Source organism: Equus quagga, chromosome 1 (assembly GCF_021613505.1).
Source record: "Equus quagga isolate Etosha38 chromosome 1, UCLA_HA_Equagga_1.0, whole genome shotgun sequence".
Classification (NCBI taxonomy): Eukaryota; Metazoa; Chordata; class Mammalia; order Perissodactyla; family Equidae; genus Equus; species Equus quagga.
This window is the reverse complement of record NC_060267.1, coordinates 50,946,557-51,013,262: the sequence shown is the minus strand read 5'-3', so window position 1 is coordinate 51,013,262 and position 66,706 is coordinate 50,946,557. Positions and strand designations below refer to the sequence as shown.

The following is a 66,706-nucleotide window of genomic DNA, read 5'->3' as shown; positions in this document are numbered from 1 at the left end:
GAAACTGAAGTTTGTGACCCGTGAACTTGAGCTTCTTCTGTCCTCTCCCTCCTCGCCAAGCATGCTGGAGACACTCACCCAGGTGACCTTTTGAATCCTGCCCACAAGCCTGGAAGCTGCTTGTCCTGCATGGTCAGGCTGGCACAGGGTGGGGGTTGGGCCCAGACTCAAGCATCTTTAGGCAGATGCTGGGGGCCACGGCTGTGGGCAAAAGCTGCCCTGCCTGCACCTCCAAGAGGGACACTCACCCAAAGCTTGGCAGGGGGTCATGAAGCCCTGGTGGAGACCCATGGTCCTGTTCTCAAAATGATGTGGGCTTGGTGAGCCGAGGAGTTGAAAGAAAGATTTCTTGGACTCTCAAGGAATGGCAGTAGTGCTCTTTTATTTAGAGAATAGTGTGGAATAGCATGAGGACGGGACCCATGGGCAGTCAGAGCTGCTGCTGCTGCTGCATGGGGACAGGACCCATAGGCAGTAAGAGCCGCTGCAAACGTGAGTTGAGGCTAGGGCTAAATTTAAGGCATAGGTATGTGAGTTATCTGTTTACAACACAAAGGAAAGAATATGTAAAAAAAGTCATTAAAATGGTATCAGTGCAGGTGGGGTCTGGTTATTGGGTGGTCCTATAACATTAGATAAGCATCAGACCGGATTAAGTCAGGACATCCCACGCTTCCCTGAGGATGTTGGTGGGGTGGGGGAGGGGGGGAGAGTCAGCTACATGAGGTCACCAGACAAGCACAATAAACAAGACTTAAGTCCTTGCCGTCCCCATTAAGAGTTTCTAGAGATGAGGTCATCCCCCCTTCCTCCTGGTGCGGAGAGAGAGACACCCCCACAGATGGAGACTTCCTTCACAAATGCAAATGTCTCTCATCAAAGGACAAGCAAATTCCACTCCTCAGAGCCTCCTTCCTGTCTGCAGTTTTTAAAAGTAACCAGCCTAAAATAATCCTCATCAAAGGGAGGCAGGCGGAAGGTCAGCCACAAACTGCTCCCTGAGGACATAAACTCCCTGTGACCAGGGGGGCTGCCCAGTGGGAAGCACTGCTGCCCACAGACCTGGCTCGGAGCAGCCCCACTGGCTGTGATCTGAAAGGGGAGGGGAGGACTGGGGAGACAGGAAGGTGTGGGGTGAATCTGGACCATTGGTGTTAACAAGGTCATGTCATGGGTGTGGACTCCAGCCCCATCTAGAAGTTCTGCACACCTCTGGGGCTCAGGGTCATAACCCATGGTGGCTTTGTCAAATAGTTCTACTTACCCTTTCTCTCTCCAATCTATCAGCCGCAAAGGCTGCTATGTGCTGGGAAGGACTCTATCTACTCCAGGGCTCTTGGTCCACTCTTCTTTCAAGAGAATCTCTGGGAAACCTTAGGGACACTCCCAAGCCATCCACTAGGCCAGCCAGTAGGCTCCATTCAGGCAGTGGAGCCTTGGCTCACCATCGCTGGTGGCTAGGATGGTGCCTAGTGCACGTGCACGGTTGAATCTTGAATATGTGGGTAGAAGCTCTCTGCCGTCTTCCTCCCTTCTTCCCCCACGCTTACCTCTAATCCCTCTTCTTCCAGCCCCGCTATCGCTTTGCTGAGTACTTTACCAATCTCTGTGACCTGACTTTTCCCCCTTCCCCTCCTCCTGCAGGAGACTTCTCTACCCCACACAGGGCAACAAAACACATACGGTTGTAACACAGCTATCTGATAACAGAGTGAAAAAATTCTAAAGGTACAAATGTAATAAAAATGGTATACTTCTGGAATATTTTTTAATCCCATAATAGCAATAAGCAGCTCCTTCCAGGTTCTCTCTGGGTCGTCTCAAATGGCCAGGCTCCTTCTCAAGCACCATTCCTTCCCAGAGCATCCTCCTTCCATCCATAGTCCAAGGGAGAGCTTGGGAGGCAATTCCCCCACCCCCATTTCATGAGGTAGTCTCTGCTCTGGGCCCACGCATGCTGCTCAGGACCCTGGTGGCATGTTCTCCTCTTTCCCGTTACTCTTCCTTAATGTGTCCCTCGTCTCCACTGCTTTCCTCCCTTTTTCCAGGCCTCTGTGTTCTTGCTTTCATCCTCCTCTTTGATCCAAGCTTTCCCTCTGACAACTTCCTCTCCTCTAAGCATCATATTGCTCCATCATCCTGGAGAGCCTCTGACTTGAGAAGGTAGCTTCCTACTAGGCTTGGGAATTTTTGTCTCTCAAGTAACAGCAGCACAGTGGAGATGAGGACCCCAAATATCGTGGTCAGAGCGTCTGTGTCACCATGGTCACCCGCAGGGAAGGGGTGCTATAGGCCACAGAAAAATCCTAAATCCTCTCAAGTTAATTGGACTCAGGGTTTTACTGCTCCCTCCCTCTCTCCTTTTCCAGCCCTTCCCACAAAGCTGATTCCTATCTTTCCTGGTAGACCACAGGATGGGGCTTCCTCCTGTTAATTCAAATAATTGCAGACTCTTAAACTCTTTGAAAAAAAAATCAAACAGAGTAATGGGACTTTACCTTTATGCTGGAAAGGAGGAAAAGAGAGTCCCGGAAGTATGCTTCTGATCTAACAAACAACAATCTCACAAGTATTTATGCTTTTTTAATATTGAAGAGGTTAATTTAAATTTTGTTTTCGGGGTAATAAATTATCAATGGCCAGCCAGAGTTGCAGACTTCCAAGCTTTATAGATTATATTGCACTGGTCAGATAGCAATTAACTTTGAAGTCTGAATGTCTTAAAGGATTCCTTTGTACAAATTACATTTCCAAAGATGATACAAATATAACATAGAGCGAGATTATATATTTTCACAGCAGTGAGACTGAATGTTCCCGATTCCCACTATATCAGAATCAACTTGATGAAGCAGAATCGTGTCTGATTTTCTGCAACTCTAGGATAAGAGGGAGGATGTTCTCCTCATCTTGCTGGGATTTATTTCACGAGCATTTGTGGGGCTTGCTTTTTAAAACCAAGCACCAGAATTTCATCATAGAGTATTTCAGGGGAAAAAAAGGCAAGGCTGAGAAGCTTAAAATGTACAAAAGAAAAGAGAAAGTTAACAAATGGAATATGGGACACGTTATGTTCTTATCTACAATTCTCCTTCACTCCAGGGGAGGTGAGAGGGCTGGGCCCGAGCTTGGCAATGGGGCTGCAGCTGGGGAAGGCTCCAGGAGCAGGAGGAGCAGAAAGTTACTGAAAATATAGTAATTGTCAGGATGACCTTTAAAAAATCTCTAGAATTGACAACACTTGCTGTCTGCCTCAGAGATAGCTGAAATATTAGAAACAGTTTCTACCCCAGTTAAGGCTTGATACCTGTGAGACCAGGAAGGCCTCTTACCTGTCGACACCCAGACTTAACTTGAAGAGAAGCTGAAGGAAAGTTCTGTGGGGGCCATGCCAGCTGCCCATTTTTTAAATGTTCTCTATTTCCAAGACTTTATTTCCATTTCTTTATGACCCTGGTTCTCTGTCAATCGCTCCCTAGCTCGTGGTTGTCTTTATCTCTGCCCTTCCCTTCCAGGCCAGGTGCTCTGGGGAGAGGAGCGATGGCCATGTGGAGGCACCAGGACCCAACCTCCTCGAAATGAGGTTGTGGAGAGAGGAAGCCTGGCGAAGGCGAGGAGAATTCACATCCATGGACTCCTCCTCAGTTCTTGGTCTGCACTGTTCCACCTTGCCCCTAGTTGGAAATCTGGAGATACAGCCAACGTTTGCTATCCTGCCTTCTCATTGGATGTCAGAGCACATCAAGTGGCTAGCTGTGGACTGCTTGGTCTAGGGAGGGAAGCCTGACGGCCCTTTGAAGTCCAGCTTGGGCCACTTCTTGTCAATTGCAGCAGAGGGAGGAGGCAAATGGAGCTGCAGAAGAGGAAGCTTCTACTGACACCTGCAGGTAAAAAGCCAGGACCTGCTGGAACTGCCGGTGAAGAAGACGGGTCACAGCATGAGCCCCCAGGGATCTGCCCTGGGACGAAGGGGTGCGGAACCAGCATAGTCTATTGCTTAGGGGCCCCATATTGTGTTTGTCTCTCTGATCGTGCTTCACCCTAGCTGCTTCTTCATTACCGCCCATTGAACCACCGATCAGCCCTGACAATACTGGTGACTTTTGTGTTTATTTTCACCCACCCTGATTGACTTTATTTGAAGAAATTCCTAGAGACAGGAGTGTTCCCACCTCTCCGTCATTGTCATCATCTCCCTCAGTGACTCTGATAGGGAGCAAGATTGTTAGTGCCCTACCCATGAGGGTATTAGCTCTCCTTCCCTTTGTAGCTTTGGTGGACTAACTCTACCCAATCTTCCAGAGCACTTTTTAGCGTCCTGTCGGGGGAGCGTATGTCTTAATTTGTTTGGAGCAGTCCCAGTTTACACTGATTATCCTGATGTAATTATTAATCTTGCCCCTTTTCCCTTTCAAAGGTGCCTTGGTTTGGACAATAAGTTGTATGGTCATCCTTTATGACAATGGTCATCCAAAGTTAAAGGTGCATTGCGGCTACTTCAGCATGGTGACTGTGCTGCAAGAGTCTTCCCTCCCCGTTAGTCCCACTCACTGTCACCAGTCACTGTGACTGCTACCTCAGTCTGAGCTCTAGTTACCTGAACCCTTTCTAACAGCTCTGTGCCCAGTGCCTCGATCATCATGCTCCCCTGAGTGACACAATGATAACCCCCTGGAATCATATGTGGGACACATGCTCACCAACACATCTCTGCTTCCTCCCTCTTCACTGAAATCAGAGCCTCCTTTCTCCTTCAGTACTTAAAAAAAGGCGTCTCAATGTACTCAGTTCTGAAAGGTGGGAGGGGGATGTTCTGAGGTCTGTCCACCAGCCATTAAGAACTCACCATGAGAAGGAGCCTGGGGAACATCCCCAACGCGGACCTCCTGCCTCTACCCTGTCAGGGTGGCTGGAAGGGAGGGTAGGGAGGAGTCCTCAAAGTGGAAAAAAGGATTGTGGAAGAGATTTGCAATGTGCTTGGAGTGAGGAAAACCAGTGTAGTGGAACAGTATGGTGCCTCATTCTCCTGTCGGCAGCAGTATAGCCTGCCCCATCAAAAAAATCTGTCATCAGAATGTGGGGGCTTGAAGCTGAGATATTTCCTCCCCAAATCATCAAATGAAATAATTCATTTGGCCGCTGGATTGTTGTAGAGGCAATTCCTCATGTGGATGGGAGACTGGACTATCTGTCTCAGCTCCATTTTCACTCTCCCAGGCCTACGAAGAACTTACCCTTTGGGCTTACGTTCTAGGACACACACACACACACACACACACACACACACACACACACACTTCTCATAGAAGAATCTATTGCTTCCTCCATTTTGCATGTGGTGATATGGCTCCTCATAAATGCAGCAAGTTACAGACCCAAACAGGGTACGTTCTGGGTCTTTGGCTTTTCCAGGCTGAAAAGGTCCAGGAGAGCCATAGCTCATGGCTACGAAGGGATGGCAGGAGAGTGATGGTCAGGACAGACACAATTTGCCAGATACAGTCTTAGGATCAAGTCTATGCTGTCTGCCGTATGCCAACCCCAACCAGACCTGGGGGTAATCTCCCATGTCCATCTTTTGAGAAGCAGGCTCCTCTGACTGTGATTACTCCCCTCTCCTGAGAGCACTGATACCTGCACTCTTATATAACTCTTGGGGGTCATATGGAGCAGGTAGGAAGCCAGAGATATATCCACAACAGTGAACAATAGTACAAGTCTATGACCCATCTGGAGGGAAGACGCCAGTTAAGGCTTGGATCAGGGCTGGAGATCCACCCCTAGTCTTTCTTCAAAGCCTCTTTCCCTATTCTCTTTGGCAGTCTGTGATGGGCAGGATTATACTCTGCTCCCAGCCTTGTGCTCCATTCCTAAGAGGGGCACATAGTGGAGTACCTTGGCTAGCTCATCTTTCTTGGAGATTCTGGAGGAAAGGAGGAGAAAGGACTTAAAAGAAACTCCAGGGCTGGTATGGTGGCTAAGTGTTCTGATTTGCATGAGGCTGAGGGCTTTCCCAGGATGTTGGGCTTTCAGTTTTAAAACTGGGAAGGTTCTGGGTGAACCAGGAGAGTTGGTCACCCTAAATGGATAGCAGTTAAAGTGCCAGCCAGAGGCTGGGTGGGAAAGAGGGCAGGGAGCCAAGTGAAGAGGCAGTGCAGCTGGTGTCTGGAGCAGTCCAGGGCCTGGATGTGGTCCCTGTTTTGGGGAACTTAACACTTTGAATACGAGGGTTGGTCCTGGTTTCACCCAGATGGTGTAGCTGCAGTGAGTGTTGGGGTCAGGGGAGAAAGCCTCCAGAGGCTTGGGACTGGAGAAGGAGCCTGACAGCTCTGCGTGCAGCTGGTCACTACAGGCCCACGGGGGGCTGGGGCTGGGCAGCTGTGCCTCGTGTCCTGCTTTCAGGATCACCTACCCTGCACTGGGGTCTCCTCTCCAGCTGGCTGCAGGATAGGAGTGGCTGTTGCTCTGTAGTTTGTGACCGGGACAGGAGAAGCAGAAGTAGCTGCCCAGTGGAATAGATGGAGGCAGCACGGCTCTTCAGGGCTGGCAGAGGATGGGGTGGCATATTTGTCTGGGGAGATAGGAGAATGAGGACTTGATGACTTAGGCTCTGGAGCCTTGGAGAGGGGTACAGGTCTGAGGGAGAGCTAGCATTATTTTCTTAATTTTATCATCATGAGATGCTTTTGCTCACCTTGATCTCTCTGGGGGCACAGGTAGGTGCTGGGATAGGCTATGGAGGCTTTGGCACTGAGCCTCTGAACCGCCTCCCTGACCTCCGAGCTCTGCACTTTCAGTCTGAGGGCCTGTCCTGGTCCCATCTCATTGTGTGATGCCTGGCTCGTAATCCGGTTGTAAGCTACTTGAGTGTCTTAGATATTTCTACCCTTGTTCCCTTGAGCAATGAATGCATGGGGCAGACTCCAGGCAGCCTAGCGAAGATGAAAAGAACTCCACTTAAACTTGAACTATTGTTCATCTTAAGACAGTTCGCAGTTTAAGTTAAGCCAAGTTAACTGCCTTCTTGAAAAAAAAAATCAATACTCTTTGGAGGAACATCACAGAATCCATAGTCTTTATAATGTATCTTCATCATGTCCAGGATGCAATCCAAAATTACGCCAAATATGAAGAAACAGGAAAACACAAACCATGCTCAAGAGAGATGACAACAGAGACCATCCCCCAAGATGACCCAGCTGTTGGAAGCAGAACACAAGGATTTTAGCACACAAAGATGCAAAGAAAAATATGCTCATATTAAAGAAAAAAGACAGGAAATGTGAGCAGAGAAATAGAAACTTTAAAAAAGAACTAAATGTAATTTTTAAAGTTGAAAGATGCAATGTATAAAATTTTAAAAAAATCACTAGAGGGGCTTAATAGAAGAATGGAGATGGCAGAAGAAAGAGTTGATGATCTTGAAGATAGACAAATGGAAATTATCCAATCTGAAGCACAGAGGAAAAAATTTTAAAAAATGGGCAGAAACTCCTGGACCTGCGGGTCAACAACAAAAACTCTAATATATGTGTTCTTGAGTCCCAGAAGGAGAGGAGAGGGAGAAAGAGACAGAAAAAATATTTGAAGAAATAATGGCTGGAAACTTCCCAACTTTGGTAAAAAATATACATTTTCAGATTTGAGAAGCTCAGTAAACAAACTCAAGGCAGAAGTGAAAATAAAAAACCAAAAAAACACATCTAGGCACATCATAGTCAAACTGCTAAAAACCAAAGATAAAGAGATAATCTTGAAAGCCTCCAGAGAAAAAGGACACACTGCGTACAGAGAACATTTTCAATGTCGCTGTTTTCTCATCGAAAACAATACACACCAGAAGACAGTGGGACAACATCATTAAAATGCTGAAAGAAAAAAAAATTCTCAACTCAGAATTGCTTTCCCAGTGAAAATATTCTTCAAGAATGAGGATGAAATAGAACAATTTTCAGATGAAAGAAAACTTAGAGACTTTGTCGTCAGCAGACCTGCGCCTTGAGAAATGCCGAAGGACTGCTTCAGGCTGAAGGGAAAGGAGTGCGGTTGGAAGAATAGCGCTGCAGGAGGCAATAAAGAGAAATGGTAAATTTGTAGCTACATGTAAAACTGTTTTTCCTTTTTAACGTCTTTATAATATACAAAATTTTTAAAAGCAAAAATTATAACCTTGCGTTATGGGGTTTATAGCATATAGATGTAACATACATGAAAACTATGGCATAAAGGATGAAGAGTTGGCTCATACAGTTCCCAGTTTTCTTCACACAATATGAACTCTAAGGAGACCGAAGGTTTAAGGATGTAGAACGCCAGTTCTCTCCAGAGCTGAGGTTCTCTACCTGGCGTCTGGGGAGCCCTGGGGTCCCTGAGATCCTTTCGGGGAGCTTGTGAGGTCAAACTTATTTTCCTAACAGTACCAAGATGTTATTTGCTTCTTTCTCTCTCATAAGTGTACCGTGGAGTTACCAGGGGCTACATGAGGTGTGACGACATCATCCCCTGACAACTAAAGGACCGTGTGCTTGTGTATCCTTGTGTGTTACAACTTCTCAGTTTTAGTTTCTAAGATAATGAATATAAATAGATATAAACTACACAAACAAGAGGTCTTTGGGGTTCTCAATTTTTAAGGGTATAAAGTTTGAGAACAGCTGCCCTAGAGCAACCACTAAAAATAAAACAATTGAAAAAAAAGCAAAGAGGTATAGCTAAAAGGCTGATATATGAATTAAATTAAAATGGAATTATGATCCGGTTTAATTTAGGAGAACTTGTTTCTAATAGGGCGACCTGTTAGAAATCATCCTGGTTTGTCTGGGACCCAGTGAGGGTTTTCCTGGGACATGGGGCTTTCAATCCTAAAACTGGTCCAGTCCCAGGCAAACTGGGACAGTTGCTTATTTCTAGCGCTTCAGTTATCTATTTTGTCCCCCTTTCCCTTGGCAAAACGTGAGTCCCTAAAGAGCAAAAGCCGCATCTGCTCTGTGTGCAGGCCCCCAAACGTAGGTAGGAAGACTGAATAGAGGAGGGAAAGGAAGCAGGCTACAGACTTGTAGTACACTATGTTCACCAAAATAGAAAACACGAGAACAATCTAAAATAACTGTGACTCTACTAGAGTATAGGGTGGTGGATGATTTAAAAAATGTTTCCCTGTTTAGTGAAATTTCGGTAATGTTATTAAATCACTCTAGTAATTATAAAATAAAATGTATTTAAAATGATAATTGTGACCAGATGGTTCTCCGTAAGCCAGACAGGATTAGAAGGATGGGGTAATGGATCCTGAAGATGTTTCTGGACTCTGGCTCTGGGGCCTCTCTAATCCGTGTGATTAATGAAAAAGAACTTTCTCTCCTTGGATGTAAGCTTAGGCCAGGCATGGATCCTTTCAACTCGGGGAGCTTATGTCTAAAGACAAACTGATATCCTGCTGTCTCAACTCTCCCCGTCATCTCCAGTTCTCACTTACACCTTCTGAGCCAGCCTCTGGATCCATCAAATTTTGTTTCTCATTAACTGAGGAGGGGCAGAGGGAAGAAGCAAGGAGAGGGGGAGTCTTCAAAGCTGTGAAGGAGGATGGAGAGAAAGCAGACGGAGTACATGGGTGTGAGTGCTGGAAGTGCATAAACACATTCTCAGAGTTTGGATTTTTATTTTTGGTTTTATTTTTAAAACTCCTGTTGATGCTGCCACCTGCTGAGCTGCATGGGGAAGGGCCCAACAGGCAGAAGGGGGGCTGGGTTTTCCAGACCAAGGATGCTTTTCTTCAGACTTCATTAGACCCCAGCATTTAGAGAGGAGTTTACTCTCTCTTGGAATCCAAACAGCTGTGGGAGACCCTGGGCTGCAGGGGTGGGGGCAGTTTCCTGTCTTTAGACACCTTGCCCTGGGCCGGGATATGTTTGGGCTTCTATGCCCAGCACCAGGTAAGGAGAGAGACAGGAGAGAGGTGGAGAGCACAGGGGGCCGAAGAGGCCTGAGTCAGCTGGGCTGGGATCCTGGGCTTCTGTCCTTAATGGGCAGTAGAGATGTGGACAGACAAGGGACAAGATGGTTCTATTTAGATGCAGACCTGCAGTCTTTATTCTACCTGGGTTTGTTAGTCAAATAAGCTCATGATATCTCTTACAAAATTTATGTTATAAAAATAACAATGTGATAGCTGATGTCTAACGTCTCATGTAGTTTTTGTAGGCACTTTAAACATAATTATTGGGAACAAGTGAACTAAATAGATCTAAGTAAGATAAAAGGTTTTCAGGTGAACTTTTTATGTATTATGGTATAGGTACTTAAAAATAACTTCAAAACATTTTGGTTGCTTGAAACCTTAGAGTTTTGCCAAATTGAGTAAAATGATAGAAATTTATCGAGAATCTATATCACTTCCAAATAAGATAAAACATTAGCTATTAATTACCAAACATAGTTTTGTCAACTTTTGGCTTCTTATTAGAGAAAAAGTTAAAAAATATTTGGGCTTATTAGTGAATGTGTTTTGTGCCACGCTGAGAACTTTTCTATGAGAAAGCACATGTTTCTAGAAAGTATTTATAAATCTGCCAGTCCACAGAATGCTAATGTAAAAGACAGTTTATAATTGCTTACTTAATTTTCACTAAAAATTAAGGTTTCTAAGGGTTAAGAATTCCAGATGTGTCATTAAAGCTACTAAAAATGAATGAGGGAAACATCTCCGCATACTAGGAAAGCAAGATGTATGTTTTTGGTAAGAGAAGCTGTGAGGAGTGGAGACGCATTCTTTGTGAAGGAGAATAAAAGTAATTTTTGTCCTAAGGAGAGGCTAGGAAGGAGGGAAGGCATGGAACAAATTCTGAATGTAAAAAAAGAAAGTTATAGAAAGTTTGTAGAAGAGGAACCCTGAGAAAAGAGCCTTGTGCACGGTCAAGTTGGTTAAGATTGGAATGAATTTAATTAAGTAAATGAATCTTAGTATCAAAAGTAAGCTGGTGCAAAATTAGAATTTGGTTTTCTTTCTGTCTTAAAAGGACAATTTTTCTTGGACTTTTAGTCTGCTCTTGATAAAGAGATTATGAAATGTTTTTCTTTCCTTTTGAGTAACTACCTAAAAGGCAGAAATTCTATCTTTTGTCAAAATAGTTTCCTATGTTCAAAAAGTTGAGGTTTCTCTGTGAAGAGAGCTAAAGTTAAAAAAAACTGTTTGACTCTCTGTGTTTCCCTTTAACATTCTCTGTTGTCACTTTGGTTAAATGGATAACTAAGCCTTGTTTCATAGTGACCTATGATCCTATTTGACCAAGTGTTTTAAAATCTTTTGAAATTTTTGACAAACTTCCCAAAATTCAAATTCAAAATAAAATGTTTTTTTTTTTTAGCCTGAAAGTAACTGAGAATGTCCAGAGGGCCCCTGGGACTTTTCAAATAATTTGTTTTCTTATAAAAAGGGAAATATTAAACAAGTTTATTTGGTACGTTAAATTGCATGGGAGGCACTGTCAAAAAAGTGATCCTATGGATATCTTTGTCTGCATAAATGTTGTTAATATCAGTGTTCTAAAAACTATACGAAATTCCTAACAATCTGATATGTCCTGGTATAACGTTATAGTCATAATTGTAGTTATTACCTTAAAATGTTATATTTCACAGAAATAACCAAATTTCCTTGCCAATTGCATTGTAATCAGATCTTTAGCCATGACACTTTAAGTCTTTTGTCATTTACAGACAGTTATTGTTTTACTCTGATGCTTTTGTAAATATGCTCCATCTTCAGAGAGATTCATGGATAGGACTCTGACACTTACTTTAGAATACAAATTTCTGATAAACTTTCAGATCATAATACTGAACTGGGTAAGAAATTACATAACTTTAATGGAGGGACTGATGGCTTCGTAAAAATGCTAACAAAAGATCATGAACAAATATTAGTTATACGGGACTACACGAACTGAAGAGAATGCTCTAATGTTTTGTTTTTTCAGATTTAAAGAAATCTTTTTTCTTAAGCTATCAACAATTTGGTAAGATTTTCCTTTGTGAACAAAGATGAAACATTTACTTTTTCTCCCGACCTATTCCCTCCAGAACTCAGAAACTTTTGGTGAGTATTCTTATTTTCATTTAATCAGGCTAAGTTTTTAATATAAACAAATTGATTTTACTGTGATTATCTTTGGGAAAAAAATTGAGCGTAGTAGTAGAGAGAAAAGTTATGCTTGCCTTTGTAGATATTAGATTCTAGTCTTATGCTGGTATGACCAGTAAGTCTCTGGTATCTTATACTTATGACTATCATCAACACGTTAAGGACGCCTTCTTGGATTCCAACTTATAGGATCCTGTTGGTCACAGTCTAGACCCTGGCAACTAGGTATTCTTGACACATCATCCGAAGAAGACAGTCCTCGGGCCCCATTGGAAAGTGCTCCCAACCACTGACACTGCTGAAGACCTGGGAGGCATTGAAACTTGGAGATACATCTCACAGCTAAAGAAGGCCCCACCTGACATCTGGTTCTGTACAAACACTGGAGACCTCCAAATCAAACTGACCAGGAAGAGAAGCAGCTGACATCTGAGGCAGGCAGCTTTCCCTAGGTGGCCAGACCAGGATTGTATACCTTTCACTCGCTGTTGCTTCTTACGTTATTTTCTCCCTCTCTTTCTTAGAAAACAATACTCTTATCCACATCTCCCAGTCTATTACAAAAGGGGGAGATCTTTCCGACTGTTGGGTTTGTCCTCAGAAGCCTCATTCTGTATGTGAATCTAGAGATCCTTTAGCACACTTAATTACCAATCTCTCTGCCATTCTTCTCTTAATTTCTTGTGGTAAGTGTTTAGAACTCCTTGCCTAAACAATCAAATCCTTGGTTGAGTCGATTTCATTATGAAGACTCCATGATTGTGCTCCCTTGGGGTATATTTTCACTTGTGCTTGGAACAAAGACCTTTGGGGAACACACTGTTTAAATCCCTATCAAACTAGAGGTCACTGTGCAATTGGATCATTGGTTATGCCTATTTCGTTACATGGTCAATCAGAAACTCAGCACTGGGCATCATCTTTGAATCTACTTCACAGACTGAAATGTGAAGCTAGTTGCATGCATAATCAAGGGTGTTTAGTGCCTGATAGTATCAACCCCAGCAAAGCTACTAATTTGGAAAAATACTTTTTCCTTGGGTAGGCACTGTCATGAATGAATATTTGATCAGAAATTTATCTAAAACCCTGGGGAATATTGCTAAATCTGCCGTTAAAACAATCACTGCCTGAGATCAATCTTTGGATTCCTCGTACGAGCAATATTAGATAATAGAATTGCTCTTAATTATCCCCAGCTGAACAGGGTGGGTTTGTTCTGTGATAAACACCTCTTGTTGTACCTTGATAAATACCTCTGGTGAAGTAGAAGCTGAATTAGACAAAATCTGAGCACAAGGTGAATGGTTAAATGCTGTGCCCACTGACACTGCATGGTTCTTTGATCTCTTTAGCTGGTTATCCCCAAGAATGGCCTCCTAGTTCATGTGTTCTATTATTCTATTCTATCTAATATAGTCTCTGATTTGGACTTAGCATTTTGTTTATTATTATAGGAATTTTCACTGTTGTAAACTTTGTCTGTCTACATAGCTTGATGTTATAAAAACACCACTTGGATGATGGTCACTTAGCACTTTAAAATGATGGCTACAGCTTATGAGCCTTCACCTGAGAAATTTTGAGGGACTACAGACAATGTTTGCCCTTAAAGGAACTTCATGGTAAGGATTTTCTCTGCTCTGGCACTCTTGTTGCTCAAATGTGGCCTAAGGTTCTTAAGAAAACCACTTTCCTTCCTACGTAGAACATGACATCCTGGGAATGGACCTTTCTGCTGACGAGAGACCAACGATGCTTTGATAGCTTTCCAATAGTCGACCAGCAATGCTTTCAAATTGTTGATCAGTGATGCTTTCAAAGAAAGAGCTTGATCAAAAGAGGGAAATGTTGGGGCCAGCCCAGTGGCGCAGAAGTTAAGTTCACATGCTCCACTTCGGCAGCCCAGGGTTTGCCAGTTTGGATCCCCGGTGTGGACCTATGCACCGCTTGTCAAGCCATGCTGTGGCGGGCATCCCACATATAAAGTAGAGGAAGATGGTCATAGATGTTAGCTCAGGGCCAGTCTTCCTCAGCAAAAAGAGGAAGATTGGTGGCAGATGATATCTCAGGGCTAATCTTCCTCAAAAAAAAAAAAGGGAGAAACGTCAAAATTGACTTTAGTGCAGCCATGTTAAAATGGAGTCAGAGCTGCCTTCCCAGAGAAACCGCCTTGCCCTCTCGAATCTGGGTCTGGGCAAAACCTCTGGACCGGGCCAAAAACAGCAATTGTTTTACAAGCAATTGTTTGAGAAGTCAGCAGGACAATGGACACCCTGATCACAAAGACTGAGGATTGTGGACTTTCTGAAGATAGAATCAATAGCCAATCATTGTTTAGCCAAGACCAGCTCTCTGCCTCCAACTCCAATTAACATTTTTTGTAATACAACCTCCCTTCTTTGCCTTTAAAAGCCCTTGACTTTTACTCCCTAGCGGGACACTATTTGGATTTCTACCTGAGTCTGTGTTCCCCAAATTGCAATTCTTGAGACCTCGAATAAGCTTTTTGCTTCTCTTGCAATTTATGCCTCTTATTCATCAGGAAGGTGGGCTGCTGAGCCAGATTCACCAGGTTCAAACCCAGGCGCTGCCAAGAGGAGCTTTGTGACCATGACCGGATTCTGTGATTTCTCTGTGCCTGTAAACATCCTCTTCTGTAGAAGAAGGATGAGGACAGTGGTACACACTCCCATAGGGTTCTTCTGAGGATCAAATGAGTTAATAACTAAAATTCCTTGGATGAGTGCTGGGCATTTGATAAACACTCAATAAACATCACTACTTGCTTAGAGAGGCAGAATAGCAAAATAGTTAGGTCGGTGGTTCTCCACCAAGAGCAATTTTTCTCTCCAGGGGATATTTGACAACCTCTGGAGATTGTTTTCAACAGCTGGCAGGATGCTATCGGCATCTAGTGGATAGAGGCCAGGGATGCTGCTAAGCATGCTACAATGCACAAGACAGCACCTCCCACAATGAAAAAGGATCTGGCAAAATGTTCGTAGTGCTGAGATTCAAAAACCCCGGGTTAGGTGGTCGGGCTTCTCTAGAGCTAATCTGTTTCAGTTCGAATCCTGGTTCTGCCTTGTATTTGATCTGTGACCTTTGGCAAGTTACTTAAATGCTCTGTTCTTAGTTTCTGGGATGGTTAATTTTACATGTTAACTTGACTAGACCAAGGGATGCCCAAATAGCTTGTTAACCATTATTTTTTGGTGTGTCTCTGAAAGTGTTTCCAGAAAAGATTAACATTTGAATTGGTGGACTGAGTAAAGAAGATGGCCCTCCCCGGTGTGGGTCGGCATCACTCAATCCATTGAGGGCCTGAATAGAACAAAGAGCAGAGGAAGAGAGGATTACCTGGAACATCTTCTGCCCTTGCTCTGGGGTTTACACCTTCGGCTCCCCTGGACCTCAGCCTTTAGAACTTGGCCTAGAATTACACTGCCAGCTTTCCTGGGTCTCTAGCTGGCAGATGGCAGGTCGTGGGGCTTCTCAGCCTCCATAATTGCTTGAGCCAATACCTTATGCTAAATCTCTCTCTGTCTCTACACACACACACACACACACACACGTAAATATAAATTGGTTCTGTTTCTTTGGAGAATCCTGACAACACAGTTTCCTTATCTGTAAAATGGGGATAATAATATGTCATAGGATTCTTGAGAGGAGTAAAAGAGTTGAGGAGTAAATGTCTGGCATGTAGTAATCATGGTATGGATGCCAGCCATTATTATTACTTCTCTCCTCATGTGTCCCCTCCTTTGGGAAGCCCTCCTTCCCTCAGGGTTAGATTACTTTCCCTGTGCTTATCAGCATGCTAGCACTTACCTTGCTGTATGATAACTACTCGTTCCCTTAGCTGTCTTTCTCATAAGACTGTGGGTTCCTTGAGGGAGACTGTTCTTTAGGTCCAATATCCCCAGGACTGAGCATGGTGCCTGGCACATGGAGGTATCTACCTGTATCTGTGGGATGAGCTCATGGGATGGGGAAAAGAGGAAGAGTATGCACCACATATTGGAGTTTTCAAGGAAGGTGCCCCGGGAGGAAGACACATGTAGTCAAGTGTGTCCAGGTGCTGTGTTGGCAGTGGAGGGAGATGGTCTGAGATGGGGTGGTTAAGCCTCCTTCCTGTTTTCCTGAGCTAGAGGGTGAAGGAGCGAAGGTCACTCCCAGCGCAGCTCTGCCCCATCTAGTGAGAGTTCTGGCCATCGTCATGTGACCCTGCTCCTCACTGTTGGGTACCTTGCTCTTTGTTGGCGAGATCAGGTTTGTGAGTGGCAGGTGTCCTTAAGAGGGTTCGGCTGGTCCTCACCTGGGGTCCCTGGCTACTACCCACTCTGGTCTTCATTTGGAAATAGGGCTTCGGGCGCTGGTAGAAGATCTTGGCCTGGTGAGCATTCTGCTTCTCTTGGGTGACAGCAGAAGTTACTGTGTGGCAGGCCGGGGGGCTGCCCATAGTCTATGACTATTGGGGAAAGCATAGTGGGACAGAGAGCCATGATAACACCTTCCCTGGTGTCCTCCTCTTTCCAATCATCAGATTTGGCTGCATCTGATGGCCTCTGCACAAAGCCTTCTTCCATTTGTGTTTCTCTATCTCACTCTCCCTCTTTTCAGCAAAGAAATCTCTGGCTCCAGGATCGCTGTGCTGGCCCTGGAGGGTTGGGGAGGACCGCAGAGATTCCTACTCTGTGACGTATAAACGACCGTCCAGATGTGGCTCTTCCCTGCCTTGTATGTCTGGACACCATCTTCCCCTCATTGCTGCTGGTCTTCAGGACCCTGCTGCCCTGTTGTCCAAAGAATGTGTCAATCAGCTACCACCAGCAAAGATCTGATGCTATCTAAGATATCCTCCCTGCCTCTGGATATGCACTCTCTCTAATGTCTGGGCAGCAAATTCTGCCGTGTTTGTCTTATTGAAGCCATGAGATAAGGTCACACACCTGCAAAAGGAGTTGGACATCACCTGAAGATGCTGGACATTCTTTTTAACAATTACCTAGGGAAGAGGTGGGTTTTCAGACAGTGCTCTAGCAGGTAGACCTTAGAGAGGAAGGAAAGGGAGCGCCTGCCGCTCTCTGAACTTCACTCTGTTTAGACTTTTAGAAGGGCAGTTGCTGAGATGTGGGCCCCTGGTGCAGGGTGCTCAGATGGTATCTGGGCTTAGAGCTAGGATGGAAGGGCCTACGACACTGAGTGTAGAACCATACCTTTTTGTGGCTGGACAGGTTTTTACTGTCTTAAGTCACCTGCCCCCATCTCTTTGAGGGCTTGGCAAATATTTAGGCTATGGTGCTAGGATGAGGGTCATTTGTGATGAAATTCATAGTTGAAAATATGTGTTAGTTATCTGTTGTGTAATAAATTACTTGCATACTTAGCAGTTTAAAATGGCAAACATGAGTCATTTGACATAGTTTTTTGGGGTCAGGAATCCAGAAGCAGCTTAGATGGGTGGTTTTGGCTCAGGGTCTCTCACAAGGCTTCAGTCAAGGTGTTGGCCAAAGCTGCAGTTATCTGAAGGTTTGCCTGGGGTCGGGGGGTCTGCTTCCAATTTTGCTCACTCGCGTGGCTGTGGGCAGGAGGCCTCAGTTCCTTGCCACATGGCCCTCTTCACAGGACACTTGACTGTCCTCATGACATGGCAGCTGGCTTTCCCTAGAATGATCCAAGATAGAAAGAGCGAGACAGAGGCCAAAATGTCTTTTTTAGAAAATTTTTACTTTACTGTGATAAGAACACTTAACATGAGATCTACCCTCTTAACAAAATTTTAAGTGTACGATACAGAATTGTTAGCTATAGGCACAACATTGTACAGAAAATCCAACATGTCTTTTATAACCCAGCCCGGAAGTGACCTAGGATCACTTCTGCCATATTCTATCGGCCACGTAGACCAGTCCTGACACGATGTGGGAGGAGACGGCACAAGGAAGGGAATGCCAGGAAGCAGGGATCACTGGGGGCCATCTTGGAGGCTGGCTTTCACAGAAGTAGACATATTTTAGAACAATAAATGCAGAAGATCAGTAAGCAGGATGTCATTTTTGCTAGGTATGGTTGTATTTCAGATGTATTAACCTGAAGCCAGAGTGCCTTTGGGGGCTCTTGCCCTCTCCTCCTCCACCTTAAGATCTGAAGGCCCCCTTCATTCACCCCCATTAAGTATTGGGACTGGATAGATCAAAGTACGACCCACAGGAGACCAAACACAGAGGATGTGGGGCTTTGGGAGGATGACAGATGGTTAAAAAGGACCAAGAAACTGTTGAAAAGAAGGGTTGGGCAGGAAGGAGAAACCCCAGATGGAATGTCCTTTCCAACCTAGGGGAGGATAACCATAGTGTGAGTCCCAAGAATCTAGGACTATGGCCCCACACACCACAGCAGATTGTCCAAAGGGCAAGTTCAGAGGCTGGAGATTCCAGTTCCAAATCTCCCACACCCCGGGCCTTTATGTGGACTTTCAAGCCTGAAATAAAGTCCTTTAGTAAAGAACTCTTTGAACATACCGTGCACGTACAGCAGCTCTGCTGCAACCTGCGCCAGCCCTTCCTTTGACAATAAGGAGTTTATGGGGTGAGGCTGCGTTTGCACCTCAGATAAGGGACTTGGGTATTACTCTCTGTTCCAGTTCTCTTTGTTTCCTCCAAGACTTTAATAAACCCCTATTCAAACGATGCACCCTTGTCTCATCTGTGCTACTCAGAAAGAAAGGGGTGAGGGGGAAGCAGAACGGAGTGGTGAGTGGCAGCGGCGGTTAGGGGTGCCCCCTCCAGGAGAGGGTGCTTTTCCATCCAGCTGCCCTTTTGCGTTGGGCCTCTCCTTCCACTGGGGACCTCGCAGGATAGGTTTTTGTTACATTAAAGATGATAATGGTTTCCTCACAGCTGGATCAAGGACAGGGAGCAAGGCTTTTCTGAAAACACTGGGAAGGAGAGAGCAATCCTAGGGGAGGGGCCTATGTGGAAGGCAAGAGAGTAGATCAGTGAAAGACCCTCAAGCTGAACAGACTGGTCCTGTCAGGAAACAAAGGCACAGAGAAGTGAAGTAATTTGCCCAAGATCACACAGTGAGGTAGCGGCAGTGACTTCTCATCAGTGCTTCAGCTCTGCCTTGACCCCTGCCTAGGTCAATGATGACAGGGGATATGCTGAAGGGATCAGGGGCAGGGGGGTGGAGGCCTCTCAGACAAGAGGAAAGTATGAGAAAAAACCCTCCAGGCAGGGGTGAGGGTGCTGGCTGGTTTGGGTACCCATTGGGAAGAAGATAAGGAGACAGGAGGGTCAAGGGACAGTGGCTGCGCCTGCAACTGGTGACTGGAGGAGTCCAGGGCCTGGACAGAGCCCCTGCCCTGGGGGTCCAGCCCCTTGAATGGTGCAGCTTCAGTGCGTACTCTGGGGAAGGAGCCCAAGAGGGACTTGGGGGTGGGGGTGGAGCCCATGGCTCTGTGTACAGCTGCCGCTGCAGTGGCGCTGGGGCTGGGCAGCTGCCACCATCAGCTCTCTCTCCCCTGCCCTGAAGCCTTCTCTCTGCTGGTGGGAAGGCAAGGGTGCCTGTCACTCCACAGCTCGTAGCCCAGCTGGTAGGAGCAGAAGCAGCAGCCGCCCAGATGCTGGCACAGGCTCCGAGGGCAGCGCTGGCTGGGATGGTGCACTCCTTCTCATGGGGGTGAGGGGACTATAGGATGCAGTGAGGGAGGCCCAGGGGAGGCAACAATGCCCCCCACCCCATCATCCCCAGATGGGTTACCTGCCTGGACCCCCAAAGTGAGGGCTATACTGTCCCTAAATCTCTGGTATCAGTGTCTCACACTTTGGTATAAATAGAAGCCACCTTGTGACCTCAGGGCTGTGGGCAGTGATGCCTTCTCCTTAACTGTAGATGCAAGGCTTTGCTTCTGGTTGAGAGAATGTCAATCATCAAGCGAAGAGGTAGGGGATACTAAAGGTAAAAATAGCTAACATTGCCCAGTGCTTACTCTTTTCCAGGTACTATGCTGAGTGATCTTACACAGAATCTTCACAAAATTCCTAGGAGGAAGGAAGTACTCTTGCATTGCCTTGTACGACCGGCAAATGTGGCTTATTTACTGAAGGTTGGTGGCTTGTATATGCCCACCCAGCTAGTAAGAGGTGGCAGTTTGACAGTAGAGCCCATTCACCTGACCACTGTGGAATAGTTTCTCTCAATTTGGGTGCCACTTTAGGTTCATCTGGTGTCTCTGAGGCAAGTGATTTATCCATTAACTCAATGGCCTGGTTATGCTGGCAAACCTCTGGTTGGGCACTGCCCACAGGGAACAGAACAGAGGCTCCTAGGGCTGCCCCTCTCCTTAGTGGCCGGAACAAAAGTGAGGGCAGAGGGGAGTGAGACTTGGGACTAGGTGGATGCGGGGAGGCAGGAGGCTCACCCCCAGATAGATGGTGGGCCAGGAAGTCCTTGAGAAGACAGAGGTCCCCTTTTCTTGCTGGAAGGGTGAACGTGGGAGGTCAGCTCCATCTCACGCCGCTGGAACCTAAATGGCCTCTGGTGAGGGTGGGTATTCACTGTGGAGCACAGGTGCCCACAGGGCCACAGAGCTGGCCCAGAGCCATCCTCCTGGCTGAGATCTAGGGGAGGAGGAGGAGGGCCTCGTGGGTGCTGGTTCTGGCCCCTGGTCAAGCAGGGCCACTGCTTGCACTGCAAGCCTCAGAGGGTTTGCTTACCGTCTTTGCTTCTTTCTGCCCTCCATGCAAACCTACGTCAGCTACATCAGTCAGTTTCTCCTGAGCAGAGGGATCTGGACTGACCTACAGGATCAAGGCTAAAGAATCATTTGGCATTCAGGCTAGAAGGTTGTTTGTGATGAGATGGTGCCATCTGGGCCTGGCGGAGTGGGAGTGGGGCAGGGGCCTAGCATGGGGCTGGCTTACAAGGGGGCAGTTGTTCCATCTCACATGGAAATAAACATTTTGGATTCCTGATCATCTCCCTGGGGCCTAAGACACTGGGCAACAAAGTAAAAGTTGGTCCTGGGACTCAGAACTTTGTGTGCTCCAAGGATGAGACCACCCACACTTGGCTGTTGTCCTCTCCCCTGCCTTTTCTTCACTTACAGGTTGGTGGCCCTGGTGACCATCTATTCCATCTGAGGATGGATGGAGCAGCCTGATTTGAACGAGTTGTAGAGGTCTTGTCAGGGTGAATATGCGAGCTGGGAACTGGTATGTGTGTGTGTGTGTGTGCTTGCGTGTGCATATGTTGTGGGGAATGGAATATACAAGAAGCTGTCAGAGGGAGGATTAAATTTAGCGGATCTCTGGCTCCCACTGCAGTGAGCAGCGCCCCCTGCTGCCCACAGGGGAAACAGCAGCCCCAGCTTCCCACAGTCTCAGTAGGTCCTGGCAGCCACCCCTTGGAGATGCCTCTGAAGCTGCTGGGTCCTCCTCTGGTTGCTTGTGCTCTTTTCGGGGGTCTCCAGGCCTCTTGTTGGATTCTGGCTCCTGGAGGGGTAAGTGGAGGATGTGGACCTGCAGTGTGGATGGTGTAGAGGCTCATATCACAGGAGTTTTGGGGGATTGAAGCTGCTTTAGCTTGTGCCTGACAGTCAACAAGGAGGCCTCCAACCTCCTGGGTCAGGCCCTCTGGGCAGACTCCAGCGAGGGGCACTGGGCCAACATGAAGAGCCCAGAGGACAGTTCTGTGGAGAGAGGCTTGGACGTGCGCTGTGCACTCAGGGTGGCCAGGACACTGCGTTGATCTGATGACTTAGGCAATGGGTGAGTATATATGGAGCACGATCCTTCAGCTTCACTGTACCCTGGAAAGAACAAGGCTGCTCCAGCAGCCCTTGGAGCTTCTGCTGGGTGGCTCTGCTCAGAGGAGGCCTCTCCACTCCCCACTCTGCTGGGGACATCTGCAGAGAGGCTGGGCAGGAAATAAGCTATTCAGTTCCACTATGAATTCTTCTCTTTTTCTTTTCCAGTGTGTGTGGTAGGATCTGTGTTGCAAGCCTAGCTCTTCTTGGCCAGAGCCCCAGGGACTGTTTGAATGTGTAGGGGGCCTAGCCATTGTAGGAAGAGGGGTGTCATCTAACAAGCACAGGCCAGGGACTTTCCAACACTCCCCCACACACATCCAGCCAGGCTCTGTCCCCACCACACACTGAGCCCTCTCTCTCTGACTCTTGCCCCACAGGACTTTTATTCTGAAAGAACAAAGGCCCCAGAGGTAGGAGGCTGGCAGGAGGCTGGCACTGGCCTTGACCCTGAACTGGCTCCACCCTCTGGGCTGTTTTCCTGGATGGTGATTCTTGGACCCTCAGGGAGGGCCCTTGTGGTGCTCAGTTCTCCCCCTTATCCTCTGTCCCCAGCCTTGCTGGCCGTTAAGCAGAGGGTCCCTATAGCCAGGCCCTGCTGGTCTTCTCCTTACTGTTGCTTTCACACTCCCATGTCCCTCGCCTTTCTAGCCCTTGGTCTCGTATCCTCCATCTGCTTCCTTTTCAGTCTTTTCTGGCCTTCCTCGTGCCTGTCCTTCCTAAAGCAGACATGGAGGCCTGGTGACTCTTTAGAAGGCTCCCAGCTTCTCTCAGTCCTGGGCAAAGGTCTTGCCCTCTTCCCCAGTACGTAGGATGGGATTATAAGATAGCCAGGATGTATTCGGATGTGTAGATGGGGCCATGCCTTGGGCCTGGTTCTGTTGAGCACATGGGGCTTTCTTGAGAATAAGGACAAGGAAATGGACAAAAAGTCTCCAGCGGTAGCTCCGGTTTAAATTCTTGAATCCTCGTTACAGTTTTCCAAAAGGCCCACAAGGATAAAGTTTCCACTAGTTCCCAAATGCTCAGAGCTTAGTTCTTTCTTAGATGCAAAATAAGAGGCCAGATGAACTAAAGAGAGTTGAGATCAGATACTGTCAAGGGCCCTTCCCCCTTTGCCTGTTTCTTTCATCCAGGAGTTCAGACCTAGAATTGGATATGAGGTCACTATTGGGCAGTGGAGTGTGAGAAAGAAGGACTTTGGCCTGGGGGCTGCAAGTCATAGATTAACATGGGGAGGGGTGAGGAGGGACCCAGAGGGAGAGTAAGTGGCCTGAGAAAGGGACTGCTGACCTGGGACAGTCTGGGCTTGAAGAGGCACAAGCAAGGAGTCTGGGGACCAGTGCGGTCTGGAGGGGCCCTCAGCTCCTCTCCGCCTACTTGAGCTTCCTGAAGACCTGCTCACAAACTGCGTCCCTTGCAGTCAGTTCCTGGGGATAGAGGAGGAATAATGAGAGAGAAGGAGGTTCTTGCCAGCAGGAGCTCCTTTCTCAAGGTCCTTGACCTCCATTTAATCCTTCAGGATACACCAGCTAGAGCACTTGATATATGGGGAGTTGTATCATTGTTCCAAACCTTCAACTTTTCACCCCAGAGGAAGGAAGGTAGCTGGGTCAGGGACTGTGAAATGGCCAAGTCTCCATCTCTCCAGTCATGATTTATGGACCGTCATCTGACTTGTAGCCAGGGCCCACCTTGGCCACTCTAGTTCTGCCTCTCTCCACTCTTCCCAGTGCTTTTGTTTTCCTCCTTGGTTTCCTTCCTTGGAGGGGGAGCTGGGGGTGGAGTAGTAGACTTATTCGATTTGGGCAAGGGGATGAATCCTGGCTGGAGGTCTCTTTCCCAGACACACCCGTTTGCGTCTCCTCCCCCAGCCCTCCCTCAGCTTACCAGATATAGGTTCTCTCCCTCCAGCCAGTGTCTCCAGCCCCGGTTGGGGACCTCCCCTTTCTGCACACATACCAGCTGCTCCTCCTCCCAGGTTACTATGGTCTATAGGGAAAGCAGGAATAAAGGAAGATTGGGGGGCAGGATACCCAAAATGCATCCAACTCACTCTGGCTGGGCTGCCTCCTTTCACACCACAGCAGATGCTGTCTTCCTCCAGCCCCTTCATTTTTTTTTTTTCAATTTTTTTTTTATTGAGTTATTGATGGGTTACAGTCTTGTGAAATTTCAATTGTACATTAATGTTTGTCAGTCATGTTGTAGGTGCACCACTTCACCCTTTGTGCCCACCCCCCACCCCACCTTTCCCCTGGTATCCACTAAACTGTTCTTGGTCCATAGTTTTAAATTCCTCATATGAGTGGAGTCATACACAGATTATCTTTCTCTTGCTTCCAGCCCCTTCATTTTGAGTGAGAGGACTCCCCTCCCCGACTCCTAAAGGCCACTGAGAGCCCCCCCGCCCCCCAGTTTGTCTACAGTGACCACTGGGGCAGAGCAGGGATGGAGCAGGATAACTGGGGGTGAAATTTGGGGAGTGGGTGATGAAGAACAGAGATTTTGTCTTCCTGATACTTCTGGTTGACCTGGAGGGGCCTTTGGGAAAGAAGAGCGGTTGGCTGGAGTCCCACCAGGGAATCTTTTTTGTCTTCTTTCTCATTTCAAGGACAGCTGAAGTGTCCCTGAAAATGAAGGATCAACCTCCCGAATCAGAGCTGAGCGGCCCTGGGCATTCCAGGCAACATTTGCTGAGCTCTCCCATAGGACAGGCCCTGCTAAACAAGGAGCTCAGACCTTGCTCAGATAGAGGAGCAGTAGATAGGTATCTATGATACCAGGCAAGAGTGTTGGGGATGGGAGTAGGGAGGGAAGAGCTGAGTCTTCAAGGAAGTGAAGAGTTAGTTAGATTGGAGATAATGGGAAGTTTCTAGCAAGGAAAGAAATGGCATAGAGGTAAGAAAGAAGGGCACATAGTTGTGAGGGGCTCTAACCTAGAGTGAAGTGGGAATGACCCTAGTAAGCCATGCACCTTATCTGGAATGTAACATTGTCACTGAAAGGGTTTGAGTCAGGGAGTGACATGGTCACTTTTACATTTTAGATAGACCCTTGTGTCTACAGTATGCAGAATGGATTAGAGGAGGGTTAAGACCGGGGGCCAATTTCAGGCATCAGGTGAGAAATGAGGGCCTGATTAATGTTGTGATAGTGAGAAAGGCTAGGAAGCAACAGCGAGGTTCAGTAGAAATATAATGGGTCATAAATGCCCACCACATACATAATTGAAAGATTTCTAGTAGCTGCGTTAGAAAAGTAAAAAGAAACAGGTGAAATTAATTTTAATAATATATTTTATTTAACCTAAAACACCCAAAATATTATAATTTCAGCATGTAATTAATGTAAAAATTTCTGAGATGTCTTACATTATTTTTTCGCTTTGCCTTAAAAATCCAGTGTGTATTTACACTCATAGCACATCTCAATTTGGACTAGTTACATTTCGAGTGTTCAATAGCTATATATGGCTGGTAGCTACTATATTGGACAGTACAGACAAGTTATAAAAACTTCTTGACGAAATGGATGTGGTGCATCAATTTAGTGCGTGCGTGCGTGTCTGTGTGTGTTGGAGGCACAAAGGTAAGGGAGCACGATATATTGACTCTCAGGTCCCTGACCTGGCTGGTTATTGCCATTAAAAGAGACAGTAAATATAAAAGCAGGAGTAGGTTTGGGGAGGAAGAGAATGAATTTGGGGCATGCAGATGGAAACATTTTGCAGGCATTTGAAAACTTCCCCCTGCTGCTCAGGAGGTAGCCCTGGCTGGAGGCTACATGTCTAGGGTGGTCTATAGATGGAAGCCGAAAGCAGGGCTGTGGATGATTTAGCTCATGGATAGTGTACAGACAAGAGAGAGCAGGTCAAGAACAAAATACTGGGGGAAAAACCCCAGTTTAAGGGATTAATCGGGGAACTAGGGTCTGCAAAGGAGGCCAAAAGGAAGATGTAAGAAACAGAAAGAAATGTAGGAAAGTGGAATTATAGAGGCTAAGGGAAAAGAGACTCTGCATTGACCAACAGGGTCACAGGGTAGAGGGTGAGCAAATGTTTGCTCATTGGCCTGAGGGTGACCTGCTCTTTTTGTCCTTTTGGCTGGTGATAAGAGGGGGCAGGGAAGAAGTAGGAGATAGTGTGGGGGGAGCACCAGGAGCCTGTTATCCTGGGGATTATGCAGCCTGCTGTGGTGACCATTTCCCTAGCTCTGGCTGGAAGAGGTCACTTAGTTGTGCCTCCATTTGTTGAGAGCCACCTGCTCATCCACACCCCCTCCCCGCAAGTCTGAGGAAAGGTACCTGGCATTTTCGTCCGTCCATGATGCTTAGGTCCTCCTCAAACTCGACTCCCACCTCGAACTCCAGAACGTAGTTGCGGAAGGTGCTGAGGGTCTTCACTATCATGTGGTTGCCCTGATGGTCAATCTCCTTGTCTGGCTTGAGCAGCAGCGCTATCTTCCGCAGAGGCATGCTGATATCTGTGGGGGCTATCTCTTAGCAAGGGTCCTCTTAGCCACCTGCTCCTCCGGGCTGTGGGCTTTCCCTCAGCTGGGTCTCGGAAGGTGGATTTACTCCCTCCTAGCAATGCCCCGGGCTACAGATGGATCCCAAGACGGGTGCCAGCACCTGAGCCTGTCCATAGTGTCCAACCCAGGCATTCCCCCTCCCAATGGGACAGAGAGACAGGGAGGGAGAGGGAAGAAGGGGAGTGAAAGGGGTCTGGGAGGGGTGAGGCCATTACTTAGGGCTTGCAGATAGTCCTCCATGTTCTTCTGTGAGACAAAGCGGTAGTAGCCGGTGAGGTTGGGAGGCATTGTCTGGGCTGGCCAAGACGGAGATCGGGATTTCAGGAGAATACAGGAGACAGTGAGGAGGCAGAGACGTTGTCTGGCAGGTGAGGCCGAAAGACTCCAGGCTGGCCTCCACACACACACAGACAAGCTGTGTAAAGGTCTGTGTTCCAGGGTTTTTATAGGGCTGGGGCTCTGTTGCAATAAGAGTTCCTTCCAGACTTCCTCCCTCCCCCTATGAGTTTGGGGCTGCTGTCTGCAGCCTGAGGGAGGGGCAGAGACTTGGCAAGGTTTTGCCTGACCTTGGCTTTTCCTGAGGAAGGAACCTGGAGCAGGATCTGGGGGCTGTCAGTTATCCAAGACGAGCTTTTCTGAAGGTCAGTTTTGGCTTCCCACACGTTTCTGGCAGGCTTGGGAATCATCCCAGAGCCCTGAGGGGCAGCAGTCTCCCCTGGGAGGGAGCTAGTCTTGTTGTGTGCAGTGGAGGCTCTTCTAGGCTCACCCAGAGGTGAGTGCTAGCTATAGCCTGGGATCCTGAGACTGAGTCAGTGATCCTGAAAGGTATGAGGGGGGAGGAGGTGGTGACGGAAAAGGGACAGCCAGCTGGCTGGGGAGCCACAGTGGAGGAAATCCTATAGCGAGGGCTCCACAGCTCCCTCAGACAGCTTCATGAGCTGGAGCCCCAATTCTGGCGTTCCAGACTCTGGCCTATAAGGCCATTAGGAGGGAGCAGAGAAACTGCTCTTCCCATGCACAGAGGGGGCCGTCCGCAGCCTGATGAGGTGTTGAGTTCAAAGTCCAGAGCAGGTGAGGGAGGAGTTTGGTTGGCTCTTCCGGAGAATTTATGCTTTTTGGATTGGGATCCAGGGGTTTCCCTCTCTCTCTGGAGTCACTGATGATACATCGCACCCAGTCCCCAGCGCTTGGACAGCCCACGCTTACCAGAAGTATTCCCATGGGGGAGTCTGCCTGAATTATTGTCTAGCCCACCTCTAACTACCCTCCCCCTCTCCCTCTGAGACCTACCAACTTCCCTGGCTTCAGAACCACTGGGTTGGTTCCTCATGGTTTAAGGTGGGAGATTTGGGGAGGGGTAGGCAGGGAGGTTAGGCAGTGGGAAAAATTCTGCCCGGTGGTGAACTGTCCCTAGAGGTGTGTGTGTGAGGGGAGTGAGGGCACAAACACCTCACTCTTCCTCCAGCCCCAGAACCCTTTCCATCCTCTGCTGACCAATCCTATGGTTTCCTCCGAGACCTGGGGCTGGGAACTGAAAAGCTAGGATCTCTCAGGTGCAGGCTGAGCGGTGTACTTCAGGTTCCCGGGAGGCACGCAGCAGGGACGTGCTGATGGACTGGGCTGTGAAAAGAGGTTAATGCAGAGTTGGAGGTGTCGTAGGGGGTGACGCGGATACTGCCGCTCCTCGCCTCCCTCAGGTCTCCGCTGACGTCTCCCTGCCCCACCCCCGGGCTTCTGGCTTCTCGATTCTCCCAATGTCCCTCTTATTTCCTACTCCCTCTATGGCTTTCCAGCTTCCTCCTCAGCCCCCGCAGTCCCCTTGCTTCCCCAAATTGCAGTGAGGGGAAGAAGCCCTAACACATTCTCCCGCCCCTGCTCCCCAGTCCCATTGGTTCCCTCCCCCCCTGCAGCACCTGGCCCCCACCGTCATTCGATTGGCCAATGGCCCCATCAATCCTCGCCTGGCTGTGCTGACGTCATCCTGCAGTAGCGGGGATGGGGTGGGAATGAGAGAGAGAGAGTGAGGACGCGGGGCTCGAGAGCCAACGAGAAGAAACACCACTGCAAGTCCCCCACCTCGGCCACCCAGTTTGGGGCCTTCCCAGGTCTGCTCTATGGACTAGTGTGGGCGGCAGGCCCCTTTCTGTCCCTGCTCTGCTGCCCGCTGTCCTCCCTCCCCTCCTTGGAGAGCCTCTGAATCCCTCCCCCAAGGTGGAATAAGCGGGCTTGAGGTTCCCAGGGGAGACCGATCGCCTGGCCCTGCCCTGCCCCACACCACATCATGACCCTCCTGCTGTTGCCCCTCTTGCTGGCCTCCCTGCTCCCCTCCAGTTCCTGTAACAAAGGTGAGTGAGGCGGGGGGGGTGGGGGCACTGAAAGAGGGGTATCAGGCAGATCGAGGAGGGGTATGGTGGGCAGGAGCCTTGGAGGCTCTCTAGTACATGACAGGTGTCGGTTCTTCTGCCCATCCCCCTTCCCATCGTTTTTTCAGACCTGCCCCCTCTCCTCTCCCTCACATCCCCTTTGCCACATCCTCCTCTCTGGTCCATCTCTACCCATGTGCTTCTCTTGCTCCCATTTGGTCCCCATTCCCATCCTGGGATCTCTGTCTCTTTCTTCCCCAATTTCTCCCTGCTGGAGATGTCTCAGGTCTCACAAGGACTTGCCCCTGAGGGGCAATATACATCTCTGGGTGGTTCTCCGTTTCAGTGGGGTGTGCCTGCTCTAAGGGTGTGTGGCAGATCCATCTGGTTCATCTCCATCCCATCCTGGGGAAAAACTATTCCTTGCAGTTCAGCAATTCGGAGCACGTATGTTTTGGCGTGTTCCTCTGCATCCATAACCTTACGCCTGCATCCAGCTCGGCTGTGCGTTACCAGAACTGCCCTCTCTGGCAGACGGCAGACAAATTCAGCTGGGTGAGGCCATGAGAGGGACCAAGAGGGAGGGAGGGAGTGAGGGAAGAGGGCTCAGGTAGGTGGAGAAAGGCAGGAAAGGGCAGAAGTGGGTATGTGGGGGTGCTTAATGAGTGATAAGGAGGAGAAGGGAGATGAGGCAAGGGAGGGGGATAAGAAGGGGATGGAAGAGGGTAAAGGTGGAGGCAAAAAAAGAGAGAGGAGTGAAAGGGAAATCAGGAAGAACAGGTGAGGAGAGGGGGAGGGGGAGAGTCGAGGAAGGAAGAGACAGGAGTGAGTGAAAGGAGATGGACACAAGGAGAGAGTTGAGTGGGTGGCCAAGAGGAGAGGAACGAGGAGACCAGGGAGAGGGGCAGGGTTGGAGAGGTGAGCTGTGCAGAGGGTGCCCAGTGCCAGCCTTGCTGTGCGCAGCCCCTCCATCCTTGGGCTGTGGCTCCTCACCTCAATCTCCGACCTCAGCCCGGTTTCTCAGCCTCCTGCCACTTCCTGTGCTGCCTGCTGAGCACCATCTTGTGGCTCTCTCCTCTGCCATTAGAGAGGTGGTCGTGCTGGTCATCTGCAAGACAGGGGCAGGTGTTCAGGTACCAAAAGCTTTTTGGAGGGTGTTGGAGGAAAGAATGGAAATCAGGATTTCTTGCTCAGTATGAGATACTGGGATGAATTTCCTTTTGATAACTCAGTTTCCCTCTGATGATCCGTCTTTCTCTGCTGATGTTCTTCTGGTGGGCCATTGTGAATGTGCTCTGAGAGCCTGGGGGTTGGCATAATGGGATTAGATAGAGCAAGCAGTGGAGATTGGGGCTGAGAGGTGATGTGGAAAGGGAAGGGAACATTCTTCGCCTTCCTCGTAGCCCCTCACCAGACTAGTGGGAGATTGGTCCTGGGGAGGAGACACATTTGAGCCGAGTCTGGTAGGAGATGGGGAGATCTGGAGGCTGAATGAGTCCCACATCCATCCTGGATTGGCTGGTTGTTGAAGGGAAGAGTGGTGGGGTAGGCAAGAATTAGGACTAAGGCATAAGTCTGTATAAAATGTGGGATTCAGGGAGTGTGGGGATTGGTGGCCTTGTGGGGGACATAGAAATGTCATGAGTTATGAGTGTGTTCTCTTGGGTGTGGGGGTGAGAAGCAGGGAGGGGATTTGTTTCTAGGCCAGTTCGATAATCCCTTAGGATGTCGGCTCTGCTGGATCCAGTCATTTGGCATTGATTCCTCGGCTCCATCCCTGCCTCTCTCTGTCCTCCTCCCTCTGTCCTATATATTTTCTCTTCTCTCCTCTCACCTCTGAAAGAATGGCCTTAGGTTGGGGTTTGGCTGGGAGTGCAGAATGAAGGTATCAGGACTGAAATGGTGTGGTGGTGGTGGTACAGAGGATAAACAATCAGGATCTCAGGAATCTTCTAGATTTCCTCTTTTCCTAATCTCAACTCTGCCCTTAATCTATCCCTTCCCTTTCCCAGGGCCTTCTGATGGCCCACTCCTGCTCCCTGCATCCCCACTCTCCACCACCTGAAATCCCTAAAGAAAATTCTCCACCCTTTGACCATGTTTCCCAGGGGAGATAGTGGTCCCCCTCCCCCCAGGGCAGGCTGTTGCCATGGAAGCTGTCTATCCTGCCATAGGAGAAGGCTGTGACCTCCCACAGACCCTCTGACTCCTTTAATAACTGATTTCTTGTCCTCAGCCCTTCCTCCTGCAGGTGCTTCATCAGGGGTGGAAAGGGGGGTGATGCTGGTGGCGGTTTGGGTCAACAAGGGTTGTGTGGGAGTAGAGTACCAGCTCACAAGTGCTTCCTTTCCTCTCCCTGGGGCATCAGCCAACAAGCACAAGCCATGGATCGAAGCAGAATACCAGGGCATCGTCATGGAGAATGACAACACAGTCCTGCTGAACCCGCCACTCTTTGCCTTGGACAAGGACGCCCCCCTGCGCTATGCAGGTAATTGGGGTCGGGACATGGCAAGGTGGGTAGGACAGAGGGCAAGGGAGGAGAGGGGAGGTCCTGGGAGGGAGAGCAATGAGGAAATGGGGAAGAGACCTTGGGAAAATGGAAGAAGTAGGCTCAAGGAGGCGAATGGGCTCCATTGAAGAATGGTGGTTGAGTAAAGGGAGCGGGAGAGAGGGACGTGGCCAGGCAGGGGTTAAACACATCAAGATTTTGCCAGATCTCAGACCTGGTGGCTCTGAGAGGTTGCTGCTCAGGGAAGCTGGGATTGGAGCTCTATGTTTGATACTTATTGCTGTCACATGTACAGGAGAACTGATGGGGTTTGGGAGAAGAGGTGAAGCGGGAACCCGAGGTGGGGAGGCTGAGGCTGGGAAGGAGACGCTGGAGGTGGTTGCAGGAGCCTCATCCCTCCCTCCCCCTCTGCCAGGTGAGATCTGTGGCTTCCGGCTCCATGGGTCTGGGGTGCCCTTTGAGGCTGTGATCCTGGACAAGGCGACGGGAGAAGGGCTGATCCGGGCCAAGGAGCCAGTGGACTGTGAGGCCCAGAAGGAGCACACCTTCACCATCCAGGCCTACGACTGTGGCGAGGGCCCTGACGGGGCCAACACCAAGAAGTCCCACAAGTGAGGAAGCCCTTGTCCCGGTCCCCTGCTGCAGGGCTCTTCTCCCTCCTCCCAAGCTGCTCACCATCCTCTGTCCATGCTGTCATTGATGAGCTACCGGCTCCCCTCTCTGTTTGTAGGGTTTAGAGACAGAGTCTTTGTCCTCCAGGAGCCTTCAGTCAAGGTGACAGAAACATGCAGTAGAACTCAGTGAGATCTAATCTTGGTTTTGCCTCTTATGACCTTGGGCAACTTAGCCCATCTGGATCTGCTTTTCCTTATCTGTCAAATTGGGATAATGATGATACATACTTTTTTTTTTTTGGTGAGGAAGATTGACCCTGAGCTAACATTTGTTGCGAATCTTCTTTTTTTTTTTGCTTAGGAAAGATTGTTGCTGAGCTACTGTCGGTGCCAATTTTCCTCCATTTTGCATGTGGGTCACTGCTGCATCATGGTTTGATGAGTGGTGTGTAGGTCCATGCCTGGGATCCAAACCCATAAACCCCAGGCTGCCGAAGGAGAGCATGCAAACTTAACCATTGGGCCTGGCCGAGATACCTACCTCTTTAGGTTACTGTGAAGACGAAAGGAGGTGGTTTGTGTACAAAGCATGCACCACAGTGCCTGAAGCATAGGAAAGGGCTCAGTACATGGGGGTTACAATGAGGAAGAGGAAGATGAGTGCATTGAGCACACATCTGGATCCCTTCCAATTGCCCCATCAGTCTACTTGTATTGTGCACCACGCTCACACACATAACATACACATGCACAGCTCTAGGTTAGGGTAGGCAGGAGATGGCTAAGCATGAAAGAGACTGGGGCCCAGGACTCCTACGTCTGTTCCAGCTAACTTCTCATTTGAGAATGGGAGAAAGATTGGCAGTCAGGATTCCTGGGCCACTAAGAGGCACTAGCGATAAACCATCCTTGTGACTCATTTTCCCATTTGGAGATAGGACCCCTGCCTCTGGACCTCCGGCACCTGGATCTTGGCTAAGGGCAGGGCTCAGCACAAAAGGCTTAGCTGAGCTCTGCTTGGCCCGCAGGTGCCCGAGTAGGGAGGGCCCACAGCCGACATGCACATCGCACATGCGTATGCAGAAGGCTGCACTCATCTCACACGTACGACTCATGGCAGATGACTTATGGCTTTTGAACAAATGCCACTTCCCCTCCCATGGTTGGTTTTAATTTGGCTCTAACTCTGCAGATCTGACTTGTGAAGGAAAGACCTGCTGGGCACAAAATCCTCTGCCTTACCGCTGGTCTTGGCACCACAACCTATAGCGTTCTGTACAGAAGTCATCAGCTGCTGGCCCCCGCTGGGGTTGCTCCTTACCCCTACATCAGTTGCTCTTTCCCTCGGCCCTCCCTCTTGGGGTGCCTGGTGCCCCAGGCGGTGGGGCTGAGCGTGCTGACTGCCCCAAGCTCAGGGACACACTGGCTCCCTTCTGCTCTGATTCCCTGTCTGGATCCCTACGGGTGCCTCTCGGCGAGTGTCTGGTATGGAATATCGAGGCTGGCTGACTCTTCCTTGTTCCTCCTCTGCTCTGGCACTTGCAGGGCGACTGTGCATGTGCGGGTCAATGATGTGAATGAATTTGCCCCAGTGTTTGTGGAGCGGCTATACCGCGCTGCGGTGACCGAGGGGAAGCTGTATGACCGCATCCTGCGGGTCGAAGCCATCGATGGTGACTGCTCCCCCCAGTACAGCCAGATCTGCTATTACGAGATCCTCACTCCCAACACCCCCTTCCTCATCGACAATGACGGTGAGTGCAGCCCCTGCATCCCACATCCCTTAGGACACTCCAGGGCTGTGCTCTCCACTTCTCCTGCCTGTCAGATCCTCATTGCACACCCTCCTTCTCAGATGTGGAGCTTTTGTCCCAGACGCTTTGTTCCCCGCTTCCTGCTGCATAGTTCACCTGTGCCCAATTAGCTCATGAGCCCTCCCCTTGCCTCCCCGGGATTTCTCTAGTGCTCTTGACCTGCTCTATCCGCCTCCACCCACACCCCCACCTCAGGGAACATTGAGAACACGGAGAAGCTGCAGTACAGTGGTGAGAGGCTCTACAAGTTTACGGTGACGGCTTACGACTGCGGGAAGAAGCGGGCGGCAGATGATGCCGAGGTTGAGATCCAGGTGAAGCCCACCTGTAAACCCAGCTGGCAAGGTGAGGAGCTCAGCTCAGTGACCCATCTTGTGAAGCATCTTTTACCTTGGTCTCCTTTTTTGTCCCTTTGACAATCATAGGGGCTAGGCTAGGAGGCAGGGGAGGGATATTTGGAGTCAGGCTTATAGCTCTCCACCCTGGCCGGCCATTTTCCTAGGAGCCTGAGACTGCCAGTGGAGTGGCAAGAGAGAAATGGATAGGAGGGGCTGACTTACCCTTCTCTCTCTGTCCACCGCCCTCTCCCTCTCACCCATGCAGGCTGGAACAAAAGGATTGAATATGCACCAGGTGCTGGGAGCTTGGCTTTGTTCCCTGGTATCCGCTTGGAGACATGTGATGAACCTCTCTGGAACATTCAGGCCACCATAGAGCTGCAGACCAGCCATGTGGCCAAGGGCTGTGACCGAGACAACTACTCAGAGCGGGCACTGCGGAAACTCTGTGGTGGGTGTGCCTGCTCCCCTGCCGCCTCGCCCACCTCCCCACCCCAGGCCTGCCCCTTCCCACCCAGCCTCTGCCTGATCCTCCTCTGCCTGTTTCCTAAGAATCTGCCTTCTTACATCTTCCTTTGTCCATCCAGAGTGCATACATCCACAGTGGTTGTGGCAGGTAGTTAGCTCTCGTGGCCCAAAAAGCAAATAAATATGTCATTGGCAAAGATGCATAATTGTAGCACAAGACAGTTACCAGGTACTTTGTGGAACAATGGTAGGGAGAGATGAAGAGTTGGAAAAGGGGTTGAGTTAGTTGGAAAGCTATTCCTAGAAGAGAAGTTTATCCCTCTCTTGTCTTTGAAAGGCCAGAAGAGTCAGTGAGACTAGCTGTAGTCTCCATCAGTCTTCCCATCAGTCGCTCTTGCCCTGCCTGCTTCCCGTTTCCCCGCTCTGACTCTCGTGCCCTCTGGGGCTCCTGCAGGTGCTGCCACTGGGGAGGTGGATCTGTTGCCCATGCCTGGCCCCAATGCCAACTGGACGGCGGGACTCTCAGTGCATTACAGCCAGGACAGCAGCCTTATATACTGGTTCAATGGCACCCAAGCTGTGCAGGTGCCCTTGGGTGGCACAGCTGGGCTGGGCTCTGGGCCCCAGGACAGCCTCAGTGACCATTTTACCCTGTCTTTCTGGATGAAACATGGTGTAACTCCCAACAAGGGCAAGAAGGAAGAGGAAACCATCGTGTGTAACACTGTGCAAAATGGTGAGCCTTCCTCAGGGTGCTGGTCTGAGAGTGGGGACACTGGCTTTGTGTCCTGCCTCTATCACTGGGCAGTCTTTTACTGTGAATGGGTCACTTGCTCTCCCTCATTTGTAAGATGGCAATGTTAGGTTTGATGCTCCCTCAAATTCTGTGATCGACTCCCAACATGACAAGGTGAGAGCTTACTGCCCTCAGAGTGCAGTGGGACTGCTCATTGCTGTTCTCATTTGCAGTTGCTCAATCCCCCTGCATCCCACATGGAGTAGAGTGCCCCCAAATCTTCTCCCATTAAAGCCCCTCCATTGCGATGGAAAGGCCTGGATAATGGTGTGCCCCATTCTTTCTCTTCCATCACCATCCCATCCTCCTGCTATAAGGGCTCATTGGCTCATCTCTAAGTACCCCTCCTCCCTCCACTGCAGTGGCACATCTTTCCAGGGAGGGCTCAGCCTTGACCTGCTCTTCCATTTCTGCCACTTTTCTGAGCTCATTTCTTTTGACCTGAAAAGGACTGTCACCCATGATGTTTGTATTAACCAAAGGACCAATAAAGATCTGGGTGGAAGCAGGCTGGCCAGTGTCCCCCTTCAGCCCCTTTCTCAGATGTCTGAGAAGCCCTAGTTGTCACCTGGGCTGGACTCTGTGTGTGTGTGTGTGTGTGTGTGTGTGAGAGAGAGAGAGAGAGAGAGAGAGAAGACGCTAGAGAATGCAGGAGTAAGAGAATGCAGGAGTAAGAGCGCACCTGGAAGGAAAAAGAATCCAGTTCCTCTCCCTCCTGGTGCTTTGAACATGTACTTGCCTCAGGCCCTGGGTTTGACCCCCATCTCCACCCTCTCTCCTCAGAGGATGGCTTCTCTCACTACTCACTGACCGTCCATGGCTGCAGAATTGCCTTCCTTTACTGGCCTCTGCTTGAGAGTACCCGCCCGGTCAAGTTCCTCTGGAAGCTGGAGCAGGTGAGCTGGTGCGAGGCTCCAGGGAAAGCTGGGTGATGTAACTTACTTTCAGGGAAGGAGGGTCCTAGGCAGGGCATGGCATTTTTGAGGTCGCCCTATGCCCCCTCTTTCATTCTCCACTTTCAGTTCCTGATCGTTGTACCCCCAGGTTCTCTTGTTCTCTTTTTCCAAGTCTTGTCTCCTGCAGAAAGCACTCCTGGACTAAAAGGAAAACAAATTACTACTAACGTCAAACCTAATCAACTAGCTCTTTCCCCCTGGTTTTATTTCATTTCCTTCTTATCTAGAACTTTAACAGTATTTGTCCCTGACTTCCAAGCAGTTAGCATGTTGTAATCAAGGATATAAGTAATTCTGAGGGACACAGATTGGGTTTAAGTCCTGCCAGGGGACCTTACTAGTCACAAAATCTTGGTCAATATGTTTAAACTTAAGTTTCTTTGACTATTAAATGGGGATAATAGGGATTCTGTATCCCAGGGTTGTTGTAGGATAAAATGATGTAATAGTCCTTTATAGACTGAAAAGCAGTCTATACATTTTAATTCTTAGTATTATTATCCATGATTATGAGGGACAAATAAAAATGGGCAAAAAAAAAGAAAAAGAAAAAATCCTCTCATGAGCCAACAATTCTAGCCTCTTCTTTATTCATTCTCCAAGCTGACCACAAGGACCAGCGGGGACTAATTTGAGGTTCCATCTCCTTCTATTTTTCTTGCAAGCCTTGGTGGAGTGGCTGAGTAAGCAAATGGCTGAAAAAAGGCAGGAAGTGGAAGAGAGAGAAGGGGAAATGAAGGGCCCAGAAAATCCACAAACTGGAGAATTGAGGGCTGTCTACAAAAGCTTTTGCTTTTTGTGGCATTCTTTCAAAGAGATATTCTGCCTTTTGCCGCTTCTTGATCTTTCCCCTACATTGCTAATATTGGTAACATTGCTCTTTCTATTTTTCTTTTATTTGCTCTTATTTATTCAGCAAATATTTATTAAATATCAATACCCTGTCATTCTGCTAGGTTCTGGAGATACAGTGGAGTATAAGATGGAACAAAATCTTTGCCTTCATTGAGCTTACGTTTTAGTTGGGGATCTAGATTTTTAAAAAGTAAGTAGAAATATAAGAATGAAAAATTGTGATAAATTCTCTGAAAGAAAAGCAAGGGACCGAGGTAGAGAATAGAGGGAGGCAAGGTGGGGGGAACTCAACTTTGGTCCCATGTTCAGTGAAGGCCTGACGGACGTGAAATGTAAGCTTGTCCTAAAGGATGAGAAATAGCTGTGAGAAGAGAGTGTTCCAGGCAGTAGGAGGAGCAGATGCAAAGGCCCTGAGGGAGGAAAGAGCTCAGCATGTTCCAAGCATGGAAAGAGGGCCAATGAGATTAGAGTGCAGTGAACAAGGGGGAAAGACTGGGTTTGAGATCGGAAAGGTGGGTAGTGATCAGGTTGTACAATGGACTCTGTCAGGTGGGGTTCATTTGGATTTTGTCCAATGAGAGATGGGAAGCCTTATGAAGGGTTCAAAGCAGGGATGTGGCCTGATCAACTTTACATTTTAAGAAGATGACTTTGGCGACTATGGGAGGAATGTATTGGAGAGAGACATGAATGTAAGAGAGACGAGTGTAAGTATAGAGATAAGTCTGTTGCAACAGTACATAGGAGAAGATTGAGGATTTGGGTGATGTGTGTCAATGGAGATGGAGAGAACTGAACAGAAACCCACAGCTTTTAGTTCTGTTTGGCCTTAGGATCGACAGTACCCACTGATGGAGTGGACATGGAGGATGAGGGAGAGAGAAGGATCAAAGATGTCTCCTAGGTCATCCATTTGAGCAACTGGACGGACGGCAGAACATTTATTCTGCCCAGGGAAAACTGAGACGATGGGGAAGGGGTGTGGACTTCCATCTCACACGTGTGAAATGTGAGATACCTGTAAGACAACCAAGTGGTGAGCCAGAGCATTCACAGGAGAGTTCTGGGCTGGGATCAGATTTTAGAGTTGTCAGCATAGATATGGCATCTGAACCCACAGGCACAGAGGAGGTAACCCCTAGGAAAAGAGTGTACAGAGGAAAGGGAAGAGGGTCGAGGTTGAACCTTGAGGAATTCCAGTGTTTGGAAGTTGGTAAGGCAGAGAACTCTCTGCCTCTCATTCTTCTGACCATCCGCCACCCCGGCTTGTCTGATCCTGGAGAAACCGCAAAGAGAAGCGTGTTTGTTTTAGTGGTTCCTGTTGGGTTACAGACTTAGAGATTCCAGTGACATACATACATACATACGTACATTTTTGGGGAAAAATGCATTCACAAAATAGTGTTACTCCTCTTAGAAAAGTTTACAGTTTTAAAGGTTTACCTGAAGAGTGGAATTTTAGATACTAGGTTGGTGCTTGATAGATTTTGGGCAAGGATGTTACTCCTTGAACCGGGTAGGCAGCAATTCACTAGTAAACCCTATTGCTAGAACTGGGAATATGAGCGACTGGCCCCTGTCTTGCAGGAGATGGGGCAGTGCCTTGCGTTAGTTCCCTCAAGATGAAGTAACCGAGGGATTCTTGCCCCATCCTCCTCCCCCAGGTCTGTGACGATGAGTGGCACCACTATGCTTTGAACCTCGAATTCCCCACAGTCACACTCTATGCTGATGGCATCTCGTTTGACCCTGCCCTCATCCATGACAATGGTCTCATCCACCCGCCCCGAAGGGAACCTGCACTCATGATTGGGGCCTGCTGGGCTGGTAAGTCCTCCTGAACTTCTTAATGAAACCACTAAAGGTTAGAGCCTCCAGTGGCTGAGGATTGGTAAAGGAGCAAGGGCAGCCTGACCTTCATAATCCCCCTGAAGAAAGAGCTCTGGTGGAGGAGACCACAGCCCCCATAACTCCCACCCATTCAACTAATCATCACCTCTGACTTGGAGGAATTTCCTTCTCAGATTTCACCAGAATTTCTCTTTCTGGTCAGCCAGTTCATTCCTACTTTGTTCCATCACGATGGTGATTTCCACAGCTGGGTCCCCTCCAGGAGGCCAGTAACCCTTCAGAGAGTCATCAATCTTTCAACTTTTAAACTATTTCCTTTTTTTTTTCTTTCCTTCTGGGAGCCTTTGTGTGTGTGTGTCTTACCAGAGCCCTTGTCCTTCCTCAGCAACATATTTGGGGGTTTGTCTATAACAGAGAGATTGAGACATGACAAAAGAAGGGTTGGGACTCAGCTGAGAGATGCAAGTCCTCTGTGGGCAGGGTCAGAGCAGGCAAGACCTCTTCTTTCTGTCAATCTGGCCCCACAACCCTGAGCTCACTGCCACTTTTTTTTCCCTCCAGAGGAAAAGAACAAAGAGAAGGAAAAGGGAGGAGACAACAGTACAGACACCACACAAGGTACTCTGTGTATAAAACCTGGAGACCAGAGGGTTCTCATCTTAACTTTCTGTTCTGTGCTCCCTTTTCCATCGCCAGTCCTATCCAGCCTCACTATTTACTGCCTCACATGCCGCCAAGGGGCAGAGCCTCTGAGAACTACAGCAAGGCAGGGTTTCTTTGGAGACGTAAGGCCAGACGGAGCTTGGCTGGAGCCTGGGTGTCCCTTCCTGCCTACAGAGGAAAGTAAAGGAGTTCTCTTGCTGGCTTTCCATGTAGCAGAACGCAGGAGGCAGGAGTCAGTCACCCGTCAGGGAAGATCTGGGCATCTATGAAGCTCGCACACATTCATCCTGGTCTCCTTGCATGTCACTGTGAAGGTGCCTCTCTTGCAGGCTCCTCCTTTCCTTCGTTATGTCTCCTCTTTCCTCTCTTTGGTTTTGCTTTCCTTCTTCCCTTTCCTCCTCTCCTGGAAGCTTTTCTCATCTCTGTTGCTTCTATTTTTCGCTCTTCTCCTCCTGGTTTTATTCTGTCTTCTCTCTCTGCCTTCTCCAGTCTCCGCCTTAGCCTCACTTCCCTCCTGCCTTCATCTCTCTTCTTTCCTTCTTTCAGTTTCTACCTTTCTCCTTTTCATTTTCTTTCTCAAGCCTTCTGCTTTTTCTGTCTTTTCCCTTTCTCTCAGCCCCCTTTGCTCCTTCTTTTCCTCCTCTCTTCTCACCTCCTCTCACCTCCCGTCCACCCCTGTGTTCCTCCCCTAGGAGACCCCTTGCCGATCCATCACTACTTCCATGGCTACCTGGCTGGTTTCAGCGTGCGCTCAGGCCGCCTGGAGAGCCGTGAGGTCATCGAGTGCCTCTATGCATGTCGGGAGGGGCTGGACTATAGGGATTTCGAGAGCCTGGGCAAAGGCATGAAGGTATCATCCCTTCCTCTAGCCCTCTCCTTCCCAGCACATCCCCTGGCCCCCACCCCTGCCCCACCTCTCTACCTCTGCTCCCTTCCTCTCCCGCCTCTGATCCTGCTCTCAGCCATGTCTATGTCTGGGGCCCAGGTCCACGTGAACCCCTCGCAGTCCCTGCTCACCCTGGAGGGGGATGATGTGGAGACCTTCAACCATGCCCTGCAGCATGTGGCTTACATGAACACTCTGCGCTTTGCCACGCCTGGCGTCAGGCCCCTGCGCCTCACCACTGCCGTCAAGTGAGTGTTGGGTGGGGCGGGCAAATCACAGAGCAGAGCCAGATGGTGTCAGAACTCCTTGGCCTTGGATGTCACCCAGGGCTAGGCACACCACCCTCATTTTGTGGCTGGGGAGACGGGGCCCTCAGAAGGACAACTGACCTGCTCAATTGACATAGCAATGTTGGTAGAAGAGCCTGGACTAGACTCAGATTTCCCCACAACCGATTCATTACTCTTTCCACTAAGCCACGTTTCCAGGATTTGGGGTTTTAATCTCTGTGCCTCTATGCTGATGTGTAAAGTGGGACAGAGAGGGTACTGGATTGGGAGCAGAGAGATCTGATATTACTTCTGACTCAGTACTAATTGCCTGGATGACCCTGGGCGAATAGATCTAGCTGTTTCACCTCTTTTAACTTTGGTTCATCAAACTCTTGCAAGGTCACATAGGATGATCTGAGCCTGGGGGTTGGCACCCTGTGGCCCCAGGGCTGAATCTGGTCTGCTGCCTGTTTTTGTAAATAAAGTTTTATTAGGACACAGCCATGCCCATCATTTGCATATTGTTTATGGCTTCTTTCCCGTGATGATGGCAGGGCTGAGTAGCTGGGACAGAGACAGTACGGCCCCAAAAGCTGAAGATACTTACTGTCTGGCCCTTCCTGGAAAAAGTTTGCTGACCTCTGGATTCTAAGTGAATGATTCTGAATTCTTTAAAAGAAAACTTGTAGATTACTTCAAGGTTTGAGTCTACTAGGTGTTTAAAAATATGGATTAATTGAGAGGTAATGAAAGCTGATAGTTAAGAACACAGGGTCTATTACTTACTAGCTTTTTAGCATTGAGCAAAGGCTATAAAGCAGGAATAACAATAAAGTCTAATTCACGGAACTGTTATGAAGACTACGTGATATAATCCAGATCCAGTGCCCAGCGGCGTGCCTATTCTGCGGATGTTGGCTATTGTTATATGAAGGCATTTTCACCCCTTGTCATGGTTTACAGGGCAGTTTTTAGGAGACACTGCCATCTATTGGGTGAATTACACAGTATAGCAGTCAGGATTCCTGAGTAAACATTCTCTTCTCCCCTACTCTGCCTCGGTTTCTCCGTAAGCTATATGAAAATGAACATCTCTGACTTGTCCCTATCCTAGGAAGGGTGGGTTTAGAGAGGTGAGGGCTCTCAGCCCTAGCCAGTGCCTGGGCATGGCCATCAGCCCTCACAATCAGAGCCCTGGAAGGCAGCGACAGGGCTTTTGGGAATGGTGTGGTCATGGCGTGGACCTGAAGGCCACAGGTAGATGAGGTCCCGTGGGTGTGGGTCAGAGCTGAGTGTGCACCCCACCATGGTCTAGTCAGGACTCTATTTGTTAAAGGGCTGCCATCCAGCTATGAAGAGCTTAATGTCTCAGAGACCAAGTGGTTGCCTCATACCCTTTGGTCTGCTCAGGACCACTCAGAAGGGTTGGCCCTGTCTTTTCGTTTAGGGTGGAGCTCTGCAAGAGGCTGCCCGCAGTGGGAGGAGTTGACATCCTCTCTGTTAACTGGCTCATTTGAATTCCTCCTGCCTCTTTCAGGCCCAGGGAAGAGCTTATCCAAGGACTGGGAGCCTGACTTTGGTTCTTTAGTAGAGAGAAGGGGCCTTGTTGTTTTCTTTATGAGGTTAAGGAAGAGAGAGCTCTCATTTCTCCACTTTTAGGGCTTCCAGGTGGTTAGTGCTACCCTAAAACTTCCTCAAGGTGGTGGGAGAAAATATAGATGTGTGTGTGTGTGTGTGTGTAAGACAGAGAGAAACAGATACTTAGTAGCACCTCCCTTCTCTGATGCATAGCCTTGCCCTGGTCCGCGTGGCTTCCCTAACTTCCAATGTTTAGTTAGTTCTTAGACCTCTGCCTGTTTAAAGCCAGATTTATGCAACTATTCAGTCAATGCAGGTTTTCCCTAAGGGTTTTTTTGTGATCTCTTTCTTCGAAACACCCTCTACTCGTGGCATTAACCCTTGAACAGATGGCTACAACATCTTTATCTTTAGCATTGTCCTCTTTCCATAGCTCTTGAATTTCTAGCTGCTTCCTATAACCTCTATCTAGATGTTCTGCCAGCACCTCAAACAAATGAGCTGAAGCTGAAGCAACGAACTTCAATGCCCAAACTAGCCCCTCCCCCTGAATTCTCTATTTCTGTAGTGGTGTCTTGGTCCTTGCAATCACCCGGGCTTGAAACCTCTGAGTCATCTTGGATTCCTCTCTGTCTTCATCCTCCATGCCCCATTAGTTGCCAGGTCCCCTAGATCCCTCCTCTGTGCCAGGTGTCTGGAGTCTGTCTCCTTCTTTTCCATTTCTGCTATTACCACTCCAGCCCAGGCTCTTATTACCTCTCACCTCGCCTATTGCCGTAGCCTCCTCACTAGTTGACCTATCTCTAGTATTCTAACTCAATTAGTGAGTAACTGAGGCTAGGTTAGTGATCTTAAGTCAGGATTTTCATTCTCACACTCCCCTGATGAAGATGACGTCAATGACTTCCTCTCGCCCACTGTGTACCAATTGCACTCAGAGCCCTCAACCATCTGGCCCCAGCCTTTCCTGCCTTGTGTTCCTCTACTCTCCTTAGTATGCTCCTCACCTTCTGCCTAGCAAAGTCGTACTCTCCTTCAAAGGCTAGCTCATTTTCTACTTTTCTTGATTATCCCTACCCTCCCTTGCCAGACCTCCCATTCCCATCCTAACCAGAAATAACCTCTCCCTCTCTGAACTCTCATGGGTTTTCTTTGTTCCGTTCATATGAGGGTGACCATGTTTGCCCTTGTTTTAAGAGTTGTGTGCCATATCTAATCTCTCCGGATCATTAGTGCCTTCAAGTCAGAGACAGCCCCCTCTTCCCTTTTGGGTTCCCTTTGGATTGCTCATCGCAGTGGGAATGTCTGTGGGAGCCTGTGCTCCAGGGTCAGCTGGGGTTGTTTCCCAAGAGGCTTTGATCTGGGCCTCTCTAAATGACAGTGAAGACTGTCTTAGGCCCCACTCCTTGTGGCAGAGGAACGCAGCAAGTCATAGGCATTGATAACTTCAGGGACTCTGAGCTCATCATATCTGCTGAGGCTGTGCCTTCTCATTTTTGGCTCCAGCAGTCAAGCTGGGCATGCTCAGGAGCACTAATAACAGTTGGCTCAGCACAATCATTTCAGTTAGCACAACCATATGGACCTTAGTCCTTGCTCCTGAATTACCAACTCCCCTGTGAAGACTGTTCGTTCAAGGGGGCACTTCTTTATAAATTTGACTGGCACAAACCCAGGCCCCAAATGGTGGCTGTGGTTTAGTGGGAAGATTGTGGACTTGGAATGAGAAGAATGAGTTTGAGCCTTGACTGGGACACATATTTCTTGTGTGGCCAGGATGATTGACCTAAGAGCTTTGGTTTTTTTTTAATCCCTATTCCGCAGGATTAAAATAAATGAGAAAAATATGGGCAAATGCTTCATAAACCAGCAAGTGCTATGAGCAGAGGTGTCATTATTAATTAGCAAAAGATGGGGCTTGAGGTGATCCTGGGGCATGTTCCTGAGTGGCTGTGCTGTTGGTTGGTCTGGCCTGGCTGAGTGCTCTGGGGAGAGTTTGTCCTGGCCCCGAGATCAGTGAGGACTCATGGGATGGCCAGTGCAGGTCCGAGAAGGTCAGAGTAGCTCACCTACCAAAGTGTGTTTCTCTCATATTGAAGGGAATGAATGGAAGACACACCAAGGAGGAGGACATCCTTTGACATGCCCCCCTCACCCCATCCCACCCCACTTTTCTTGTTGAATATTTTTTGGCACGTATCTGTCAGATATTGTAGTGAATACACTTTTTAATTTAAATCTCCTGGATAAAGAACTGTATATGTATATAGATTTTTGTAAGTTCAATTTGTAAAATAAAGGTTGACAGATGTTCTGTAACCTTGGGGAGGGCAATGGTGATGTGATCACCACGATAGGTCAAGGTTGTCTGACCTTCTGTCCCTGACTCTTTCCTGCTGTGGCATCCTCCCAGGAAAGGGTATCCCCCCTCCAGCTTTGCTGCTGGGGGTGGTCATGGTGGTGCAGAGACACTATCCCCCTTTCCTTCCCTCACCCTTCTTGACATGGGTGCTCTGTTGTAGAGGTGAAGGCCCAGAGGGATGAAACAGAATATGGATTATAAGGGAGAGAGTGTTGGGGTCACAAGCTGCCTCTCTTCCGCCTTCTCATACAGGTGCTTCAGTGAAGAATCCTGTGTCTCCATCCCCGAAGTGGAGGGCTACGTGGTGGTACTTCAGCCTGACGCCCCCCAGATCCTGCTGACTGGCACTGCTCATTTTGCCCGCCCAGCTGTGGACTTTGAGGGACCCGAGGGGGTCCCTTTGTTCCCCGATCTTCAAATCACTTGCTCCATTTCTCACCAAGTAGAGGCCAAAAAGGATGAGAGTTGGCAGGGCACAGGTAAGGATAACCCCAGGATATCATCCAGAGAAGGGGCCCATGTCTGAACCAGTGTGAGGGAGAAAATCTGGGGCAGGATATGAGACAGACTTCGTACTGCATTTGCTTGATTAGGGCCATTTACCATTAGGACGTAGACCCAGTAGGAGGCCCATTACTCAAGAAGGAAATTGTTGAGTAATGATGTTCTTGAAAATGATGCTGACTGCTCTCAGAGAATGACCCTGGAAGGGGAAGAAGAATGGCCATGAGGTGAGCCCTTCAGCTCTGACCAAGATCCTGACTCTCTTCCATCCAGTGACAGACACACGCATGTCGGATGAGATCGTGCACAACCTGGACGGCTGTGAAATTTCTCTGGTGGGGGATGACCTAGACCCTGAACGGGAAAGCCTGCTCTTGGACATGGCATCCTTGCAGCAGCGAGGGCTGGAGCTCACCAACACGTCTGCCTACCTCACCATTGCTGGTCAGTGGGGCCTGAGAACTCACCTCTTCTGCCTTCCCCCATGATCAACTATCTGGGAAATCCAGAGGGTCCTCCTTCCAGGCCCAGGGATGTGGCCAAGTGCCATCTTCACCTTCCAAGCCTGGAAGATCTTCTGGCTTCCAGATTGTCCCTGGAGGAGGTGTGCCGGGGTTTAGGCTCCAAATGATTCTTCCTTCCTGCTTCTCTCTACAGCCAGGCTCATCGCCACTCCTGGTTCCTCTCCTCCTTTCGCTCAGTCTTCTCTGACCAGCTTTCTTATCATCTAGCTGTTTGGTAGTAGCCATCTTCTCTATCTCCCGTCTCACTCATCTTATGTACACACCATAGCTTTAAGTCAAGTGCTCATCTCATAATGAATAGCAGTAATGATCTGGTAGCTTCCAAAGGAAGCCTACTCTTCTCCAAAGGACCCTCCTTAAGGGAGGGTGAGAGAAGATGGGCCTAACCAGTTCCCTCCTGTTTCCATTCCCTTCCAGAGCCTCACTGAGGACTTCTGTATTTCCCCCTCTCTGTTTCCCTCCTGCTTGTGCCTCCCTTCTATCTTGCAGGGTGTCCTTCTTTCCTTCTCTCCATCCCTACCCAGAAGCCACAGAGCTGTTAGAGAAGGGCAGAGCAGGAAATGGAGACTCCAGTCAGAGAGCCAGCAGTGGGGTGGAGGGGAGCATCTCTTCTGAGAACTCAGGTCACCCCCTGTTGAGGGGTGGGACTAACCGATTCTGCACTGGTGGGAGTCTGGGAGAGAGGGTCCTGTCCCAGCCTCTTTGTTGGCTCTTGCACTGAGCTGCGTCCTCCTCCCCTAGGGGTGGAGAGCATCACTGTGTATGAAGAGATCCTGAGGCAGGCCCGTTATCGGCTGCGACATGGAGCTGCTCTTTATGCCAGGAAATTTCGGCTTTCCTGCTCGGAAATGAATGGTCGTTACTCCAGCAATGAATTCATTGTGGAGGTACCTAGAGAGGTTCCTTCCTTCCACAGCTATCCCCCACTGACGAGAAGCCAGGGTGGAGTGGACTCAAACTGAGAGTTGGTGGGAATGGAAATTACAGCCTGGAGGACTCCTGGGCCTGGCGGTGGGTGGAGAAGGAGGAGAAGCTGTGGGGCAGTGGTTAAAAGGTGGGCTCTAGAGAGGTGGGGTCGAACCTGGGAGATGTGTGTGCCCAGTGAGCCCTCCGTTTCCCCAGGTCAGTGTGCTGCACAGCATGAACCGAGTTGCCCACCCAAGCCATGTGCTCAGCTCCCAGCAGTTCCTGCACCGTGGTCACCAGCCACCGCCTGAGATGGCTGGACACAGCCTGGCCAGCTCCCACCGAAACTCCAGTACGTAAGGCTGCGCGGGGCCAGGCAGGGAGGGGCTGGTGGCAGGGAGTGGGCTGAGTGCTGGCATCCTCCCTCTCCACCACGGGGAGGGGAGGACAGGCATGGAGCAGTGCGGTCTGTTCCCTGTGTACCTGACTTAACTGGCGACTGTGTTCCGGTCCCTTGGTCCCCCTGGAGCGTTAACTTTCTCCCATGAAGAAGGTGAGCCTGTGTCGTCGCAGGAGCACTTGTGCCTGGAATCCTAAAGTCAGTGTGGGGTTTAAGAACCTTTTTTTCCTGCTGCCCTCCCCTAACAATATCAAATTAGCCCTCAATCTAGGGATCCTCTGTAGTGAAGCTATCAAGTATTTATTTATTGAACACCTACTGTTCAATAGTACTAGCACTGTCCTAAAGTGCTATTAGGAATATGAGAGAATTGTAGGATACATACAGTCTGTGTCCTCAAGGAGAATGTTGGTGCTATTATGTGTATAATTATGTGCTATCTATAAAGTCTTAAGACTTTCTACAACAGAATATGCAAATATGCAAAGTATTACATCCCGAGGGAGAGCTGCCCTCCAAAGGCCTCCTTCCCTGGCCGTGCTCCTGCACCAGGGATGAAGTGTTTTAATCCCCGATGTAAGAGTTGCTAAGTTGTAGAAAAACTACAAACTACAAGTATGAGGAAGGAAAGTCAGCCATGATTCCATCACAGAGAGGAAACCATTGTTAAGATGATAGATTATGTTCCAGTTTTTTTCTTTTTACAAAGTCGGGATCAAATTGTTTTGTAACCTCATATTTATACCTAATATTACAAAACGAGTCTTCTTCCACCTTGTTAAAAACTGCAGAATGATTCTGATGTTGCTGAAGATGATTTTTGGAATCCCTTTTTAGAATTGCTTTCAAAGCCAATTTATGAGAGACATGTATTTTTGTCGCTTTTTAGATACACTTTGCCTTTGGCCCAGTTCCGTGTTACCCAACTTTGTCATCCACTTTTGTCCGAGTTGGCTCTGGATAGCATTTTAAGTTTTTACATGTAAAACCCACTCTCAAAGGGCGCAGGTTTGTCACTTTTGGAAAAAAGTCAAAAGGTATTTCACAGGCTCCGAAGGCAATTCCCTAAGGAGTTCCAAGCATGCTTTCTTGGAAGAAGTTCATGGTCAGCAAACGCTCCCCTGAAAGCACAGCCCTCACTCAACACATGTAATAATAAGAAGAGCGGACACATCAGTGTGTGCTGGGCACCACGCTCATTGGCCTTTACACATATTAACTCATTTAGTCATGACAAACAAGAAATGAAATAGGTACTAGAATTATCCCCTGCGAAGGCAAGGAAGTAGACGCCCAGAAAGGTTATGTACTTTATCCAGGATCACACAGCTAGAAAGTGGTGGAGCCAGCATTCCAGACCCTGTGTACTAACATTGCCCTCCGTGCCCTCTCTGTTTATGTTTGATGCTTTTTTTTTCAGTCTGATTACTTTATAGTTGAACCTAATTTGGGGGAGCTCCCGAGGGCTTCCCAGGGCTTCTTTGACTCGGGCTACCTCCCTGGTGCCCCTGATTTAGTCTGGTGTCCTCTCCTTGGCATTGGCTGCCAGCTTGTGTTTCCTTTTCTCCGGGATGGCTCCCTTCTTCCTTACTCTCTTTGAAAACAACTAGAGAGGCCTTTTTGAGTGTTTCACTGTGATTCACTTGGCAGTAGTGAGGAGGGAGTCTAAGGCATAACCAAGTTGCATACCGTCTTTAGAGACGGCTGAGCAAACTAATAGTTTTTGTTTTTGTTAGATAGACCTTTGGGGTCAGCTCTTTTTTTCCTCATGATTCCCTAGCTCTTTCTCCAGTTCTTTCCCTGGGAATCAACCCGCTCAGCCTTGTCTGGCTGGACACTGGGTCCTGCTACTCAGGTTAGGCTCGAGGTAGACATGGGTTGGCATTGCTGCTGGACCTGGTGAGATTCTCAGTCCTTGCTTTTTTTTTGGTATGAGGCCCCATGGAAAAATCCCTGTTCTAACTAGTCCAGAGCTTCCTCCCTTGAGCACCCAGCTGCCCTGCACTCACTGGCCTGGCATTTCACACCCCTTGTCCCTTGCAGTTGCCTGGGGGTGCCCTGGGGTTTGTGAGTGCTGCCCTTGTCTCACGTCCCCAGAGTGAACCCCACCTCCCCAGCCGCGTTCTGAGCTGATGTCCAAGCCAACCAAGCTTGCTCTGAGATTCCAATTGAGAGCGGCAGCCTGCCTTTGCTTTTGCCCTCATTTTGGCCTGAGTAGGGTGTGGAGTTGATAGTTCACCTAAGGGCATTGGTGATTGACATCTCTTAAGCTTACCAGGAGATCCACTTGATAAAAACTGTTCCATATGCCTTTTCTGACTCTCAAGGTGTTCCTTCCCCTTCTCCTCCCAACCCTAAGAGTGGTGTTACAGGATTATGGCTTTGCAATTTCAAATTACTCTAACCATGCAGTAGCAGTAAGAGATTTAATGCCCTCCAATGAGATAGGAGGTTCATTTCTTTGAAGCTCCTAAGCACACCAGACAGAGAGCAGTGTGAATTGGGGCAGCCAGGGAAGGTTTTGGGGCTCATGTAGAGTTTGAGCTTGGATCTTGAAGGGTAGAAGGGATTTTGGATGAGCATGAGAGAGAATGAGAATTTGAAAATTGGGGGTGGGTGGTTGGTTTGGGGTGTTTACGGTTAGGGAGAATGAAGTTATCTGAGAAGGGTGAGCTGAGATGATGAAGACAATATTTATCCAGTCATCCCAAACTTTGACGCACATCAAAATCACTGGGGCAGCTGTAAAGACACTTGGTGCCTAGGTTTCACCCCATACCAGTTAAATCAGGCTGTCTGGGGGTGGGAGCCAGGCCTAAGTGGTTTCTAAGGATCCTCAGGTGATTCCAGTGCGCAGCAAAGTTTGGGAACCATTTCCCTACTTTGTCTCCTACAAGTATCCGAGGCTTTGCAGAAAGACCTACAACGAAGTAGGATGAAAATAGACAATGAGTTAGGAAGTGAGGAGGAAGGGACAATGATGAAAGAAGAATAAGAGGAAGCAAGGGAACAAAGTCAGTTCACAAAATACATCCCAGGAGATGCTGTGCAGTTGCTAGAGTGGACCCAACCTTTGACTCTGAGCTAAGGCGTTATGAAAGGCATATGATAGGGGCCAACCAGTATTTCAAGAGAAGCCCTGGGCCTGAGAACAGCAGGAAGTTCCCCCTGAGGCTCTTCACAGAGAGGTGCCATGCAGGGCTGTGGGCAGGGCTTTCCACAGTGTCTTCACAATCACATGAATCAGGAGTTCCCGTGGGCCATTTGCTAAACCCCAGTCATGGTGGTTCCGGAGGTCATTCAAGGCCAGAATTAGCTGCTCGGCTCTAATGCAGCAAGAAAGGTTGATTGTACTTAAACTCTTGATTTTTGTCTGTAGCTAATTTAAAAATCCTGCCATCTCCCTGGCCTCCTGGCTCATTTTAAACTGATTAACCATACTTGTTTGCCTACAGAGGGAACATCTGCATTTTGTTTTTCCTGTGGTCATTTCTCATTCCTGGCAATCAACTTGTCATTTCCTCCCCGGGCCAGGGGCTCAGAGGGACACGTGCATTTGATTAAGGCACAAACCAGAACCATTGGCTTGTCATCATTGTACCTCTAGAGTAGGTTCCCCTGCTGTGGCCTCCACTCTGAGGGGGCTCTCCATTCCTTCTGGGCCCCGGGCTTAGCTGCAGGGGCCATCTGCTGGTGGGGTCACTGCCCCTGGATCTTGCCCATTGACTTGGAGACTTGGGAGGGACTATTTCCTGTAGATGGGCAGAAAGGGCAACTCTCTTGCCCTCTTCCCTCCTCCCCGCATGCCAAGGCAGTTGAGAAATGCTGATCCAGCAGGCCCATCTCTTCCCTGGAGCCGGTGCCCAGGGAGCCTGCCTGCCCTGTTCAGCAGAGTTGGCAATCATTGGCAAGTGGCTCCAAGTGGGCTATAAGTCAGATCAGGTTGGAGACCAACTTGGCAGAGAGCCCTCAGGCAGTCTCAGGGAGGTGTGGGGCTAGTGTACTTGCTCAGGCAGGGCATTCTCCACATACCTGGTTGGCCCCGGAGTGTATGGCAGGTGTGTGTGCTGGCTGCTGGAGAGGAGGGGTATGCAGCAAGGTGTGGAGGCTCCCATGCTATGTTCTTCTCTACATTCTGCTCTGTCTCTTGAAGTGTGAGTCTTAGAGGCTGTGGGTAAATTCGGGATTGGGAGATATATGTGGGCTGGAACATGATGTGTATGCGTGTGGGACATGTGTAGTTGTAATAGTCTCTCAGCAACGAGGCGGCCCAGGGTCTGGGCCTCACAGTGGGTGGGTGCATTGCTGTGTGTGCCAACAGTGGTGAGGGCTGTGCACCCATGTGGGGTGTAGTGACCCAGCTGCCTGTGAGGGCCCTGGGCCTGGGGGCGCCTGAGTGGGGTCTCTACCTCCGCCTGCTGTCCCTGGGGCTCTGGGCTCTCGTCCTGCTTCTCCGAGTGCTATATGTGTGTGTGCAGAAGGTGGGCAGGGCTGTGCTCATGGCTGCTTGCTCTGTGGCCCTCGCAGCCCACATCTGTGGTATGTATGTCTTCCTTCAGGGGATTGCCTGGTCTGCCCAGCTGGCAGGGAGCTGGGTGACGCTGCACATATGGCTCTGCTGTGCCTTGCTGGAGACCCTCAGACGCATCCCTTTGATCCTGCTCTGTGAGCGGGCTGCTAGGTGGCTGATGCAGGCAGGTGTGCAGGCTGGCAGAGGCCTGGCACGGGTGCAGGGTATGGCAACCGTTTTCCAGCTGTGTGCCCATATGTTTTTCCTGGCCATGTTCCTGTGCATGCACACCTGCTTTGCCACCCTCAGCTCTAAGGTCCGAGTGAGAGTGCACATGCCCTCCTGGGTCTCACTGCCCTTCAGGGTCTGTGTCCCCCTGAACCTGGGCACCAGAGTGAGGCTGCAGGGCTGGAGGCATGACAGGGCCATGGAGGAGGTGGGTATACGTCGGGGGGAGATTTGGGAGGAGCAGATGCCCCAGACGTCCAGGAGCCCCAAGCCCCCAAGGAGAAGAGAGGTGTCACTGAGCAGGAAAGAGCTCAGTCGAGGTGGGTAAATGAAGGCGCTCCTCCTTGCCCCTTGGACCTGTCCCCCAGCCTTGCGTGCCAGCACCTTCTCCTGGAAGCCAGGCCCGGCCGCTTCTCCTCTTAGGATGCAGGAGGAAGGAATGTCCTCCTGCACCATCAAGCCCGTGTGGCTGCCTCTCTCCTTTCCTCACTGGGCACGGGGCTCTCCTTCCTAGGCTGAGTGGTCCCTGGGGAAGGCACAGGCAGAATGACATGGGCAGGTTCTGACCCTTGCCCTCTGTCCCCTGAGAACACGGCTGCTCACAGCAGCGTTGTGCTGGGAGCCCTTCTCCTCCCACTGCCCATCTCCCTTTGCCTACCTCCCTCCCTCTGTCACTCTGTCCCTTTGGCCCTAGCAGCAACCCTTTTCCCGTCCCCTTCCCTCCTGGTCTCCTTCCTTTCCCTGTGGGGCTCTGTTTCTCTTCCAGCTTCTACAGGGTAGTCCCCACTTCTGGGCCAACCTGGATCCTATCTTCTCCTACTTGGGGACTCCCTTTGCCCAGGCTCCCCTCCCCTGCTCGTCCCTGTGTGAGTCCCCTCAGGTGTGCTTGGTGGATGTCTCCCCACCGCATGCTCTCCCCACAGTGGTCCCGAGTGCAGCGACTCTCATCATTGTGGTGTGTGTGGGCTTCCTGGTGCTCATGGTCATCCTGGGCCTCGTGCGCATCCATTCCCTTCACCGCCGCGTCTCGGGGGCTGGAGGGCCCCCAGGGGCCTCCAGTGACCCCAAGGACCCTGACCTCTTCTGGGATGACTCAGCTCTCACCATTATTGTGAACCCCATGGAGGTGAGTGGCCCTGGGGAGTGGGGGGGGTCTACAGAGTCAAGATTCCACTGGAGCAAACACAGCAGATTCCTAATGAGCGCCAGGCCCTGGGCACAAAGCCCTAGGCAGAGCTCCCGGGAGCAGGAGGGAGGAAGGTTTGTGGGCGGGAGGTGGGGAGAAGAATAAGGGGACTGAGGGAGGTGTGGCCCCCCAAGGAGAGGCTCCAGGGTGTGTGCAGGCCTCTGAGCCCTTCCCCTTTCTGCTGCCCCTTCTCCAGTCCTACCAGAATCGGCAGGCCCATGTGGCAGGGGCTGCCGGTGGCCAGCAGGAGGACGAGGACAGCAGTGACTCAGAGGCAGCCGACTCTCCCAGCAGTGATGAGAGACGCATCATCGAGACCCCTCCACACCGCTACTAAGGCCTACATCCCTCCTCAAACAGAGAGAGAATTCTGCCCTGATGAGACAGAGACACCCCCCGACGAGAGGGAAGGACATTCTGAAGCAGAGAGACCAAGAGAGAGAGAGCTCTTCAGAATGAGTCACCCTTTAATCTTGAAATCCCTGTGGGGCCCACTGGAGTCTCCCCACCCCTCGTCCTCCCCCCGATCCCACCTCCCTCCCTGGCCTCTGACTCTTCTTCCTGTGGTGTGGGAGACTGTGCCTCCCTTTTCTGCCCCCAACAGCAGCCCCCCTTTAGCTCACCCGTGTCTCCGTCTCTCCCCCCACTAGCCATGCGCTGTGTTGGGGGGTGTCAGTAGCAATGGCCGGGCCAGGGGCGGATTGAAGGAAACCCTGTGCTCTGCCCTTCCCTACTCTCCTGTCTGCGGAGGCCTTTCTCTCCCCGGCTTCCCGGACTGGGCCTTCCCTGCCTCTTTTGTGATCCCCGCACCTCTCTTTCCATTTCACTCTGGGGATCCCTGCTCCTTCACCTTGCCCACTTCCTTCCTTTTCTGTCCTCTTTCCCTCTTATCTTTGCCTGAGGTCCTACAGCCCCTGCCCCTTCCTACATGACCTGGTTGTGGCTAGGTTGAGGGGATGGGAGAGGGAATGGGGTCCTGGGTGTATTATATATAATGTATATTTTTTCATGTTGTCATGTGAGCGCAGCCCCTGTGTTCTGTGTGCAGCTCACAGCCTCGTGTGTGCGTGTGGCATCGTCATGTCCTGGGGTTGGGGTAGGGAATGGGTGTGGTGAGGGAGGGGACACACCCTGGGGTTTTCAAATAAAACAAGCAGAAAAAGCTTCCTGAGCTGCCTCCTGCCTGCCTTATCTGGTGTGGGTGCTGTGTGGGTGGCAGGCTCTTGAGTCTCAGGGCCTATTCGGGTCTCTGAGCAGGGCGGAAGTGAGGGGGCAGGGCTGGGTGTCCTGGGTGCCGTCACCAGGTAAGTCCACAGAACGCCAGGCCACTGGGAAAGTAAGTTGGGGCAGATGGTGCCCACTGCCTTCTTCCCCCAGCACCCGCTGGAGAAGTATAGACAATTTGGGGAATGCCGCAGACACCTGGGCTTTGTTGGGGCTTCTCTCCACCCCTCCCCATCTCTTAGAACAGTCTACCTGGAGTACATGGGTCCCCAGCCCGGGAGTCCAGACGGGGAGGGCAGGCAATCCTGCTATTTGTAACAAGAGAGAATGGGCTCTGAGACGTGCTCCCAGGGAGTGAGAGGCAGGAACCCGATGGGGTTATTCAGAAGAGAGAACTGTGGTGGGAGTATCCTTCCTGTGCTGTCCCTGCCTCAGGAAATACCAGGGATCCAAGTCTTGATTTTTGTGTGGAATGAGGGGGTCCGAGGATCAGTGATGTTCTCCCTGGTTCTCTGGCTCTCCGTAACACAGATGGGGTGGAGGTGGAGCTCACTGGCCCACTGCATGCTCCACCCAGTGCCCCTTCTTTCTTCTGCCAGGTGCCCCAGCCGTACCCATGACTTCAGCTACAGCTGTGGGTTGATGCCTCCACGTTTCTGTCTCCCCCAAGACCTGTTTCCTGAACCCTGTCTACAGCTACCTGTTGGCCTCTGCACTCGGGCATCCTGGCCTCACACTCAACCTTTGCCGGAGTTTTCCCTGTTCTGTTCCCTATCCCTTTGCCTTTTGCCCAGTCTCCTAAGCCAGAAACCTGGGAGTCCGTCTAGATCCCTCCCTCTCCCTTAACCTCATGTCCAAATGGGGACTAAACCCTGTCATTTTTACCCATTTTTATGTTTTAAAATCTCTCAAATGTCTTTTTTTTTTCTCAAAGATTTTACTTTTCCTTTTTCTCCCAAAGCCCCCCGGTACACAGTTGTGTATTTTTAGTTGTGGGTCCTTCTAGTTGTGGCATGTGGGATGCCGCCTCAGCGTGGCCTGATGAACGGTGCCATGTCCATGCCCAGGATTCAAACTGGTGAAACCCTGGGCCGCCAAAGCAGAGCGCGTGAACTTAACCTCTCGGCCATGGGGCCGGCCCCCTCAAATGACTTTTTCTTCCTCTCCCTCGTATTGCTGCTGCTGCCTGGATTCATGCCCTCTGCAATATGCCTGGCGCGTTGCAGGGACCTCCTATCTGCTCTCCTTGCCTCCGATGTCTTACTCTGCTCCAGCCCAGCTCTGGGGCTGAGGGGCCTTTCTGAAGTGCGCCTCTGGTTAGCCACTCTCCTCTTTAGAACTTTGCCTACCTCCCTGTCACCGCCAGGGTCAAGTCCCGACGCCTCGGGAGGTCCCTTAACCCAGGGCGGTCAGGCCTCACCTCCCTCCCTCTCTGGCCCCCTCTCTGCTCGTCACACAAAGCACTAGTACCTCCTCAAACTCGCCCTGCTCTTTGTTGCCTCTGTGTCTTTGCACGTGCTGTTACCTCTGCCTAGCGTGTCCTTTCCCGTTTGTGTGCTTTGCAATCTTCTACGTATCACTGAAGACCCAGTTCCAATGTTGCCTCTTCCAGGAAGTCTTCTGCGCTCTGTCACCCATGTTTACACTTCCATCACAGTACTTCCTACTAGACCGTGGTACTTGTCTGCCTCCACCACCAGATTTGCTGTGTCCTCAGCAACTCACATAGGTCCTGGCACATGGTAGGGGCTCCGTAAATGGTGAGTGAGGTGACGTGTGCCTCTCACACCGAGAGACGACTTATGGGTAGGAGGGGAGAGGAGAGCTGCTCTGGTGGCCCACTGGCCTGGGTGGTCAGTGCACAGAGGACAGAGGTGGCTGAGCAGGGCCTGCCTGGATGCCATGCTGACGTTTCCATGTCTGTGGCAATACCATGTGGGAGGCAGCCCTCCCTGTTCAACGTGGGTACTTCAGTGGCTCAGGGTGATGTCTCAATAGGTAGAGACTTCAGACATTGGAAAGCCTTAGCTCTCAGAGGGGGATGAGAGTTTCTGGTTTATGGTCTTGAATTTCAGTGAGTTCATCCCTCTCTCTTCCCTTTTGCCATCCCTTCTAGTCCTTACCCCCTCCTGGTCTCAGAGACCACAGCTTCCCATGCAGAAGAGCGGAAGCCAAGGGGATCCCATTATTTCTGTTTGTCCTTGGAGCTCCCTACACTGTGGCTGAGACTCAGGAGTCAGGGTCTTTTTTCACCTCCAGTTCAAGCCCCAGCTCCAGAGAGCAAGTGGGGGAGAGGGCAAGCTTGCTGTGAACTCTATCCCCACCCCCTTGATGTACACACATCTGCAGACTGCCAAATGGCAACATAAAGTCTTTCTCTTGGCATCTGCCCAGCCTTGGCCTGACTCTTGGCCTTCCTGGGTCATCTGTCTCTGGGACCAAGCAGGGGTTTCTTCTGAAATGCACCATTCTACATCAGTTTCCTGGAGACTCCAGAATCAGAACCACTGGCCACTGATTATCTTATAGGTGTAAACTTTCCTGTCCCTCCTCTTCACTCTCAGTGTCTGACACCCCAGATCCCAGTCCCTAGTTACCACCATCTCCTTATATGACAGTTGGGCAGGTAGACGTGTCATGGTGGAGTGGGGGTATAAGTAGGAGTCTGGAAGCTTGGAGAAGACCTTGAATTCCTTGTGCTACCACATGTGCCCAACTACTGCTCTTGCTTGTTGGCCCACTCTCCCTCCCTCAATCTCTCTGTCTCTGCCTCTTTATTTACCTCTCCCTCCCTCTCCTTCTCTCTCTCTCTCTCTCTCACACACACACACACACACAGAGGAGATAGAAATCAGGAGTGAGGCAAGATGCCAACCCCAGTCATGCAGAGAATGGGCAGCAGGCAGGAGTGCAAGTGGGTTTAAGTTGTTACTCAAGATCTCCTGGAAGGATGTTCCCTAACCTCCTTCACAGAAGCTGGCAAAGCCTCAGGATGTCAGGCCTTGGGCGGGGTTTCCAATTTACCTGTTTCCATTTAATTTGAAATGGCAAACACGTCTCTTTTCGGCCTAACACCGATCTTTCTTTCTGTACTAGACGGCTGTTATCCTCTTAAGTCCACCCTTCGCAGTGAAAATTAATTAGCTTCCTGAAAGGTGTGTGATGAAAAGATCCGCCCTTGGGAAAAGCCATGCTGGAGAGGCAGATATGGTAGCCACCAGTTCAAGAACAAAGTGTGTTCTTCTGTCACCAGACCAGAAACCTGAAAACTCACCTCTGTGCCTTCTGCACAGGTGGACACACATACACCAGTGGCATGCAACGGCAGCATGCTCTGCCTTCTTCACGAGTCTCTATTCCGCCCTGCCACCTTCGGGCTGATGCACCAATCAGCGAGGATTCTGAAACCTCCATTTCCCCTCCCACCAGCCTCCACCCTGGGGGCTTTGTTGGGGTAGGTCAAGAATGACAAACATCCTCCTGGTTTTCTAGGAGTTACGGAGGATCTCATATTCCCTTCAGATTTTAATCTCCATGTTGAGGGCTCCAGAAAGTTTGTCTCCTGGACCTCCCAGGCTTATCACAACTCAGGGCTCCTCTGGACTGTGTGTCGATCTGGTGAATCCCTCAGACCCTGGGATGTTTATAAGCATGAGGTTGAGTTTGCAACCACTGTGTTCCTCTGTGCACTGTGGGTGCAGGTTTCCTGGATGCCACCTCCCTGGGAATCCTCTCCTCACCCAGCGTCCTGCCGAGGGCTCACAGTGAGCTCCCTCCTGGGAGGGAGGGAGAGCAGGAGGAAGGGAGATAGGTTCAGAGGGAGATGGGTGAGCCCCTGGTGGGTGGGCGCATCTGACAGACAGAGAGGAGGAGCTGGCATGCTTATTTTCACAGCGCTGGTGTCACTGCATCTCTTGTGGCACCATGCTGTCGCTCCCTTAAAATACCCCTGTCTTACAGGAAAAGGACAGATGAGGGTTTAAATTTAGAGACTGTGGGTAGGAGGGGGGATAGGGACTCTGGGATGTGGTGGAGCTGGCTTTGTCAGAAAAGGCGTAGGAAACCCACGATGCCTGGGTGAAGATTCTGATCCATGAGGATAAGGGAACGTATGCCCAAACGTCCAGTCTCAAAGGCCTGACCCGAATTTCTCAAGTCCTCACCCCAGCTCTACAGCCCTCTCCCACCACTCCCCACCTCAGATGTGGTCTTTTTCCCTTAAGCACATGTACATTGGGATTATGCTGCCCTTTGTCAATAGGCTGCAGTGTGGCTGGCTCTGCGGAGAAGAGGCTGTTACGGGCAAAGGCAACATTTGAGAACACCTCTGATTTTTAGTTAGGCCACTGGAGGGCCTTTATTCCTTTATTCCGTGGCACTGCAGAGAGGGCAAAGTCCAAAAGGCAGGAGGCAGTGAAGAGAGATGACAGCTGGGCAAAGCCCCAGGGTACCAGGGACTTAGTAGGGCACCACTTACCAAGGTGGACTTAGGCTGCTCATGCTGCCTTGTCCCCTGAAAGTTTAGCAGCCCCCTCACAGGCCATTGGCCAGTGACCCTCTACCTCAGGGCCCTACTCTTGATATGCCACCGTGTCACTTTGAGGAAATCCTAAAGCACCTAAAGCGGGGCACCTCTTGTTGGGTGAGGTGGTGGGGAGGAGGGAATGAGGAAGGCTTTGCTGTCCGCTCTGCCTGCGTTCAGATCCCAGCAACTTAGTGTTTGGTCTTGGTCTTTAACTTCTCTAAGCTTTGGTTCCTCACCTCAAAAGGGGAATTGCTGACTCAAAGGGTTGAGTGAGGCTACTTTGTCTGAAGTAGATCAGAGTCGGCATATTACATGTTAGCTATCATTAGCATTATTGGGAGATGGACAAAACCATTCCTAGCCCCAGTGACAATGGGGTCTTTAAAAGCATGAAATCTTGGGGATGGCAGGATCCCTGAAGTTCCTTCCATCCAAAGCCCAGGCAGCACAGGTCTGTGGTTTTGAACATATGCTTCGGAGTCAGACACACCTGGGGCTGTTTTCACCTTAGCAGCTGACAGAAGCTTATTCTGGCTAATGCCCCTGGGAGAGTGACTATTTTATGGTTGCCAGACTGATCCAAACAGGCACAAGGTTGTTTTTAATAGATGGGGGCTTTAGCAACAGGAGCTGCTCAGGTCTTAGTAAGCAAGAGCTCACAGGCTTTTGGGTGCTGACTTATGCGTCTGATCTTAAGCTAGATGGGGAAGATGACCTGGTACCGCAATCAAGGCAAAAATAGAGACTTGTTCACCAAATAGATGGTCTTTTGGTCTCACCTCAAAATGGGCAGAACCTTGGCTATAAAGGATTTTTAGGTAAGGCATTGGTGGATAGAATAACTTCTTGCTCTGCTGTGTTTTTCAGCCAGGTTTTCATGCTGAGCCGCGAACCTCAAAAGGAGCTAAATTCCACTCTTGAGCATGTGTGTATGAACTTTGCAAAGGCCCAAGAAAGAAGGCCATGCTTGGTCAGCTTCTTACTGTCATTGTGTCATGGGACAAGGGAATGAAGTGTGGAGGGACCATATCTCAGCTCATTAAGCTTGTCCACATGCTCCCGAGAGTTCCTCCAACCATCTCAAGGTGGCCCTGGAATTGTAACACTTATAATCCTTTGGTTAATTACACAGTCCCTGGCCATGAATTTGAATCTTGGAGGCCCAGACTGTGGCTTTAGCTCCCAAGGGTAGTATATTTTTTCTAACGAAGAGATCAAAAGGATTGAGGATCCCTTATTATATATGGGATATACCATTTTCTTGTTAAGCTAGAGAAATAACTGAACTTACTGCAAACCCAAGGGCTCAAGAAGGAAATTAAAAAGACTCATGTCTGGAATATTCTGACTCTAAGAATCATGTTTGCTCAAGGAGTCAAGGAAGGACTGCTTAAAAACAACAGCAACACCAAAACAACATTGGATTTGGTCGTACTCCTGGAACAGGAGAGGTGGAAATTGAAAGAAAAATAGAAGGCTGATTAATCTGGAGGAAGAGATAGATTTCATTGGGAGAAAGGCTTATGATCTTTGAAGACAGGCTAGACACATATGAAAGGAGCATGAGGTCACAGAGGCCAGGCCAAGCAGGTATGAAAGGGAAAAGGAGATTTATGTGGGTCTAATGACCCTTAGTTAGTGGATTAGAAAAGAGAGGCCATTGATGGGGCTAGAGAATTGGGTAAGACAAGAGAAGTACAAAGGGAATGCAGGACCTAATAAGTGAGGGAAATTTGCTGAGATCTAGGTGGGGGTGCAGCAGCAGTCCATCTACCCAAGACAGGATAAGGTGCAATGCAAAAAGAGATGCCCTGCTGATGTGAATTGTGAACTGGTCCAGCTGAAAGCCCTGCCTTGTGGTCAGCAGAGGTAACTACACCAGGAGAAAGTTCAGTGAGTTCGCTGGGGAGGATTAGCTTGGCAGCACGTAGCCCCAAACTCTCCTGTCCTGATCTTTGATTTGTCAACTGTTTCACCGCACAAATTTTTTCACCTAATAAGCTCAGCCTTCCTAAGATGGTCAAATTACTCTTCTGAGAAGGTTTAAAATTTAGTATAGACAAAGTCATGTTAAGTTTAAGAAAAGTTTAAAAATCTGGATGAATTTAAGTTAAATTAAGCTTTGCATTTTCAACTTGAAATGTTTGTTGATTTTAGATTTACGATTTTTAGTTGAAAGATATAAGATACTGCTCAAGCTTATTAACAGTTTTAGAACATTTAAGACAAATCAAACATCCTGACGTGGTAAATCAAGTAATTAGATTCACAAGAGTTGCTTATGTTTATGCAAAAGAAGGATTTTGCATGTAAGGATTTTAAGTCTACCTTGTCAGGCAATGGAAGCGCATGAGGAAAAAAAAGCAAACATATTAAGCATATGAATAGAGCCTAAAACGGTTATGGAAATTTTACTAAGTTCGTAGATGGGACTAATTGTTAAGGAAGTTTAAATCCGTTCATGTTGAGTTAAACATCCATCAAAGAACGAGTCAAAGTAATTTTTTTAAAAAAAAATTTGTAAATAGAATTTCAGGATTTGTAAGTTGAATTTAAAGACTTAAGCAAAACCAGATTTTATACTTACAATTTTAATCAATTAAATATTAATTTTAAACCCAGGTAACTAGAAATGGTCTTTTCCATACACATTTGGCATTAAAAATATTCACGATGGGGGGCCAGCCCAGTGGCTTCGTGGTTAATTTCACGTGCTCTGCTTCAGGGCCTGGAGTTCCCAGGTTCAGATCCCAGGTGTCGACCTGCACACTGCTCATTGGGCCATGCTATGGCAGCGTCCCCCACACAAGGTGGGGGTAGATTGGCACAGATGTTTGCTCAGGGCCAATCTTCCTCATACACATGAAATTCACAATGATGGGGTATTTGTGGAACTTGTATCAGCTCCACAATGTTGGATCAGAATGAGTGATGGAAAGAAATCTGAGATGGAGCAGAGATGGCTTAGAGAAGACTGGAAGTAACATGAGGGAGATGGGGTCCAGGACGCAACTGAGGTGACCCCTCAAAGCTGCAGTAGAGTCCATGATAGAACAATTGAAGATTATAAGAGTCAAACAGCTATACCAACCTCTTGATTGGAAAAGTCTCTTCAATGGAGTTTAACTTCATAGTCACTGGCATGGCTTGACACTAGTGACCAGAAGGGTGGACTATTGTAGAGATTGCCAGCTGCTCACCAAACCTTGGTCCAGCTCATGATGGACATATAGCTAAACTACATTTCCCAGCCTCCTCTGCTATTAAGGTGGCCAATGACTGAGCATTAGCCAATGGAATGTGAGCATTCTGCCACACCAAACTCTTGATTGGAGAATCTTCTCCATGGAGTTTAGTCACTGGTATAGCCTGACACTGAAATCAATATTTCCTCCATTACTCTTTTTCTCTAATTACTTCTAAATCTCTCCTGTGGGTTTGGCATAGTTACACAATCTCTCACCTGCAATTCTGAAATCCACAAAGCTCTGAAAACCAAAAGTTTTTTTTTTTTTGAGGAAGATTAGCCCTGAGCTAACTACTGCCAGTCCTCCTCTTTTTGCTGAGGAAGCCTGGCCCTGAGCTAACATCCGTGGCCATCTTCCTCTACTTTCTATGTGGAACACCTACCACAGCATGGCGTGCCAAGAGGTGCCATGTCTGCACCTGGGATCCGAACCCGCGAAACCCAGGTTGCTGAGAAGCGGAATGTGTGCACTTAACCGCTACACCACCAGCTGGTCCCCCAAAAGTGTTTTTAATAAGTCTGATGCCACAATTCATTTCATGGCAAAACCTGCCCCCAACAGTTGAGGCTAATTATAGAGTTCATCGCAAAGTAAATTTTCATACATTTTGCAGAAAAAGTATCAATGTGCTTGATTCTAGGGTGCTGCCCCAAAGCTGGCTGGGGAAGATATGTAATTCACATATACTAGCACATGATGCATATACTGTATTACCTTATTAAAATCCCAAAAATTCTGAATACCAAAATATACCTGGCCCCAAGAGTTTAAGATAAGAGACTGTGGACCTGAAGAAATGTGGGGCTGGATTGTATAATATATTGTCCTAAATTCTGGGAAGACTATTTTGCATGGGCTAATAACTCATGAATTAGAGACCCAGGCTATTTCCGGCTGGTGCCTCTGCCATTTTCAACACAGCATTTCCAAGGTCACTACGTTTGGCTGGCTGCACCAAGCTAGAAAGAGCAAGAGTCAGAGGATGGGACATGTGGGATTTCACAGGTCAGGCCTGGAAGCAGAGCTTCTCATTACTGTATCTATCCTTGCACTGAATACCATATTGTTTTAAGTCCTGATGTCTGATGAAGTAAATGCTCTCATCTCGTTTTTCCTCACGATTATCTTAACTATGATTGGCTCCTTGCTCTATCAAGTGCATTTTAGAATCAGCCTGTTCAATAAATTAAAAGTTCTTAATGAGGATCAATATTGAGTTTGGGGAATTTCCTATCGAAGAATACTCTATTTATTTAGATTTTCTTTAATGTCTTCAAATAAAATTTTAGTTTTCTCCCTAAAAGTCTTACACATCTTCTGCTGGAATTAATTCTAGTATTTTATATTTTTTCTTGCTGTTATGTGTTACCTTTCTTTTTTTTCTACTATAGCCTTTGATTTTTGCCAGTGCATAGAAATAAAGTTGATTTTTACTTATTGATTTGTTTCCAAAAGCTTATTAAGCTCTCTTATTAATTCTACTAATTTATCCGTATATCCTTCGGGGAGGTGGGAAGGGGGAAAGAGTGTACATAGACAATAAGTGCCCTGCAAATAAGAGGTTTTCTTCTTTTTGAATTCTTATGAAGTTGAATTGTTGAGTTCAAATCCTCTCTTTGCGCAATCCTACTTTCTTTGTTCTCCCACAGACGTTGATCCTGAAGGCAGTCCCAAGTAAACTTTGTGCATGCAAATTTCCATATTAGTTTGCTTCCCAAGGAACGCAACCTGCGACAAAAAAGTTATGTGAAATAGTCTCATAAATGTTTTTGAAAAAAACTTCCTTTGTTTCTATGATTATTTCTTCATTGTTATTTTTATTTTTTGTGTTAATTTTTCCCCCTTAACTAGGTTTGCTAGTGGTTTATTTTCTTAATTTTTCACAGAACTACATTTTTGATATATTTGTTTTGCTATTTAATAATTTTTGACTACTTATTTTTTTTAGAGCAGTTGTAGGTTTACAGAAAGTGAGCAGAAAGTACAGAGTTTACATATACCCCTCCTCCCTCTCTCCATTTCCTGTGTCATTCACATCTTGTTTTAGTGTGGTTACATTTGGTACAGTTGATGAATCAATATTGATACATTGTTATTAACTAAAGTCCATAGTTGACAGTAGGGTTCACTGTTGGTGGTGTACATTCTATGGGTTTTGACAAACGTATGATGACATATATCCATCATTACAGTATCATATAGAATAGTTTCGCTGCCCTAAAACCCCCCTGTGCTCCACATGTTCATCCCCCGTCCACTCCATCCCCCGAATCCATGGATCTTTTTACTGTCTCCACAGTTTTGCCTTTTCCAGAATGTCATATGGTTGGAGTCACACAGTATGGTGCCTTTTCAGATTGGCGTCTTTCACTTAGCAATATGCATTTTAAGGTTCTTCCATGTCTTTTTGTGTCTTGATAGCTTATTTCTTTCTCTTTCCTTTTTAAACTCATTTCTTTTTATCACTGAATAATATTCCATTATATAAATTTGTCACAGTTTGTTTATCTATTCACCTACTCAGGGGCATCTTGGTTGCTTCCAAGTTTTGGCAATTATGAATAAAGCTCCTATATAAACATTCATTGGCAGGGTTTTGTGTGGATAAATGTTTTCGACTCCTTTGGGTTAATACCAAGGAGCATGATTACTGAATCTCATGGTAAGAGTTTATTTAGTTTCGTAAGAAACTTCCAAACTGTCTACAGTGTCTGGACTATTTTGCATTCCCACCAGCAATGAATGAGAGTTCCTGTTGCTCCACAACCTCACCGGCATTTGACGTTCTCAGAATTTTAGATTTTGGCCATTCTAGCAGTTGTGTGGTGGTATCTTATTGTTGTTTTAATTTGCAATCCCCCAATGACATATGACGTCGAGCATCTTTTCATATGCTTCTTTGCTATCTGTATATCTTCTTTGGTAAGGTGTGCAGATCTTTTGCCCATTTTTAAGTTGGATTTTTTTCTTACTGCTGAGTTTCAAGAGTGCTCTGTATATTTTGGATACCAGTCCTTTATCAGATATATGTTTTGCAAATATTTTCTCTCAGTCTGTGGCTTTTATTCTCATTTTCTTGAAGTAATACTTTTTAGAATCAATGACTGTAGTAAAGGTCTCAGTGGAAGTCAGGTTGGAAGGCTGGGTGGGGGCAGCCTGGTTTAGAACGCTCCTAAGGGCAGGAAGTGTATGTGTGTGGCAGTGGTGGAGGGATAGGTAAGGTAAACCCTGCGAGAGGATTTAAAGGTAATGTAAGTATCAGGGTAAATGCCTTGTACCAGTGTAGATAATAAGGAATTAGGGAATTAGCATAGGGACTTGTGCTTAATACATACTTACTGAATTATTAAATTAAAATGCCGTAAAGGACTGGCTTTTATACAGGGCATTTGACACTTGCCACATGAGAGTCACAGCTGAACATCATAGATTTTAGAGATAGAGGCCTTTTAGAGAACTGATGAGTTCCATCCCCTCAGGTTGTAAATTGGAGAATGAGGTGTCAGGCCAAAGTTACTGCAACTCACAGATGGTGAATATAACTAACTAGTGGGAAAACTGTGATTCAAATCCAGGTTTCATGCTTTTAGCTAATGCTTATTCCAAAACACAAACAGTGGTATGATTTTGCTTCAACCATCAAACATATTTTGGAAAACTCAAGCCTATTATATTTATCCATACTTTTGCTTACTGTATTCCTTCTTCTTTCATGACGTTCCAAGAGTTTTTATTTCATCATTTCCTTTCCTCTTAAAGAACTTCCTTTAGCCATTCATTTAGGGTAGGTCTGCTGGTGACAAATTCTCTTAGTTTTCCTTCATTGGGAATGTCTCGATTTTCCCTTCATTCCTGAAGGATATTTTCATTGGGTATGGTGCAGAATAATGTCCCCTGAAAGATGTCCATGTCATAATCCCCAGAACCTGTGAATATTTTAGGCAAAGAGGAATTAAGGTTGCAGATGAATTAAGGTTGCTAATAGTTGACCCTAAAATGGGGAGATTATCCTGGATTATCCAAGTGAGTCCAATATAATGACAAAGGTCCTTATAATTGGAAGAAGGAGGCAGAAGGGAGAGAACCAGAGGGATGGCAGTGTGAGAACTTGGCCTACCTTGCTGGCTAGAGATGGAGGAAAGAGGCCATGAGCTGAAGAATGTGGGTAGCTTCTAGAATCTGGAAAACAAGGAAGTAGATTTTCCTCTAGAGCCTCAAGAAGTAATATAGCTCCACTGACACCTCAATTTTAGCCTAGTGAGACCCATTTCAGGCTTCTGACCTCTAGGATTGTAAGATAATAAATTTGTGTTGTTTTAAGCCACTAAATTTGTTATAGCAGCAAAAAAAAAAAAACTAGTATTATAGGGTTAATAGTATAGCCTAATAATATAGGATTCTGGGTTGACAGTTCTTTTTTTTGAACACTTGAAAAACATTGTGCCACTTCTTTCTGACCTCCATGGTTTTTGATGGGAAATCTGCTATAGTTTGAATTGTTTTCTCCCCTACAGGTAAGGTAAGGTATTTTTCTCCGGCTACTTTCAAGATTTTTCCTTTGTCTTTAGTTTTCAAAAGTTTAATTATGATGTACCTTGGTGTGCAGGCATACCTCAGAGATATTGTGGGTTTGAC

At 48.5% G+C, this 66,706-nt stretch overlaps 2 protein-coding genes across 8 annotated transcripts; one reads left to right on the top strand and one right to left on the bottom strand.

The window, feature by feature from the left end:
• Window positions 1-17,450: 17,450 nt before the first annotated feature.
• RBP5 (retinol binding protein 5) lies at window positions 17,451-26,921 on the bottom strand. 4 transcript variants are annotated; one of them, XR_006890659.1, is made up of 5 exons: window positions 26,704-26,921; window positions 26,262-26,440; window positions 23,847-23,948; window positions 23,250-23,386; window positions 17,478-17,812 (listed from the first exon to the last, which is right to left on the bottom strand). XR_006890659.1 is itself a non-coding variant. In XM_046676159.1 (4 exons), exons 1-4 carry the CDS (start codon window positions 26,774-26,776, stop codon window positions 17,789-17,791), a joined length of 378 nt encoding a protein of 125 aa, XP_046532115.1. In that variant the 5' UTR covers window positions 26,777-26,921; the 3' UTR covers window positions 17,451-17,788. The 4 variants fall into 4 exon arrangements, 2 of the variants coding, with proteins under 2 accessions (XP_046532115.1, XP_046532097.1); XR_006890658.1 differs by lacking the exon at window positions 17,478-17,812 and adding an exon at window positions 17,855-22,066; XM_046676159.1 differs by lacking the exon at window positions 23,250-23,386 and having other exon boundaries at window positions 17,451-17,812.
• On the top strand, window positions 17,846-54,186 carry CLSTN3 (calsyntenin 3). Of its 4 annotated transcripts, none has more exons than XM_046676119.1 (18): window positions 17,846-21,650; window positions 31,220-31,342; window positions 31,779-31,974; window positions 33,523-33,731; window positions 33,987-34,136; window positions 34,395-34,580; window positions 35,052-35,333; window positions 36,177-36,289; window positions 38,869-39,031; window positions 39,617-39,673; window positions 40,411-40,568; window positions 40,704-40,852; window positions 45,069-45,295; window positions 45,594-45,764; window positions 46,586-46,731; window positions 46,967-47,102; window positions 52,812-53,014; window positions 53,271-54,186. In XM_046676119.1, the coding sequence occupies exons 2-18, from the start codon at window positions 31,267-31,269 to the stop codon at window positions 53,409-53,411; spliced, it is 2,763 nt and encodes a 920-aa protein (XP_046532075.1). In that variant the 5' UTR covers window positions 17,846-21,650; window positions 31,220-31,266; the 3' UTR covers window positions 53,412-54,186. The 4 variants fall into 4 exon arrangements, with proteins under 4 accessions (XP_046532075.1, XP_046532065.1, XP_046532084.1 ...); XM_046676109.1 differs by having other exon boundaries at window positions 17,846-21,918; XM_046676128.1 differs by lacking the exon at window positions 17,846-21,650 and adding an exon at window positions 27,044-27,129.
• Window positions 54,187-66,706: the final 12,520 nt, after the last annotated feature.

Excerpts from the sequence above, each read along its gene's own strand:
- CLSTN3 (XM_046676100.1), top strand. The coding sequence starts at position 28,770 with ATGACCCTCCTGCTGTTGCCCCTCTTGCTGGCCTCCCTGCTCCCCTCC. Across the intron at positions 35,334-36,176 it reads GTGTAACACTGTGCAAAATG|AGGATGGCTTCTCTCACTAC; the intron begins GTGAGCCTTCCT and ends CTCTCTCCTCAG. Across the intron at positions 36,290-38,868 it reads TCCTCTGGAAGCTGGAGCAG|GTCTGTGACGATGAGTGGCA; the intron begins GTGAGCTGGTGC and ends CTCCTCCCCCAG.
- RBP5 (XM_046676141.1), bottom strand. The coding sequence starts at position 26,776 with ATGCCTCCCAACCTCACCGGCTACTACCGCTTTGTCTCACAGAAGAAC. Across the intron at positions 23,949-26,261 it reads TGGACGGACGAAAATGCCAG|ACCATAGTAACCTGGGAGGA; the intron begins GTACCTTTCCTC and ends CTTTCCCTATAG. Across the intron at positions 23,387-23,846 it reads AGGGAGAGAACCTATATCTG|GAACTGACTGCAAGGGACGC; the intron begins GTAAGCTGAGGG and ends CTCTATCCCCAG.